This window comes from Ixodes scapularis, unplaced genomic scaffold (genome assembly GCF_016920785.2).
Source record: "Ixodes scapularis isolate PalLabHiFi unplaced genomic scaffold, ASM1692078v2 PGA_scaffold5__190_contigs__length_132052651, whole genome shotgun sequence".
NCBI lineage: Eukaryota > Metazoa > Arthropoda > Arachnida > Ixodida > Ixodidae > Ixodes > Ixodes scapularis.
The window spans coordinates 40,513,541-40,585,328 of record NW_024609880.1 but is presented as its reverse complement, the minus strand read 5'-3'; the positions used below and the strand labels follow the sequence as shown (position 1 = coordinate 40,585,328).

The 71,788-nt window shown below is 45.3% G+C and overlaps 4 protein-coding genes across 5 annotated transcripts in view; 3 read left to right on the top strand and 1 right to left on the bottom strand.

Annotated features, from left to right (window-relative positions):
* Window positions 1-2,287, top strand: part of LOC115317639 (3-oxoacyl-[acyl-carrier-protein] reductase FabG-like) — a 13,953-nt gene extending 11,666 nt beyond the window's left edge. Inside the window, exon 3 of the mRNA XM_029977292.2 lies at window positions 1,883-2,287. Within this exon, the coding sequence (XP_029833152.2) occupies window positions 1,883-2,287 (405 nt within the window). The remainder of the gene's footprint in view (window positions 1-1,882) is intronic.
* A 25,649-nt stretch (window positions 2,288-27,936) lies between these two features.
* LOC120838324 lies at window positions 27,937-32,374 on the top strand. Of its 2 annotated transcripts, none has more exons than XM_040208202.3 (2): window positions 27,937-28,596; window positions 32,132-32,374. In XM_040208202.3, exons 1-2 carry the CDS (start codon window positions 27,961-27,963, stop codon window positions 32,255-32,257), a joined length of 762 nt encoding a protein of 253 aa, XP_040064136.1. In that variant the 5' UTR covers window positions 27,937-27,960; the 3' UTR covers window positions 32,258-32,374. The 2 variants fall into 2 exon arrangements, with proteins under 2 accessions (XP_040064136.1, XP_040356310.1); XM_040500376.2 differs by lacking the exon at window positions 32,132-32,374 and adding an exon at window positions 28,597-29,666 and having other exon boundaries at window positions 27,937-28,281.
* A 12,856-nt stretch (window positions 32,375-45,230) lies between these two features.
* On the bottom strand, window positions 45,231-56,727 carry LOC120838363 (3-oxoacyl-[acyl-carrier-protein] reductase FabG-like). The gene is made up of 3 exons (XM_040208256.1): window positions 56,397-56,727; window positions 45,906-46,108; window positions 45,231-45,635 (listed from the first exon to the last, which is right to left on the bottom strand). Exons 1-3 carry the CDS (start codon window positions 56,725-56,727, stop codon window positions 45,231-45,233), a joined length of 939 nt encoding a protein of 312 aa, XP_040064190.1.
* Window positions 56,728-71,534: 14,807 nt separating this feature from the next.
* Window positions 71,535-71,788, top strand: part of LOC120839499 — an 849-nt gene continuing 595 nt past the window's right edge. Inside the window, exon 1 of the mRNA XM_040209777.1 lies at window positions 71,535-71,788. This exon is cut by the window's right edge and continues 595 nt beyond it. Coding sequence (XP_040065711.1) covers window positions 71,535-71,788 — 254 coding nt within the window.

Sequence of the window (71,788 nt, the reverse complement as noted above, 5' to 3'; positions counted from 1 at the left end):
ATATTACAAAATTATCCGCCAAGCGAACGGTTGCGGAAACATCTATAACATATGCATAATTTATGAATGCAAACAAGATGAAGCCATAGATTTATGTTGAATGACATCCGTCATGTTATATCAAGGTTCACCCTGACTTACCTATATTAATGTCGACTTGTTTTAAAGATCTATATTAATTTATTCTACGCTTCCTTTGATTGACTCCTCATGAGGGCAGACAGCACGAGCAATAGCCGACAGTATTCCGACAGTATTAGAAAGGTCTTTAACATATATCCACGCTTGTCCCAAGTTTTGTGTCTAGAAAATTTTTAAAAATTTCCTTTCGTATACTCCCAACTTGTATGAATGAAAGAACTACACAATTGAGTAGCACTGACTGTATCAAAATAAACAGTGCGCTCTTTAAACTCTTGGAATGAAAGTCTATTAACCAAACGAGTATCTGAAGAAATAAGCGGGACACAGTCGTGAGATATAATCCCACGTATTTCCCAGTCAAATGCGGTAATTCCTATGACCAGATATTTTTATAGAAGTTGGGATATATCTGTATTGGGAATGTCGTTTTTTAGATACCCAGATATTACTTTATTAAAAACAAAGATGCATCAGTTTTTTTAGGTCAGCAGTATTTTTTATTACTTTAAACTGATGTAATACAAAAAGATTGACGCAAATTTAAGATAAATACCCCAAGCTTTATTCTTAATATATAAAAAAATATAGCATGTTTTTCTTTATGGGGGGGGGGCAATTTATTTTGGTTCACTTTTTCAAACTATTATTTTAAAAATTATTTCAAATAAAAATTAGACGTAAGCGTTTATAGGGAAAAATTATCTTACTCAAATATTTTGCTTGAAACTTAATTATCTATAGTGTTACGAAGATACCGTCGGCCGCATGGTGAACACGACACGCGATGACAGATGATAGAACGACTTAAAGAGGCCGGGACAGCTCGTGGAGCCTACGCCGAGATGACCATGAGCGCCGCTGCCCGTCGAGATCTTCACCTGCCTCGAAATATTGTTACTAATGGAAAAAAAGATGGACAAATGTAGATTTAAAAATAAGTGCTTAACGGGGCGAACTTGCGCCTGCAAACTTTAAAAGAATAAAGTCAAACGCATCTTGTGCCGCCTACTGAGGGGTGATTGCTACGAAGTGGCGCGTTATCTCTGCATTCACGTACGTGGTGCGTTCACGAAAGTTCGGAACCAGATCACACATTGGCAGACGAGAATATGCTGTTTGAACTTTCCAGAAGATCGGGGGCAAGCGGGACCAAGTTCAATCCCGTTTCTCTTTATTGGCATTCTATTGCGTTTCCAATTACAGCACGAACGCGGCAAAATTTCCTGCGCACATCTATCAAAAATAGCATACACTATGTCTTTCTGTTCTGAACAACCCTCTCTTGATATTTGGTTGGTCCTAACACTTTTTTTTCTTCTTGAGGACATGTATTTCTTAATAAATTTGCTCGTTCATTCTTACTTGGCAGATATGGTTCTTAAGTGTTAATTATTATATGCTACAGAATTACAAATATTTATTTAGATCGTCTTTAATATCATCGCGTAGTCTTAACGCGCGACTCCAAAACAAGGTGAATGCACTATGTATTTTGCTGTCGTGAGATGGTTAGCTACCAAGGTAATAAATGCTCAAATAAAAATAATACTACTGCTACATTGTAGTGTATCGGCATGTATTTAATGGTAATTTTTCTTGTTCTTCAATTATATTCTCTACATATATTTTAAACACATCTTATTCTAATATGCATGGTTCTTGATATCAAAATAGGTCATAATCGACTAGTGTTATTGCATGATAACCTCAAACTTTAATGCAGGCTTTTTTTTTGCAGGGTACATTTTTGGTGACCAAAGAAGCGGTGAAGCACATGTTATCACGGAATGTAACAGGAGCAGCTATTGTGAACATTGCGAGCATACTTGGCAAGGGTGGCTTTCCAGGACTCGGTGCCTACACAGCCTCCAAGGGTGGTGTCATTGCGTTCACCAAGTCCGTCGCCCTTGAGCTGGCGACCAAGGGAATACGGGTGAACGTGATTCTGCCCGGCCTTACCGACACTCCCATGATTCAGAAATATTCAAGCAGCGATATAACCAAAAGGCTAGCGGCAATGATTCCCATGAAGCGTATCGCGCAGCCAATCGAAATCTCGGAAACAATTCTTTTCATGTGTAGCCCCAAAACGTCCTACATGACCGGAGCTTCTATTGACGTTGCCGGAGGCACACAAACATAAGTAAATGTTTATAACGAGTGCTTTTCATTTAAAATATAGCCTCAAATACTGAAAAATATATGATGTTGAAACAAATTAATTCATGGGTATGGTAGGATTCCGTAACAAGACACTCAAGAGCTTCTGCATTTAGTAAATAAATTTATACAAAAACCTCCCTCTGTGCATTTAATTTATTTTTAGTTTAAATATAACATATTAAAGAAGGTGCTTATATCAATTCCTTTTTTTTATATTTCTTTGGCTCGGCCGAAATTAGATGGGTGTAAGCGCCGCAGTAAATATACTAATCAACGCAACTTGGCTCATCTTCCTACCAATCACCTTATTGGTACGTCAGATTGTAGTTTCAGTGTTTAAAATAATCATTCGGATGTCGAGTAAAAAAAATGCCCCTCGCGCTAGAATGGCCTTCTATCATATCAGATTAGCTCTTTTTTGCACAATATTTTTCGTGTGTTTCATCTTTCGCCTTCTCTTTGTAAATTTTGACTGTAGTTCCCCAAGGGGCCAAATGCTCAGCTGTTTCATTTCGATCATGAAAAGTTAGTTCAAAATGACTAATTGTTCATTTATAGGCGTGCACTCAATATATGGTAGCATGGAAGTTTTACTAATATTACTGTGAACGGCCAAGGTAAAAAACGACTGCATAAGGATAGTTTTTTCCGTGTAAGACTCTGTGTGCGTGTGCTCGGGAATTTCGCGGCTGCAAGAACAGAAACATTGTCTTCAGCGCAGTCTTTATTTCCTCATACCACGAAAATTAATTGATCCTTCTTAGAATTAGCTGAAAACAAACAGCGCAAGGACAAGGACAGAGTAGAAGGCGGTAGACACACACAGCGCTGACTTACAACTGAGCTTTATTGGCACTGACAACCTGTATAAATACACAATTTGCCCGGCCCAAAAGCCAAGAAAAGAAACACAAGAGGAGGACTACACGTGTTTCTAGAGTCATCTGCAGGCGCCGTTGCTCTCCGATCTGAGTAGAAAAATACACTCCTTTTCCGTCAAGGCAAGTGACGGGGCACTAACACACTCAGAGCCCGATTGTCCAATGGCGCGGGCTTCTATAATCTCACGTGTCAATTTATCTTTTTGTTTTCTGATGACCGTGCATCGTTCAAAAAACGGAGCACATCCGCAATCGCGGCAATGCACCCCAAGGTGCCCCGACACAACCTGAGACACATTATAACGATGCTCTCTTAAACGCTCATTAAGACAACGTCCTGTCTGCCCTATGTATCTCCGGCCACAGGACAGGGGAATAGAGTAGACAACACCCGCAACGCATGTAACAAACTGGCTTTGGTGTTTCTTGGCGCACACCTGTCTCTCTATTACATGAGAGTTCACTCTTTTGCACATCATAGATAGCTATCTATGATGTGCAAAAGAGTGAACTCTCATGTAATAGAGAGACAGGTGTGCGCCAAGAAACACCAAAGCCAGTTTGTTATATGCGTTGCGGGTGTTGTCTACTCTATTCCCCTGTCCTGTGGCCGGAGATACATAGGGCAGACAGGACGTTGTCTTAATGAGCGTTTAAGAGAGCATCGTTATAATGTGTCTCAGGTTGTGTCGGGGCACCTTGGGGTGCATTGCCGCGATTGCGGATGTACTCCGTTTTTGAACGATGCACGGTCATCAGAAAACAAAAAGATAAATTGACACGTGAGATTATAGAAGCCCGCGCCAATGGACAATCGGGCTCTGAGTGTGTTAGTGCCCCGTCACTTGCCTTGACGGAAAAGGAGTGTATTCTTCTACTCAGATCGGAGAGCAACGGCGCCTGCAGATGACTCTAGAAACACGTGTAGTCCTCCTCTTGTGTTTCTTTTCTTGGCTTTTGGGCCGGGCAAATTGTGTATTTATACAGGTTGTCAGTGCCAATAAAGCTCAGTTGTAAGTCAGCGCTGTGTGTGTCTACCGCCTTCTACTCTGTCCTTGTCCTTGCGCTGTTTGTTTTCCGCCAATATGAATGACCAACTAGCCCAATCGTCAACACTACTGACCTTCTTAGAATCTTTTGAAAGAATAATGAGATTCCTAATCACACCTAGACAGAAGTTATTTCCAGTAAGCAAATAGAAAAAAAAGTGGGCATCCGACACCACTAACCGCGCACTCCCGCTCCCTCTGTGCTTATCCCCTCTCGAAGGTGCCTGGGTATGGACTCATAGAGGTTGCTGGTGAGGCTCGGGATGGACTGGAGGTTGGTCCATTCTTGTTCAACTGCTTCCCACAGGATTTCTGAAGAAGCCTGATGAAGGTCCCGCGTCAAAAGATTTCGTTTCTTTAGTACCCGTGTGTTCTCGATGACATTTAGATCCGGTGACCTTACTGGACATGTCAACTGCCTTATACCTAAGCCGTCGAGCAGACTCTGCACCCGGCCAGCCGTGTGAATCGGACTGTTATCTTTCTGCAAGATAAAGCAGCCGTTGGAGAACTGTCCATCCAAGGCGAAAGAAAGCAAGGTATAACAGAGTATGTCACAGTATTTCTCCGACGTCAGCCTTCCGTCGATTCGCATGAGTGGACCCAGTCCTTGCGCAGTTACGGCCCCCCATACGCTGACCGAACAACGACCGCTCGTTGCCACTTTTTGCACGTAGTGAGGTTCATACCTGTATAACAACACCTAGTCACTCAACTAGAGGAGAAAGGGCCAAGAGAGGTTCAGTTTGTGGTTTTTGGTCTCACCGCTCGCAAGTAGGGCGCCACACACGTTTCTGCTGGTCCCATTCAGACGTGAACGTAGGCTCGTGTGTGAAGATGACTGAGGCCCAGCCGCTGGCATCCCAGTCCCGTTGGGCCTCTGCGAATGCAAGTCTTTGCTCCTTTGTGGCGTGAAGTCAGGATCGGTTTTTGACATACAATACGACTCCGAAGCCCTGCGTCGTGAAGCCGCCGCCTGATGGTTCGGAGAAAAATTTGAAGGCCCAATTGCCCTCGTATTTTTGCTGCTGTTATACTTGGCTGCTCAAAAGCTGCACTAGCAATCCGCTCGTCCTTCTGACGAGTCGCCGAACGGGGTCTTCGCCTGTGCGCCGCATCAGCTACACGCCCTTCATTGCTATACGCTCGCACGATGCGATTTACGATTTACAGTGTCCAGTGCATATCCAAATCTAGAAGCTATAGTTCTTTGACTTTGTTCTTCCCGACACAAGGTACATATACAAATTCTATCTTCTAGTGACACCTGTGACATTACGGAAACGTCTGTGAGTCGCCTCAAGATCAGCTTATCTTATAAGTCGGACTAAAACAAAGACAAAAGTATATTTCATGCTTCCAACACCCGAATAAAAACTAACAAACTTAAGCAGTCTTCCCGACTTCGCGATATCTTGTGATAAACACATCGGCCAGCACTTGACAAAAATTTGACGCTTACTTTTCATGTGTTTGCAATTTTTTTAATTTTTTTTTTCTGAAACTAAACAGTGAACATGTGGGCTGTAAATCTGGCATAACATTTTTACAGATATGTGAGGAAAAGGTATACGTTTGCTTTTAGTTATATATTTGTTAGACTGAACCGCGAACCGTAAACTGAGATCTAGTTGGAATCATTACGTGCGAAAGGGCTGATAGTAATGCCCGAGGGCTTTACAAACTCATGCTAAGAAATGAGTGCCAGAACTGAAGCAAACCGAGATAGCCTTGCCAAGGGAATAATAAAAATACTTAAAAAAATAAAAGTCGGCGTATTTTGTTAACCGCTTCGAAATGCCGCGCCGCATAGCCGGCCCTTCGTCATAGCCGACACCCCCCCCCCCCCCCGACACCCCCCCCCCCCCCCCCCCTTTCGCTTTTACAGAGTGGACCAGTCCACCGAGTCTCGTTCCCAGAACGCCGTGGCGACCGCTGCGCCCCATGCGGCATTTTGCCTACTCCGCCAGCGTTCACGTTGTCGCAGGTCAAATTTCCTCTGACTGTACGTGTGCAGAACTCGTTTTGGCGACATATAGCAATTTCAAGTTATTTTGAACCTAGTTAAAATCGCCTTGCATTACGCAATAATTATTTTAAACAAAGATAACGACGATTATGAAAGCGGCACGTTCCACATTTTTATTCGGTTTGAAAAAGTAGCGTTATCAATAGATAAAAGATAATACGAATAACGCGCTTCGAAGCTATGCGTCATTCATTCCATTTCTTTTTATTTAAATACTGTGACAGGTTATTTGAAGAGTTTGTCACACGACGGGGTACTGTTGTTATGTGCCTTGTGGAGGAGGTCATATTTTAGTATATTGCTGAAGCTATGTGAATTGGCTTTAAATATAACTGAATGCTTCATGGACGTCGATGAAATGTATTAAAACCTGAACGGCAGTTCCCCCCCTAAGCAGTTTAATAAAAAAAAAAAACGTTTACGTTGAACAAGAGAGTGTGTAATCCTTTCGCACTTCGACGACAAACTGTGCAAAAATTTCGGCAATATTTTTTTTCATTTTCACGAGCTTGAACGTTACAACAAAGCTCTACTGTTCCCTTGAAGCATGCGTCGCATTATATTTTCCTCAAGCAACTGTACCAGATGCCACGACTGCCTTTCACCTCAGTATTACTATGTTGTCAAAGTTTACAATGAAGTGAGAAGTGCAACTTGTAGAAATAAACCTATTTAGATATCATCTACATCATGCTAATGTACATATCCTTCCCGTATGAGATATTAAAACCAAGTCATTTACACAGGAGTGCAATTTCTAATTCTCCTCCGAAATGTAACGCTAGCGCGGTTCCAACCATATGCGAAGGATTCAAAGCCAACTGTTATTGCCTTCGAAATCTTGAAGTCATCTGAAACTATAAATTCTGAAAATGAACCCGTTCTAAGTTACTGGCGCCATTCAATGCGATGTATTTAAAAGCCCCGTCGAAACCCATCTTGCCGCTAAAACTGAAAATGACTAAACTTTAGAATAAAATAACGATTAGTTCCGAAACTTCGGCATTTAATTGGGACCACTAGCGATACCTTTCAACAAAAAGTGAGCGGACGGAAAAACGCACTTTTCTTCTTTTTTTTTTTTTCTAAAACAAATTGTCATTTTTTTAGGAGACACATTATACATACACGCACTGGACAGAGCTTCGAGCTACCACACGGTCGCTGCTCTCACTACCGCGCTGTTCGAGCGACTATACTCCAGTTCACTTCAAGTCCAAACGCAGCTGACGTTACAATACGATGGTGCCAATAAAACAAGGCCGAATTCCATCGTCGCGGTGCTTACTCGGTTTGCGTGTTGGCTATTCCAAAAATACACCATCACGCACATTGATTGCGCCGAAAACCAGCGCTTTCTAAAGCAAAATGATTTAAGGGTGATACTTGGCAGGAATTTCGGTATCGGTGCTTGTATTTGTCTATCGTCGCAACGAATATGTGGCACGAGGAGACAGACGTCGTGTGTTCCCATCGGCCACGCCTCTCGAGAAGGGAATAGAGAAGAGCCCCGACGACCTGCCAATGGCGGTGCCACGACGAAGAAGCATCAGCGGAGCGTCTTTTTCTGTCGTCTGCTGACAACTGCAAAACAAGTGTTTTCGAACTTTCCTCGCGTTATACGAAATCCCCACTGTGGCAGTTTCCAGTTCCTACACGCAATGTTCGAGGGTTTTTGAAGCTTGCAACCTCGTTCGATTTCACTACAACATCTCTACTTATCGATCACTCCATGAAACGTAAAATATGTTTTGGCAAAACTCGTCGCCTTGCACGCGCCTTGCCCGCAGAGATTTGCCTCGTTTCCCTTCATGCTTCTCCTTCTTTACACATAGCAGAGCCGTCAACATCACTCTCTCCTTTCACCGCTCAACAAGATTGGAAAAACCTGCGCCTTTGCTTGCGCCGTCAGATAACGTAGTCTTCCTAATGGCACCGCCGTACCAGTGCCGTCCTGCGTCTCTGGAGCGAGCGCAGAGGCAACGGCTGGTTTCCGCGTCTCGCGACCGGCGTCGCGCACACGCTGACCACTAACGAGAGGCCGCCCGTGTTCCTCATACACGGCGACGTGAGGATCCCGAGGTATCCTGAGGTGCGCGAACGTGCTACAGCTATCAGGTTTGCTTCGTAGCACATTGCGTGCGAAAAAGGCACCTCTGTTTAGGCAGTTAATTCAACCGGTGTAAGCGAACCCACAAAGACAACGAGTGCTGTGGCGATCGATGCACCTACGGCGCTGATTCATTGGCTCCAAAGCAACGTAGCGTTGGCTGTCGTCTGACTTAAAGTGAAACGGAGTATAATAGCAGGCTTCATGACTCGCCACCTTTAGAAACACTCGAAGATATGAATAAAAAATGCTAAATGTGCGATATGATGACTGTTCCCTGCCTGTTGACTTTTACCGGTATGGAAAATTGTTCAAGCAGCGCCAGAGAGGTTTTGTACCGCGTGACTCATATGTCACTCACGCTTGTTTCAATACTGACATGTGCCTGTTCTTATATACTTTGCGAGGTATTAGGCCAGGCAAAACGCCTAAGTCGGCACAAGCTTGGCACTGATAGAAGTCTCTTTTTGGGCCCAAAGCGGTTTTACCCTAAGGCATTAGTTTGTGTCAGAGTATTTATATTGACGTTTCTGTGACTATTGTGTGGCTGGCCACATAATTGCCTAAGCGCCACATTTGAACCAAAGATTCAGGTTATAACCCGAAGAAGCAAAAGTGAAGCAAAAGGTTGTCACTTGTTTGGCGATTTAGGGTCTAAATATTTTCGTGAAAAAAAAAAAAACAAACCTATTTCTAAATAAAGGCTAACTTCGGCACTCGTTTGGCCAATCAAAGCCAATGTACCCAGACTCTGGTCGAAGAAAGTACAAGTTTGGCTCTACAGCTTTGAGCTTTTTAAGAACCTAAGCTCGCAGACAACACCCAAAATTCGTCCTGAAGATCTATGCTACATAGTTTACCACAAATGCAGCATAACCTTGCATGAAATCGAAGTATATTTGTCTGTCTAAATCTACTTTGAAAATTAAAAAATACCTATTTTTTACACTGCACTTCACAACTCAGCTACGAACCCAGTGCTCTTTGTGGCGATTCCTCGAATAATAAATTCTTACTCAATATATGCAGCTCAAAATATTGGCAGTGGTGTTCCGCGTACATATTTGGTGTGTGTAAATCAAACAGAAATAAATCTTTGATAGTAGTATAGAAAATGTACCCATAACTATTCCTACATTTCGCGTTGGAAACGAGGGAACATCGATTAAGAAATAACTTTTGGAGCTACGGTCTGGATCATGTTGCATTGCAAAATGAATCCCTTCAAAGAAATATACTGACAATCATGGCGAAAATTCCAGGTGCTCCCGCCTAATTTACGTACCTCCTATTTTTGCGTGTCAAAATAATCGGAGTTTATAACTGTGTCTTAGAAAGGTACGACGATTGACCTTTAATGAGGTGTGTCGGTTACTTACCGATGGATGCTGTTTTCGTTGCTCCTCTTAGTATATCTATATGGACGGATTTTAGTTGTCCTGTTCATGGGGTGTGGGTGAAACTAACTCCAAGTTTTTTAAACGTACAAAAAGATGTGGGCCTCCCAAAGTATTGAAAACGTATTTGAAAGTTCCACGCACAAAGTTGTAGAGGATGAAGACGACGCGGGCGCGGAAGAAGGGGGCTCCAGCCATACCTCCTCTATACACACAAAGCCTGGCTTTTTGACGACGGAGCCCTACAGTGCCCGGTCGCAGATTTGGAGCGCGAGGATCTGATAGCACAGAGCATCAAAGCGCCATTTCTCAAAGAATTTGGACGTGAGCGCACATCTTTCACAGCAGCGAGGACCGGAAACACACTGGTTCTTTCAGAAAAAGTGTGTTTCGGCGTCTCGCCGCAGTGTGGCGTCAGTCACGTGGCTCTCGTCTCATCCGCTGTCTGCCGCTCCACCATTTGCACTTCGGCGGCCGCTCCTTGTGGCGATCTGCAAAATTTTGTTAGTATATAGGAGGCTATGCTCCAGCAAAAAGAAAGCGCGAGCGCGGGCGGGCGAGACAGAACGAACTGGCAGACGGTGGTCGAGCAGGGATGGCAGAGGACGTACAAGGCGGAACAGCGGAGCAGAGGCGACGGAGCGACCTCGGTGCTCGCAGCACCAAGCCGGACCAGAGGTCGGGGAACCGCAAGTAGTCATCCCCCCCCCCCCCCCCCCCTTCTCCATCCCGGGCCCGGGATGGGGAAGGGGGGAAGGGCGGGGGAGTACCATTAAAGTTACTTGTATTTTCATGTACCATTAAATGTTACTTGATGTCTTGATGGTAGCGTTCGTCTTGCGTGTTTCGCTCGGGGATGAACGAAGCTCGGCGCCATAGGGCATTATCGACGAGCATCCAACAAAGTGTTTACCCATGATTGAAGAGTGGGAAGGGTGGTTCCTATTCCTTTAGGTGTCGATTAACATTGTCCTTACATCTACCGCACCTTGAAGTTAAACATCATTCCGTGTAGATTTCTCAAGCACGTTTTCTTGTCCCAAATGAGACATATTCCTTTTTTATGTTTAAGGGAAGAGGTGAGGGAGCGAAAAACATGATCTTAAATGGTGAGATGTCGTTAAAAAGAAATTGCGAAAAATCTGAGAAAATTTAAACCCGGCCTGCTGTCTGAGCGGAATGTCTCGTGGATCAACACCGCCAGAGCAGCGCCAAAACGGGATCGAAGTGCGAAGCAGATGAAAAGAAAAGTCTTCTGCCTTCTGTGGTAGACAGCACTACGAGGCCCCATCCCACTGATGTACAGACAAGGTGGATTCATTGAGCCATGTCATCAGGACGGTGCAAGGCTTGAACGCTAAGGGCCATGTCATCAGGGCGGTACAAGGCTTCAACGATAATGATAATTACTCGAACAATTTCGCTGATCCACACGAGGGGGTCATGTTTTAGGTTACCCTGTTGCGTTGATGTAAGAGCAATTAACCATTTCCTATACTTTTTATTAATTTATTTACGGAAAACTTCCTGTGCCTTTATGCATTACGCAGTTGGAAGGGTATATAAAAAATTGCGTACAATAAATAAATTTTCAAAACGAATACACACAATAATTAAAAAAAAAATATACTACGCTAGAATACAAATATCGTCTATTGTAACCAAAGAAAAAAGAAAAAAAAAAGAAAAAAACTTTATACGAAATCGAAGCTAACACCTCTGGAAGTAAATCCAACTCCTGCCTGGCCTGGACGAAGAACGAGAAAGAAAAGGCAGTCATTAAGGAAACGGAATTGTGTGTTTTTTTTTTTTATATGGTCCGGTCTTTAAGGCACTTTTTGCAGTTCTTGAATGTACAATTTTGTTCAGTGCCTGTTCGTTCATAATTTCTAGTGTAAAAGAAATTGGTGTTAGTTGGCAGGAAACGGAGTTCAAGGATTCCGAGGTTAGGATTATGCGAGGACTAGAAAGGAGACGGAAGAAGCGTCCTAGAGAAAATTTGAGAATAGAAGCCACAACACAGACGAAAGAGCCTACAGAGAGACCAATCCAGATCACTGAAGGTCAATGCGTCGAAAAGCTGAGGTAACAAGGATACGAGAGGGCTCAGAGACCTCAGAACGCGGAGCTCTAGGTGGAACAATAAGTAGGTAGAGTTAAAGCTAGCCGCCTTCCTCTCTACTCACTTTTCGAACGCATTCGATTCCTGACACCCGCGTCCAAGATTTGGTGTTCGGAATCGAATTTGGTCGAACATTGAGTAGAGACAAACCCAGGCACATTCGCGTCTAGAAACTAATCGTTTCAGTCGGGGCTCGGGGATCTAACGTCCCTTCGCGACCTGGTCTGTTTCTCGCCCTCAGTTCCTGAGTATTTTGCCTCCGTGAATGCGGGAGTGTCCATGCTGGCTTTAGCGCATGCTGGCTTTAGCGCGTGCTGGCTTATTTTTATAAAAGAACTTCTTGAACCAGCAATTGTCTAAAGGAATAGAATGCCGGGGAACACGCTCTTCTCGCTGACGGCCCGGCCAACACGAGGGACATTCCGCCAATTGTTTGTTTACCTTAATTCGTGTGCGCAACGACAGGGCTGGAAATGTGCCTCTACGAAGTGCCAGTGCACTCGAAATGCAGACAATTACCACGGCGCGACATCCACAGGTGACAGTGAATGAATGAATGAATGAATACTCAGCCCCTCATTTATAAAAATGATCTTTACTCACTAAAAAGTCATTAGCCCTAAGCGTAAATAAAATATATTTTTATTTTATTCTTTTAAATTTATGTTAGCGTAAAAAGCCGTTCTGCGTGTCGCAAAATTCAAATTTCTGGTCTAAAAGAGATTACCCACACCAGTCCATCAAATCGTTTTGTGTAGCCCGGCTCTCATCTGTAATAGCTTAGAAAGTTATAGTGATGGCTCGGCCGTCAGAACGACCTGTATATTAAACATTTTCAACCTGTTTACTTAGCTCTCCTCTCTGCTTTGTGATCGCTTCATTCACCGACAGGTTTGGGGTTTTAGAACAATTTCACATATCTCCAACTGCGCTTTTCAAGCTGGCAATATCAACGACCATGATCGTTTTTAAGGTCTGACTCTTCTATCATACGCTTTCGTAGATAAAGTTTACATGTTTGAAGCGAGCAAGTAGGCACGCTATTTTCACTTTTCTATGATTATGTGGGGTCATCATTGCGGCAGTTTTAATTTAAGTTGACAGTTATATAGTATTTGTCAGACGTTTATACGATAAATTGTTTCAAGGAAGCACGTCGCTGATAGGGAAGTTTTTGACCGGATCTGTCCGTCCTGTCGTGCTGCCGGAACCAAACTCGCTCAATACCGAATCGAGAAAACCGCGTTGTCCAACATAACTTACTGATGTTTTTTTATTGATGAAAGCATCTCTGTTTTCCCATGCGGGCAACGGCATTGACAACAGAAGTCGGAGAAGTGCAATGGAATGAACAGCCGTCACCAAAAGTTTAGAGCCCACCGCGAGCGCGCGATTTCGCTCCCGTGCGGCGTCGCTGCTACCGTCGGCACTCGCTGGCTGCGAGGTCTTTGAGAGTGAGGAGAAACTTCGCTCTTGCGTCGCGCTCGGTTTTATAACACAGTCGCGCGATGGCTGGTGTGCCATGCATCTTTTATCCGCTCGTCTCAAGCTTCTAATGCGCGGAGGCGCTGCCGTAGGAAGGCCCGCATTACCTGGCGATGATGCACTAACTGCCTCTCCGCTTTAAAAAACAAACATCGCGAGCCGTCACACAGCGATGTATACGTGTTAATGTTCTGTCTATTCCTAAACACATTTCATCGCTTCCATAAGGGTGACATTGTGAACAGTATCGATATATTTATGGCACTGTTTCCCGCACTCCTTCATTGGGTATGTGTTACAAACAAAAATGCTTCTTAATAAAAAGACGTTCTTGTACAGTTCAGTTTGGCTGTATATAACAACCTAGAACTACAGTAAGCTTAGCCAGTTGATAGTACTTTATCTGTCGTAAAAGCAGTGCAGCAGCCAAGATTGACAAAGAAACAAGAAAGGACATGGGATAGTGTGTCTTTCCTGTGTTGTATCTACGTCTATCAGTTTCCTTAAGTTTATTTTTAATGATTTAAATATTGGACTGGGGATAAGTAAGTGCTGATTTCAGTAACCATTAGGCATGAACTATGGTTGGTTAATTACTGGCTTTGACTGGAAAGGATACTATGCGCAATAGAAGGTCTAATTAAAAAGTAATTACTGGAGTGTATTTATTCATTTCCCTTCAAATCTTGTTTGGGAGTTTTATAAAGTTCAATGTGACTCTGAAATGTACTGATATCCTCGAAATAATTTTATTCTAAGCTTTCTCTGCTTGCTTGGGCTTTAGAAAATCATACAAAGCAATGAGTATTTTTGAAATCCTAACAAGCTCAAGTATATAGTCAGGATTTCTCACCCAGCCCTGCCCTCTATATTTCAATAAAACAAAGCGCACACAAATAAGAAATGTATTTAGCGTGGGCGATTTTTGCTTCATTAAAACACTTCCGTAAGCCACTTATGCATCGCGTCTTTTTAAATATTTACTGTGGTTTCGAATAAACATGTTCAAACCTTCTGAGAAGTAAAGGGTCGGGGTGTCAATCCCACTCGCGAGCATTCAAGAGAAAACCGCCGCGGCATATTGTCGCTTTGTAAAACAGTAATAAAAACGTTGCTGAGATCATTTTTTTTTCGATTGGTGGTACGATTCTACGTGGTGTAGAAAAAGTGGGCACGGGCTACATATTAAGGTCAGCCAGCATCATGACAGCACGACGTATAGACTAAGCCACCAGGCTAAGAATAATTGTCCTTGCACTTGGGGAAAAAATATGACGCGCGATTGCTGCAGATGTTTGGTGCTCCCAAAAATCTGTAGATCGCATTGTGACAGCATACAAAGATGAAAATTGAGTTTCTGACGCGCAAAGAGAGTGAAGACCATTGTATACCACGCTTGAGGACGACTTGTTTATCGTTGCCGCTGTGACTTGGGGGCCTTCGCTTACCTTGAGGGATATCCGCCGAGAACTCTCTCTGAGGGTATCCATAAACACGATTCGTCGCCGACTAAATGAGGTGGGATTTCGGAACAGGATAGCATGCCAAGGCCAAAGCTTTCACCCACAAATAGGCAAACACGTCTACAGTTTGCACGACACCACCTCTCGTTTACTGGGGAGCAGTGGTGGCTCCTCGTGTTCAGTTACGAGTCAACCTTCTTAAAGCGTTGGGACCAGCAGCAACTTTGCTGGAGACTATTAACATGGTAATTTTGCTATGACGGACGAAAATTTAGAACAAGCGGTGCATCTTATAAAGACAACAGTTTTAAATCAAAACGTTTCTTCTTTGTGCTTTCGTACAGACTGATCGACACGTTAATGTCGCCTCAACGGTATACGGTTATTCATATATGTCAATTTTAACCGATGAACATTAGAATCAACTGCGTAATTTACTACAACTCGTTAATAAAAGCTAAATCAATCATTTGTGCCGTAGCTTGTAATGGAAAGGCATAAATTTATGTTGTTGACAGGTACAGCTTGCTCTTTAATATCAGAAAAAATGGGACATACCACACATCAACAGGAACGACTGGACTACTGACACTAGCAACATAAGTTTCAAGATGAGTTAAAAAGACGTCTAGAGCACTACCGCATTAATTTAGAGGAACCTCACCGCGCTATAAATCATTGTAATTCAAAAAATATAAAAGCTGATTGCCTTTTTGACAGCTAGCGGCTAAGGAATCGCTGCTCCACGAGTTACCAGGAACGTTGAAATCGCCGAGAAGAACGATATTAAAGTAAGTAGGGTCTAGTTTGTCCGATAACGCATCGAAAACTTGCCAAAATTTTTGAAAATTGAGAGACGGGGGTAAATATAAATTTTCAAATAGAAAATTTTTCGGCCCTCCTGTTTTTATTTCAAGCCATACGCATTGTTCGTTACTTTCAGAATACAAACGTCGAAGTGAAGTACTATTTTTGAGTATAGCTATCAGTACACCCCCACCGTGTTTCTGACCGGTAGCTCTATTTTTGCGGTCGCTGCGGTATGAGCAGTAGTTGTAAGAAAGGTATTCAGATGATGAGATATCGCACGTGAGCCAGGTTACCAAATTGTAAAACACATAATAATCTGAAAGCACAGCCCCTTCGAAAAGCTTGTCGGCCTTTGTGCGGAGATCTCTTACATTCTGATAGTAAACCGTCAGCTTTTAGTGTGTTCCGAAATTGAGGACAAAAACAGCACTCACGCCAAACAAATGGGTCTTTAATAAGATCGTACTTGTTTGCATTGACTGAGACATGAAATGATGAATATGAAGGAAGCTTGCTTTTGAGCCTTGTACAGACGAGCGCATCGTCCATCACCACGCCAGACATAAACTTCACTACATCTTCTGTGGCTGTTTCCGGGTGCAACCTTGTGAAGAATAGTGCTTTCTGCGCAAGACCAGGAGCAACGGTGGTCAGTGATGTTGACTCGCTGGAACCGCTGCGATCTTCTGGCCTTTGTCGTTTACGAACAGAAGTCCAGCCATCTTCGGACGCAGTTTGGGGCAACAGAACTCAGACTTGCATTGCCCAAGCCCAAGGGAGCTGCAGAAGCGGGCTCACCGGAAGCGGTTTAGGCCTCGTTGGCTACTGTTGGCTTCTTGATGTTCGTCGAAGAACCGGGGGTGCTTCTTCAACCTGTTTCTTCGCTACACTCCTCGTCGCGTTGGTGTAACTTGGCCCGGTTGGTCGTATCCTTCTTAGAGTGTCGAGCATTTTCGCAACGTTTATATTCACGACGTCCAAGCATTTTAGCACCAACGGATTGCTCTTTTCAAATTCCAGCTTCATCGTAGCAGTTTCGACCTTGCGGGACGCCACTTCAGCTTCCAGTCGGTCGACTACCGATGGTAGTTTGTTCATAGTTGTAGCTATATCAAATACTCGTCATTCGAATCGAAGACAGAAGGCGTAGTTGAGCCCGTTGGCACCGCTTTTTTATTCACGGGGTTAACCTCAGAGCACTGGCACCTCATGCAGACACTGCGCTTGTAAATGATGACTGCGTCGCGAAAAAGAACGTCGTAGTCTTCAGCGCGAATGTTAAAACATTTTGAGCGGAAGTCGCTTTCGTACTCACCACAGAAAGCGATAGATGTTGCCTGGACGAGGTGAACAGTATGCACTGAGCGCACACACCTTTTCCGGCCGGCATCATTCGAAGGATATAAGCCGGCCACAAACGGTAGCCGAGGCTCTCTTGTTGGGGGAGGCTCTGGTCCTCGGAGCCTCTTTCTTTTTGCGCTTCCCCCTTCCCACGAATCTGCCTAGTATGGCAGCGTGGGCCCCCTTCAGGTTAATCTACTTGATACGACAGCGGCGACCGTTTTTCGTTCTATTCATTTATTAGTTTGGCCGAAGGGCACAGCGGGACGGCGAAGACACAAATTAACCTGGCTCTTCGAAATTCTTGTGTTACGGAGTGACTCCTCTCCACCACGGCAGCCTATGGTCGTATCTGTCATTTGCTGTCCTCAACATCGAGCTTCGGAGTGGGATCTACCTCGTTGTGCACTAAGGTAAGTAGAATACCCCAATTCATAAATCGTGTCATTTTGTCACCAGGCTACCCACATCAAAATACTCCTCTCGAATAGTAGTGCAGTGTAGCGCAATCCACCAGGCACAACACCCAAAGAACAAAATGCACCGCAAAGTTATGCTTTCATATGAAATGTAAGCCACATCTCTAATAAAAAAAGAAAGATTCACAATTTATTGTTTTAAAAATAGTGTTCTATGGCGTTAGGGAGGTAACCCGACGATCTAGTGCCACTGTGTATTCGGCGCTCGAGCACCTCTAGTCGTTGAGACAGAAATCCTCTAGCGGTAATTCGCTGCAGCATAAACTCGGAAAACGCTTATTTATCTTCTTTAAAACATTGTAATGTCCCATGCTTTTGTGTATTTTGAATTACCGTTTTCGAGGGTTTATTGGGAAAAATTAGTAGAAAATCGTGGATGGTTTTATTTTTAACTGCCGCACAAATATTAAACAATTTTTGACTTTTTCGATATTTTGAAAACTTCCGGGCCCAGTGCAAAAAAAAAAACTCATTAAGCAGTTGCGTGCTTACTTATTTTTTCTAAAAGTGGATAAAGATTGAGATACTCCGTGCAAGAAATTTCCGCCTGAAACTTCATTTCTAGGTTGTGTTAAAAAAGGCGCTGATGAATGATTAAATATGAACGAGTTGATCAAGAGGAAGGTTTGTCGCTTTATTTTAATAGAAATATAAAGTGGCATAAAACATGTCTAACTGCATCAGGTAGACTAGTTGCCTTATGTTATATAAAAACCTATTTTCATTGTAAAAAAACTTTATGTTTATATTCTTGTGGCGTTCAAAGTTGCGTCTACGTGCAATAGAAAAAAGGTTGCGTCTGAGACAAGGTGTTCCTCTCGCAATGTTGTTTTTACAAAAAAAAAACTTTCTTTTTCCTAAAGTAAGGTTTATGCTGTTTTGTGGACATGTTTTCCTCTTTTGAAAAAAAAAATAGTGGTGACCGTCTTTATCTGGACACACCCTAAAATAAAACTCAGTAAGTGTTACATCGCAGGATGCATTCTTTGCTTGTAAATAATGGTAAATTAACCCTCAGAATACATCTATTTATTTACGATGGGTATGCTTATAAAAAATCACACTACAACCCCTAGTTGTGTTTGGGGGGTGTGCATATATGTGTCAATGAAATATATATATATATATATCCCTATTCGTAAGCAGTTTTTAACCCCGCATATGGGATTTTGGTAGTCTGCGTTTGATATGACTCCACAAAACGGCTCATTACACCTTTTTCACCTTTTCGATCTAATAATAATAATAATAATAATAAATTGTTTATTTTCCATCACATACAATGACGGATGGAGACCGAGGAAAAAAGCTGCATCAAGCAGCTTGACTAGCCCTCGGCCCCCACACAATTTGGCACACAGCGGCGATGTGGTAAATTAATTAGTTACAAAAAACATACACACATAAACACACACAAAAGTAACATTTGAATATTTGAAGAATCTAAAAACAATACATATGGCACGAACTGTGCTCAAAGTGACTACGAAAAGCAAAAATAGATTCACGTGATCCACAGGAACAACTTGTAAACTAACTATCAACACAACATAATCAAAACAATTAATTAGAAATTTTTATAATTTACACATCGGAATTCGAAAAAAACAATCGAAGACCTTTATTTGAAGTCGTCGATAGCTGCACATTTGCTACGGAAAGATAGTTAAGTAGGCTAGGAAGGGTATAAGATATCATTTGTTGACCATACGTTGTCCTATAAGTTGGAACTCTCCAATTTTCTACGCTGCGAGTTAGGTACGTCGTCACTTTAGGTGTTAGAGAAGCTAATTGAATAAGATTTGCAACATTTGTCTGCTCATGAGACTTATAAGTTCTACATAGACGGTACTTATAAAAACTACTTACTTGCATTAGATTCAAATTTTCAAAAAGAGGTTTGCTAGGGTGATCATATGGAACGTTACAGATGTTTCGAATAATTTTTTTCTGGAGCATAAAAATTTTGTGTATGTTTGTTTGCGTAGTATTTCCCCATACTAAGTGACAGTAATTTATGTGAGCAAGAAATAACGAATGGTAAAGCATTAATTTAACGTTCGCCGGAAAAATAGAGCGATGACGGTAGAGTAAGCCAACAACCCGTGCCAGTTTTGATAAAATGCAATGAACATGTTCATCCCATGATATACTTTCTGAGAAGATAACACCCAGTGTTTTAAAGCTACTTAAAATATCGACCTTAGTTGAATTTAAAATAATATCACATGTAATATTAATGCTCTTATTTCTGGAGTGAAATAGAATGGCCTTGGTTTTGCTAACATTAATTTTTAGAGCATTATCTTGGCTCCAGCTGACTAGATCTTTTAAAGTTTTATTAGCACTGATTACAAGGTCGTGAAAGCAATATCCTGTAAAAAAAAGGCTGGTATCATCAGCGTAAATGACATATTTAATGTTTTTATTTATGTTAACAATATCATTGACGTACAAGTTGAACAGAAAGGGACCTAGAATGCTGCCCTGTGGAACGCCAGATGCGATTGGTTTAATGTCAGAGGAGTACCCGTTAATATATACGTATTGTTGACGATGCGCAAGATAAGACTCAATGAGCGCTGCGACTTTTCCGCGGAATCCGTATTTCATTAGTTTTTTTATTAACAAATCATGATTTAAATGATCAAAAGCTTTTGTAAAGTCCACAAAAACACCAAGAGCAATTTTTTTATCCTCAAATGTTTGAAAAATGTAATCTTTTTGTTCTAGCAAAGCGAGCTCTGTAGACAGCTGTTTACGGAATCCAAACTGCGATGGTGTGATCAAACTATATTTATCAGAAAAATGCACCATTCGATTTAGCAAAAGTTTTTCGAGACCCTTTGAAAATACAGATAAAATTGAAATGGGCCTATAATTTCCCAAGTCATTCCTGTCACCTTTTTTATAAAGAACAGTGACCTTTGCGATCTGCATTTTTTTAGGAAACTTACCACACAGGAAACATAAATTGAAAATGTGCGTCAAACAAGGAGAGATTATATCAACTACATATTTAATCGGACTTATTTGAAAATCGTCGGCATCACAGCTGCTACTATTTTTTAGCGACAAAAAGGTCTGCGTCACCTCCGTATCTACGACAGGGTGAAGAAAAAGAGAGCTACTGTTATCGTGTTCAATATACACACAAGCATTTTCGTCGGGATTATCTCGTGCCAAGCTCACAAAAAAATCGTTAAAAGCATCTGCCAGCCGTCTTTTTGTTAGTTCTACGTTACCTAAGCAGATTCTTTCAATTGGTTTTGATTCAGGTGACAAGTTTAGAACGTTATTCAGTTTTTTCCAAGTGATATCTGCTCGGTGTGATGTTGATAAAAAGTAATTTTGAAAGTATCTTGATCTAGCATTTCTGAGTTCCTTTGTAAGCCTGTTGCGAAAGGATTTGAACGCTCTAAGGCTTTCTGAATCTTTTGTTTTTACAAATTTTTTGAACAAGTAATTTTTTTTATTAATCTTGTTTGTAAGTTCTGAAGTGACCCAAGGCCCACGATTTTTCTTAGAGAATCGAACAGATTTATAAGGAAAACAGAGTTTATACAACTGCTGAAAATGTTCTAAAAACAAATTATAAGCGCCATCTACATCCTCTTTTTGAGTGACTTCACTCCAGTCAAAGGCTGCAAGTTTGTGTCTAAACTCGGAAAGGCTGCTTGTGGTAATATTCTGAAAAGAAATACTTTCTTGAATTTTCTTATTCTTGATTACTTTTGTCACGCACATGAACACACCCAGATTGTCACTAATATCAGTACATATCACTCCTGATTTTGTACGTGCCGAGTCATAGTTTGTTATAAGTAAATCAAGCAAAGTTGATGATTCTGATTTTATTCTCGTCGGTGACGTGATGAGATTTGTGCAACCATTGCTGCTAATTACCAAGTTCATTTGTCTGCTGGTTGGGGTATCCGCGAGCATGTTAGTATTAAAATCACCCCCCGCAATAATGCTATACCTATTGTCATTAGCAAAACTAAAGTAGGAATCAAGGAAAGCAAAAAAGGCTGCAAGATTTCCACCTGGTGGTCTGTAAAAGACTGACACAATGTTACTGTCCACAAGCAAGGATAACACTTCATAATCATCATTGGTGCACGAGTATTCCCCTAACATTTCGCTGCGAAAACTTTTATTAATCAATAAGGACACCCCTCCTCCGCGACCGGATGTCCTATTCAAAAAATACCCATGATGCATAGGCAATTCAAAAGCACAACTTTGATCAGCATACCACGTCTCCGATAACATAATAATATCGAACTCAAAACAAAATTCATCGAAAAGCAAACCAAGTTCAACAGTTTTATTCCGAGCGGATCGGGTGTTTAAATGAAAACATTTAAGTGACTCATCGTTTTCTCTTACAATAAAGGTTTTAAGTTCGGAGGCCGAAAAATAATTTTGTTCCGGCATTAACGTTAATGAAACACACAAACATCATCAAAGAATTAGTTCAAGCGCTCGAAATCTGCTTCAGATTTGATAAGAATGACTCCATCACCATCTTTACGCCTCAAAAAAATTTTGCCATTTCTATGCCAGCAATAGCGATAGTTACTTTGCCTTGCCCATTCCCTTGCTGACCACAGCAGAGCACGGTTTTGTTTTGTCATGTTCTCAAGGATAAACCCATCCTCATCCGTGCGATTAAGTGTTTTTCTTTTGTCAAACCACTGTTCTCGGGTGGCCTGCTTCGCAAAACGAACGATAATACCAGGGATTTTTTCTGGCCGAGCTGGCAACCTATGTACAGCCACGACATCACTTTCGGATAGCTCGGGTACGCCCAGTTTATCTGCCATCTGGTTTATCTTGCTCAGCAAGTTTTCGCGTTCAGATACCGCAATGCCTTGGATTTCCGAATTCATCTTCCTGGTTTGCCATTCAAGGGCATTCATGTCCTGTTGCATTTGAATTAAGTTCACGTCCTTCTCGCGTTTTTCGATGTTAGCTACTCGTTTTTTCAAATCCTTTATTTCGCCATCCTGTTGCCGCATGTGTAGAAGAACCTCGTCGTATTTAGCGGACATCAAATTCACGGATTGTTCGATAGCCGAAACCGTATCCTGCAATGTCACAAGGGAGTCTAGTTTTCTGTTTATAGTAGCAAGTACAGCTGCTATGTTGCAATCATCTTGTTTTTGTTTTCCGCTTTGACTGCCCCTCGATTTCGCCGTCTGGCACGTCTGGCAACGCCAGGAGTTACGCCAGAATTCCCGTTTTGACTTAAACGTTTCGTCCGTAACACCGGAACAGGCTCCTAGGTGGTAGAAGTAGCCACATTCTACACATTTCAACGAGTTACTTTCAACTTGCAGTTCATCATCACAACACGGACAAGTATCAGGCATGGCACCAGCACAGGAAAAACGAAGTCATACGAAACACTTATCTCCATAAGTGTTTCGTATGACTTGTCGTTTTATGCTCATCAATCTGTGGAAATTTACAATATCTGTGTTTTTATATACTACTAGTTCAATCACAGCAACTAGAAATCAGAAGCACGCTCCGGCTCCCGGAAATCTTTTGTGTCTCAGGACTGAACCTTTGGAAGATGAAAAAAAAAAAAAAAAAAGTCCAGCCAAGTTGTTTGAATGGTTTCCCTCATGAAAAAGGATGTATCTACCGCTTCGTTCCTCACATCTTTTTCGTCTCGTGCTTACTAGCAGGAGAGTTCAAAACATGAGGCAGCAGCTGCGCATCCCTGCGCTTGAATGGCCCCCAATAGGCGGCAACTCCAATATTACTGCAAGCATCTGGAGCATAATGAAAACAACCTTTCGAAAGATCGTTCCAAGTGGCAACGGCGAAGCATCTGTGGGCCGCCATAAAGGAGGAGTGGGAACGTCTGCGCAACAACCAAGACAGTGCGCAAAGTTTGTACTCCTCGTTGCCCGGATGCCTTCAGGGTGGGGTGAATGTCACCTTATCCCACGCACGGCGCTAGCCTTCGAGAGAGCTTAGCACCCGCGAAAACATTTTTCGTGTGTTGCAGGTCAATACCTAGCAAAAGAAAGAAGTAGCAGCTTCTGCTTTCTAACATTGCAGTTCGTAGTGGTTGGACTTTGCTTGTTCGGTTTATTGGGTGGCGGAGTTGGAGGCCTCCTAATTTTCGTGGCATTTAGTTACTGTTACAACGCAATTATAAAAGACGGGGCTGACGTCATTTCTTTGTGGGTATTTTCCAGCTTACAGTGACAATGCTGTATCACGTAATATAGCTGGTAGTACCCACAATCAGACCTCCTCCGAATAACCAGCAAAGAAGGGCGTTAGGGCTGGTCATGCAAAACGGTGTCCTTTGAAAATGGTGATAGCGGGAAGCAAAATGTAATGGCACATAGAACACACGGTTTCTGCCAAGAAAAAAAAAGAACAAAACGGCTAATAATTAAGGGAGGAGTCCCAAGTTGCCAAAAAAAAAAATCCCAATTTGCTTGGCTCATAACACGCAACTGGCTTTGGATGCGTCGTTTAAAGGGACCATAAAATTAGGCTTGGGCTGGGATAAATTAATTTAGATTTGGATTTTTCAAAAAGCGTATCGTTTAGTGGGACAAAAGTAAGGAGGTAGAAAGTCAAAAGCCTCTGCCTTTTAATAGTGATACATCCGCGGTACCCAAAGCCTGTCACCCGGCCCAAACACATGTCACACAACACCGGACCTGCCTTATTCCCTTCACCCCTAAGCTGACAGCAGGGTGTAATCTATGCGCTTGCCAGACCAATCAGCCACCTTCCTTTCCTCACCTGACCTCATTTTCCGGGCGTGTGCATGCACGAGAGAACGTGATTACATGGCAATAGTGTGGCTGGCCAACGATCACGTAGCTTCCACACCACTGTCAGCTTCGGGGTGAACGGAGTGGAGAAAGCAACTTTTGTCCGGGTTTTGAGCTACGGGCTAATCTTTTAGGAGGAGAATGGCGGTGTCCGTGTATACAATAGAGGGTCCGAGAAAAAGGGGAGTCCCTCGTTTTCGTCCTCTTGAACTGTTTGGTACTATGCGCGTTTAGTGAGTTGAAGAAGAACGCTAAGAAAGAAAAAGTTGAAAAATCGTTTCATGACCCTTTTAAGTAACCTTGTTTTGCTGTTTGTGTAAAGGATGTAATACTCTTAAAAATATAGGAAGTTTGGGTCGCAAATTCGCAAAAACAAAGTGCGGAAATATTAGGCTCATACAAAAAGAAAGCTGTCACGCTGCTGGTCAAAATTAAGTGATTTATAAAATTTTGGCGCTCAAGACTTCACAATGCGAGATGTCAGGCCGGTGGTAAATTATACAGAGCAGAAGTTGTAAGTGATCCAGGTCGATTTTCCTATTGAAAAATCTCATTTGTATGCGACATTTTTGTGTCCAATAAACGCATATGAATTGTACAAGATGCATAAGAACATATAAGAACCATATAAGAAACTTGCGCGAAGTTTCTTATGAATTCCTCATATGGTTTTTATATGTTCTTATATCTCTTATACAGTTCTTATATGGTTTTATATGTTCTTATAAATCTTGTATAATTCATATGTTTACTGGACACAAGAAATTTATCATAAAAACCTTCACCTTTTCGAAGCTCCAAGCCGCCTGAACTGCAGCGCCTCGTGCAGAAGCCGTTGTTTCCGTCCGTCAGCATGGTTACATGTGCAATTCAGTTTCTCTCAAGGTCCTAACAGCGTTTTTCTTTGTTTATGGGACAAGGCGTTTCAGCTGCAGGGTTCATATGTGCTAACTGGAGTGTGAAAGAAACTTAGTTGATTATCTAAACGGTGGGCCTAAAACAGCCCTTTTCTCATGGGTTTTTCTTTCTTCCTGCCAAAGCTGACAAATTATGACAGAAAATGAAGAGTAAACACGCTTAGTAAACCAGCGACACCTCGGGGTTTTACAATGCCCTGCGCTGTCCCTTTCATTGTGCCTTTGGAATTCGACCATTTTAACCGTGACTACACTTTGCAAGAGCTTTTCGGTAAGAAGACGAGCTTGCTTCCGGTGTTTTTTCGCGCGTCAATTAACACAACGTAGAGTTTACGATGAAATAGGCTTCTCTGCTCCATTTTAACCGTCAGTATTACCGGTCGCTACGAATAAAGATAATGTAGCTTTCTGTAAGAATTCCTTTCGGCTTCACGCAGCATTTTTGTGTTCATACCTGCATCACGTGTGTTATAAACTTCACGTTGTGTTTGAATTTACTCTCATTGTGACCATTTCTCCTTGACTTTTTGCGTTGTATCTGCACCATTATAGATGGCACTTCGAAGCTTTAGAGGTGACGTAGGTATCTGAAACTGAAGTTTTGAAGGGCGACGACAAATACTGACATGTTGTCGCCAGGCTTACGACATCAAAACATTTTACTCTAGGTTTTTTGTCATCGTCTAGCTTTCTAGTGCGAGTCTTAATATGAAAAACAGTCGTAATCGCGAAGCGCATGCAGTCTTTGCAACTGACGCTGCGGCAATTTCAAAGTGAAATGTGCGCGTGCACAGCTTAATTTGAATTGCGCTTGTGCTGTCGCAATTCTCAAGTTTGTACTGAAACAAATTAAACGGTGGGTACATGGGCGCCAGCTGCCTTCACCGCGTATGACAGAAAGTTATATTCGCATACATCTCAGTTTTGCACGCGCACTTACTTTTTTTTCTATGCCGCAGAAAGGGAAGGGCATTTCGGAGGTGCTCTTTCGGTGTACTTGAGCAAGACATACGGTTTTCTCACTTTCCGAAAGGACGAATACATATGTACTCAGCTGCGAAGAACGCACACAGGGCTCTTAATTTATAAAATTTCATAATGGATGAAAAGACAAAAAGGAAGCGATTCAAAGGTAAGTTGAACACGGGTTTTTCCTCTCTTTTATGCCTCGCGCTCGAGGGGGTCGTGCTGTCTGGTGCGTGTAGCGGACCGCCGAAACGCGAGACATGAAAGGCACGACAAAAGTAACTTTCACAGTGTTGGAAAATTCTATATGTACATTCTATTTAAAGAATTACGTCAAGGAGGTTTGGATGAGTCGTACTCACTTGAAGTACCATCGGGTTCAAATGACATGATAACAGTAACGGAACTTCGAGCCCACTATTGGCGCAGCTTCGAAGCTTGGATAGTGCTTGACGAGGTGCGATCACATCGTAGTAGGACGCACAATCTCGCAGTGCCCTACTCCGATGTGCTTAAACATCACCAATCAAGACAGAGAGAAAATATCCTTATTGACCCTTAGTTCAGTGTGTCAAGGGGGCATCCAGGAGGAGGCCAGTTAAATAGGGCTGAAGACCGGGGATCACACAGGGCTGGTAGCATTAACCAGTGCTTTCAGGTCCTCTTCGATCGTGGCGATGTGATGAAGTAGAGCGTTCAATACATACCTTGGCAAACCTCACTCATAAGGGCCCTCACTCACCCTCATTCACCCTAGTTTTCATGGGTGAGGTGAAAGTGAGTCAGTTTCAGAACCAGTAAAATTCATGAGTGTGAGGGTGAGTGAGGGCCGTGAGGGCTGTGAGGACCGTGTCTGCGTGAGGGCGGTAAGTGCGTGAGGGTTGTGAGGGCCATGAGTGCGTGAGGGCCGTGAGGGCAGTGAGTGGCGTGAGGGCCATGTGTGCGTGAGCGGTATGAGGGCCGTGAGGGCGCATGAGTGCGTGAGGGGTGTGAGGGCCATGAATGCGTGAGGGGCGTGAGGGCGATGAGTGGCGTGAGGGCCATGAGTGCGTGAGGGGTATGAGGGCCATGAGGGCGGTGAGTGCGTGAGGGGTATGAGGGCCATGAGTGCGTGAGGGGCGTGAGGACGGTGAGTGCGTGAGGCCCCCTTCAGATAGAGCAACTTTCTCAGCCATTTTAGTGTAGCTGACGGGTTGTTCCCTAGCTTTCCCTAGATCGACTCGAATTGCTAAAATCGGGTCCCGCTCGAAACAAGCGAGCAACTCGGAGCAATTCGAAGACGTTTGAAGCGGCGGCATCGAATCAGAGACGCGATATTTTCACGTGATACCTCGTGCCGATGATGATGACAACAAAAGGATCGGGTCTGGTTTGAAATTGATCATTTTTGAAAATAAACTGTTTCACAAAGATGCATTAGTATTCTCAACCAGATTTAAATGCATAAAACACGCTTATAGCGCATAATTTTGTGTCAATAGTGCAAACAATTAATTTCATGATGATGACGGCAAATTGCAGCAATTGGTTTCTGCGTGTGAACGCGGGCGGCCCGTGTTCCTGATGTTGCGACGTCAGGTTTCTGGGCAAAATTGCCCCATCAAAAAAGGGCCTGAGTGGCCTGAGGGCAATGAGTGCGTGAGGGGCGTGAGAGCTATGAGTGCGTAAGGACCGTGATGTCGGTGAGTGCATGAGGGGCGTGAGGGCGATGAGTGAGTGAGGGGCGTGAGGGCGGTGAGGTGGGCTCGGTGGCTGTGCCACAACACGGTCCATTAACCCGCTGTCCTACACCATGCAGGTCCTTACCTCGTTCATCACCCTCGTCATGGTTCCAGCCTTCCTGAATGATACCTGGATTATCGCCACGGAAAGTACGCCCCTTCGCCACGCGCACGGCTCGAGAGATTGGCAGTCATCAACAGCAAACGCGCCGCTAAACCTTGTGGCGCTGCCATCTGATCCGTGGATCCCCAGTTCATCGTGGGAAGCACCATCGTCATCGACGTCAACAGATGCGCCAGTCATAAAAGAACAACATCCGGCGACTGCACTCTGTGGGCTCGGTGGCTGTGCCACAACACGGTCCATTAACCCGCTGTCCTACACCATGCAGGTCCTTACCTCGTTCATCACCCTCGTCATGGTTCCAGCCTTCCTGAATGATACCTGGATTATCGCCACGGAAAGTACGCCCCTTCGCCACGCGCACGGCTCGAGAGATTGGCAGTCATCAACAGCAAACGCGCCGCTAAACCTTGTGGCGCTGCCATCTGATCCGTGGATCCCCAGTTCATCGTGGGAAGCACCATCGTCATCGACGTCAACAGATGCGCCAGTCATAAAAGAACAACATCCGGCGACTGCACTCTGTGGGCTCGGTGGCTGTGCCACAACACGGTCCATTAACCCGCTGTCCTACACCATGCAGGTTGGTCTGTCATACGTTAGCTCGTCTAAGAAATCGAGCAACTATCTTTTAGTACAGCTGCCGAGCCTGCAGTGTTGCATTGCCGTTGCTAGAGAATGTGCTCAAGTCATCCGCCGCTTACTGATGTTGTCTGGAGATGTAGAGACTAATCCGGGTCCTGTTACCTCAAGTGAAATCCTAAGCGAGTTGCTGAAGCTGTTTGCAGGTCAAACTAAACTCATCGAGGAGGTAAAGGGCCTAAAAAGTCAGCTGCAGATAACCGATAGGACCATATCGGACCTAAGCAGGCGGATGACTGACCTGGAGGGTCATTACCAAGGCCTTTCCACGCTACGTGCTGAGGTGGAGGCCACGGTGACCAGGGCCGCCCACGCGGCTCGTCAGGTCTCTGACCTTGAGGCCCGTGTGGACGACACTGAAAATCGATCCCGACGAAAGAATCTAATATTTTATGGTGTGCCCGATCCCTCACCTACAGAGACTTTTGCCCAGTCCGAACAAAGAATCATTCGCCTTTGCTCTGAACATTTTGATGTAACATTAGACTCGAAAGAAATAGAACGTGCCCACCGCCTCGGGCGTCATTCGGTCGAGCGTCCACGACCAATAATAGTGAACTTCTCCTTTTTCAAAACTAAAGAAGCCATCCTTTCGAATGGCCGTAAATTAAAAGGTACTAACTTCAGCATGGGCGAAGATTTTTCCCGCTCAGTTCGCAACGCACGGAAGCACCTCCTTGCCTTTGCTAGAAGCAAATCTGCTCCCTTTTCCTTGCGCTACAAAACACTGCTCATCGGCGCAAAACGTTACGTTTTCGATGAATCATGCCAATCAGTCAAAGAAATCTCATAGCAATCGCACCGTCAACAGAAAATTACAACACGCCCCCAACGTGCCCCTCGAACTAATCTTTCTTTTTCGGTGATCTTTACTAACATACGCAGCTTTCTTCCGAAGCGCGAACTCGTATCTGGCGTTGTATTATCTTCTGAATGCAATGTACTTGTGCTCACTGAAACTTGGCTAACCAGTGATGTTACTGACTCCGAAGTTTTAGCGTACCTGCCAAATTTCCGTCTCTTTCGTAATGATCGCAAAGGTACTCGCGGGGGATGTGTTTTCATTGCCGTAAACCATCAAATACCATGCACTACTATTAACACTTCATCCGATCTGGAAATACTCTGGCTCATCTGCCATGCCGCTCCTGAAACAGTGCTGTTGGGTGTCTGTTACAGGCCGCCGCATAATAGTCCCGATTTTCCGGGGCAGCTTAACGATATGCTGTGCCACCTCAATGCAAAACATCCCAATGCCCACATACTTCTTTTTGGCGATTTTAATTACCCTTATGTCGATTGGGCTAACGTGGCGCCTACAACAACGAGTAACGCAGAAACGAGAGAATTTATCGATGTTTGCCTCAATTTTAACCTGTCCCAAATATTAACTGAGCCAACACGTGTCACGCAAGAGACTGCAAGTCTCTTGGACCTAATATTAACCAACCGTCCTGACAGTATGTCGTCAATTACTTACCTACGGGAAATTAGTGACCATAAGGTCATTCACGCTGATTTTATGTTTTCGCCGACGTTGCCCCCTTCTCAAAATAAAACAATTCGCCTCTACAACAAAGGAAATTATGAAGCGATAAATAACCATTTAACCAATTTTTTTACTGACTTTGAGGCTGCTTATCGAAGTCGATCCATCCATGAAAATTGGGTACTACTCAAGAACAAGTTTAACGAATTAATAAATACATTTATTCCTAAAATCAGTTTTCGTGTTAGCCGACAGAAGCCATGGTTCACTAAAACCCTTAAGAGGCTGGAAAATAAAAAAAAGCGTCTTTTTCGCTCTGCGAAGTCAAAACCAAACCCATGCGCGTGGGAAAGGTACTACGAGGCCGAAGAAACATATTTAAACGCGATCATTGAAGCCAAGCGCTCATTTTTCCTTATTGACTTACCAAACATATTAATCAATAACCCAAGAAAGTTCTGGCAGGTCATAAACCCTCAGCAGACTCCCGGTTTAACTCTTGCCGATGAATCGGGGAATGTGCTTAGCGATAGTGAGTGCGCTAACATGTTTAATATCGCGTTCTCATCAGTGTTTACTCAAGAGCCCGACGCACCACTCCCACCTGTAATCATAACTATTGAATCGGAAATGCACCCCATCTCATTTTCCACTGCCGGTATTTCGTCTATTATTGATAACATCAAGTTGTCATCATCAGCGGGCGTCGACGAAATCACCTCGAAATTTTTGAAGAATTGTAACCATGTATGTTCATCATTTTTCTCACTTATGTTCTCGCAGTCACTTTTCACAGGCGGCATTCCAGATGACTGGAAGGCGGGGAAGGTCGTTCCCGTTTTCAAATCAGGCAACAAGGACTCTCCATTAAATTATCGACCCATTTCCTTAACAAGCGTGCCCTGCAAAATCATGGAACACGTCATTTATACCCACGTTATGAACTTCCTGGACTCTAACCAATTCTTTCACTCTTCTCAGCACGGGTTTCGCAGGAACTTCTCCTGCGAAACTCAACTAGCTCTCTTTCTCCACGACTTGCATACCAATCTCGACTCTAACTGCCAAACTGACGCTATCTTCCTGGACTTTGCAAAAGCCTTTGACAAAGTACCTCATAGACGCTTACTACTAAAACTTTCTCGGCTAGGATTAGACCCTGACGTCTTGAAATGGATACAGGAATTTTTGACTAATCGCTCTCAGTCCGTCCTCGTTAATAACCAGTCCTCCAACTGCCTACCAGTATCATCAGGTGTTCCCCAGGGCTCCGTCTTGGGCCCACTGCTATTCCTCATATATATTAACGATTTACCCTTACACGTTACTTGCCAAATCCGTATGTTTGCCGATGACTGCGTTATTTACCAACCAGTTGCTAACATTTCTGACCAACTCAATCTACAGGAAAACCTCAACCGCATCCAGGAATGGTGCGACCACTGGCTCATGTCACTTAATCCTAATAAATGCAAACTCATGTCCTTTCATCGCCGAACCAACCCTTTCCTTTTTCCCTATTCAATTGCTAACACTCCCGTCGAACTAGTACAGTCCTATAAATATCTTGGTGTCACCTTAGGTAGCGACCTATCATGGCGCGCACATGTCACTAACATTATCTCATCAGCAAATAAAAGTTTAGGATTTCTAAAACGCCATCTACGTACCGCTCCTCAAAGCATAAAACTGCTAGCATACAAATCACTCGTAAGGTCAAAGCTGGAATACGCATCCCCCATCTGGAGCCCGCACCAAGCCTATCTCAGTTATGCACTCGAACAGGTTCAGAACCGCGCCACCAGATTCATCCACTCATCTTACTCGTACAAAGTTAGTATCTCATCCTTAAAAGCTGAATCGGGCCTTTTAGACCTCTCCTCTCGTCGCCAAACTGCTAGCTTATGTCTATTTCACAAGTTTTTCTATTCTCCGCTCCATCACGCGCCCTACATTGTACCCCACGCCCGCATCTCTCTCCGAACAGGTCACCCATTGCAGGTCACCCGTCACCGCACTCGAACTGCCACTTTTTTCAATTCCTTCTTCCCCCGTACTGCAACAGACTGGAACGGCCTTCCCGGCGAAGTTGCTACGATCACCTGCCCATTAAGGTTTGCTGAAGCTGTGTCAACCATCAATCCAACGTAACAACCTATTGTTCAAGTTATTGTTTTTTTTATATATTCTCCCACCCCTTATGTAATACCCCTCCCGAAGGGGTCTTTAAGGAAATAAAGTGAAGTGAAGTGAAGTCGGTGAGTGCATGAGGGGCGTGAGGGCGATGAGTGAGTGAGGGGCGTGAGGGCGGTGAGTGGCGTGAGGGCCATGAGTGCGTGAGGAGCGTGAGGGCGGTGAGTGCGTGAGGGCCGTGAGGGCGGTGAGTGCGTGAGGGCCATTAGTGCGTGAGGGCCATGAGTGCGTGAGGGCCATGAGTGCGTGAGGGCTGTGAGGGCGGTGAGTGCGCGAGGGGCGTGATGGCTATGAGTGCGTGAGGGCCGTGAGGTCCGTGAGTGCGTGAGGGCCATGAGTGAGTGAGGGGCGTGAGGGGTATGAGTGCGTGAGGGCCGTGAGGGCCGTGAGGGCGGTGAGTGCGTGAGGGCGATGACGGCGTGAGGGGAGTGAGGGCCGTAAGGTTCAGTGAGGGTGAGTGAAGGGCTGAAGGTGAGTGTGACTGCGAGGATGAGGGTCAATGAGGGGTTGAAGGTGAGTGTAGCTGTGAGGGTGAGGGAGGGGCTTAGGTGAGTGTGGCTGTGAGGGTGAGGGTGAGTGAGGGCGACCTAAAATGTCGACCTCTTGTTCAAGATGGCGGGAGCAAGTTGATTATTCATTGGAGACCGCCACACTTAGCCGCGTAGTGGGTCGGAGCCTGGGAGGGATTGTGGAAAGTGTAGAACGGGTGAATGACTGTGTATGGCGGGCAGTGCCACTTTGTGTGCTCATTGTTGGGGTAGCCAGGGCAGAAGGGACATTTGGCTGTCACTTGAGCTCCTCGGAAGAGATGAATCGAATGAGCTCGACGTAGGGTGGTGGCTTGTCGTCGGGAGAGGGAGAGTGGTTGTGTTATGAGGGTGAGTCTGGTTTCGCGGAATTCTCGGAGTATATCGGCGTGTTGTTGGTGCTTTCTGGTACTTTGTAGTTGGGGCTCATAGGATTTAGGCGAACTGAACACAGGTCCCGGAATGGACGTGACTTGGGAAGCAAATGTGCGTTTTCGTTGCCTGGGATCAGAGCGTGGCCAGGAATCCAGTGGATGTAGAAGTAAAGGGTGGTAGTGGTGTCGAAAGCGGCGCGAAACTCGCGTGATATGTGGTTGGGGCGCTGATTGTATTGAAAGGCACGGAGTGCCTTTTGGGAGTCACTCAGAATTGCGATGGAAGTCTGTCCTTCGTAGGATTTGGCGATAGCATGGCGGATGGCAGAGCAGATCGCCTCTGCTTCCAAGTGGTCTGCTGAGGGAGCTTAAGTATACGTTTGAGTGAGCAAGGTGTCGGTCTGGTGGCAGTGAAAGGCAGTGCGACCAAGTTTGTTGCTGCTATCGTAGCTGGCCTCCCTGTAGTAGATCAGGCGGTGGTTGGCCTAAAGAGTGTTTATATTTTGGGTTATGAGTTTGGCTCTGTGCTGGCGGCGTGCAGGGTTTCTGTCGGGATTCATGTGCTTGGTATGGGGAGGATTCTGATTTGGGGCACGGTGTCCCAGGATGGAGTGATGTTCTCGACGGGAGTCATGTGTGAGGTGTAACCGAGAGTCTGGAGAATGTAGCGACTTGGCAGGGACTTGGCCGGGCGTTGCTGTTGTCCCAGTCAGCTCTCCTAGAGGAACTTTGTAGTTTCTCTAGGAGGGCGTAGTGTTGGACGCGGAGGGCGAGACGGGAGGGTTTGCGGAGTTGTGTTTAGGTGTGTTTGAGCTGGCTGTTCGTGAAAGGGGTGTAGGGAATGTGATAAAGTACACGAGAGGTACATGAGAGCTTCGATGGCGCGGGTCATGTCGTCGTGTTGAGACCTCTCTGGTGGCGGGAGATCCGACCAAGGATGTGTGTGATTTAATTGACTTGTTTGGAGAAGGTGGTTATGGTGATGTTCCTGGCACCGTTGTTTTAAATGGTGAGACCTAGGAGTTTGATGGGGTGCGTTTAGGGTACAGGCTTGCCGTCGAGGTGTATAGTGATGAGGTCTCTGTCAGGATAGTTTTTGCGGTTGGAGATGATGAGGAGTTGGGATTTAGATGAGGTAAAGGACAGAATTCTTTTGATGTCGTAGCGTACGAGTGTCGCAGGCGCGCTGCAGGGTTTCTTTCTGTTTACCTGGGGATCCGGTGTTGATCCACAGAGAAACATCATTATCATAGACAAAGAATTTAAGATGGGGAAGGGCGACAAGTTCTGCGGGAAGTTTTCTCATATTAAGATTGAAAAGTGTAGGGGAAAGGATCGAGCCTTGTGGCACGCCTCTGCGTGAAGGAAAAGGGGTGGAGTTGCGTCCAGGGATTTTAAAGGAATGCTGCAGTGCGGTTCAATAAAATGTTGTGAATACAGTTATACATTCGAGGGCCGCACTTCGTTTTTTTGGGGGGTGTTGAGTATTGAGTCATGCGACACGTTGTCGAAAGCCTTGTCGATGTCGAGGCTGAGAACGGAGCGGAGGTGTGTGGTGCTTTTCTCTTGAAAAATATCGTTTGTATAACCGGAGAAGACAGTCTTGTGTAGAGATATTCTTCTGGTAGCCAATAAGCGTAAAGCGTAGGGCTTACACGTGCTCAAGATGTAATTCGAGGCGTGTGAGGACGCGTCTCTCGAAAAGCTTGCCAATGTACGATGTAAGAGAAATAGGTTTGAGATTTTTTACTTCGGGGGCTTTATTTTGGTTTGGGGATCATGATGACGATGGCCTGTTTATACTCTGCCCGTATGTCGCCTGTTTGCTAAACATGATTGAAGTAGTCTAGCAGTTGGAGTTGTGCGTCGTCGGAGGTTACGGAGAAGTTGATATATAATTTGGTCTTCGCCGGGTAATGTGTTTCCTTGGAGTGAGTGAGTGCACGCTTTAGTTTGTTGACTGGGAAAGAGTTATTCATGTCAGATGGGTCGAGGGGAAGGGTTCGAGGATTTTGTGTGTGTGGTGCTTCGGTTAGTAGAGGGAAGAAGGTGTGGTAGAGTTGTTGCTCGAGTTCAACTGGGGTAATTTTGTTGGCGAGAATAAAGCAAGTGAGGGGGTCGCAGAGTTAGGTGGGTGTGAGGAGGGTGCGTAGCATGCGCCATGCCTTGTTAGTGCCTAGTTGGCCATAAAGGGAATCGCAGTGTTGGAGCCACTTTTCAATAGTGAGTTGATATGCGTAGGTTTCGGCTTCTGCAGTGGTGACGTGAATTTTGTACCTGAGGTGTTTAGAATGTTTGGCTTTCTTCCACCTTTTCACTAGTTTATGTCTTGCTTTCCATATGTCGAGAAGATGGGTGAAGATGGGTGTCAATGTATAGGGTGGCGGTTGTGGTTTGAGCTTCCTTGGTGTATTTGGGCTGGGCCTGGAGGAGATGGTTGGCCCAGGCACTCCCTATCGAAAAAAATGTCTGTGAGGCCCACTAGGAGTTTCTGTGAGGGTTTGACAGGCCTTTTCGGATATCCTGGAATGTACGATGGATCTTACACCAGTATACTTAGACTTTACTTCAAGTATACACAACCTCTCATTTATTTTGTACTTTACTTCAAGCACTTTTTGGATTTACTTTAACCGAAAATGATTGTTCTACCTGCCCGCTGACCGCCGGCGAGTCGCCACTCATCGGGGGGTAGCGGTCAGAACGAAAAGTACACTTTTAGCATATGTCTATTGTACTATCGGGGAAAAATGAAATGCGAACAGAGGAGCGCGTGGCTCGCAGTGCAGGCTGCGCCGCCTGGAAGTGAGCCTAGGAGCGAGGGTGTGTGGCCTACTCCGACGTGTTCACGCCCCTCCCTCTGCGCTCCCCAAGCTTCAGCAGTGCGCCTCTTGGTGCGCTGAAAGCTATCACCGCTATCTTTGCTGGCTCAGCGCGTGCGGTGCAAAGAAGCTCGCCGCACTCGCCGAGCAGGCAAAGATAGCGGTGAGAGCTTTCAGCGCACTAAGAGGCGCACTGCCGAAGCTGCGGGAGCGCCAATCGAAGGGCGTGAACACATCGAAGTAGGCCACGCACCCTCGCCCCTAGGTTCACTTCCAGGCGGCGCAGCCTGTACCGCGAGCCACGCGCACCTCTGTTCGCATTTCATTTTTCCCCGATAGTACATAAAGTACACCTTTTAGCATAATTTAAGCTAACTAGAGGTATACTTTTAGTCCGCTTCTAGCTATTAACCGCACAAAATTAGTACTAAAAAGGGCTCTTGCAGCATGTTTTAGTGTACTACAAATATATTGATATCCTATTTTTGTTTTATAGAAGTGTAAAAACGTATGTTTGTAGTTCATTCACTAAGCACACAAAAAGTATACTTTTAATGTATTAATTTTTACCAAGGCCTTCACACTTGAATGAAAACAAAGCCGTGGAGATATTTTTTTATTACTCAAATCAACAAGAAAGTAATCATCATTTTTAGCACCTCCATCGCCTGCGCCACCAAAGAGAATTACATGTGACTGCTGTGATGTAAACAGGATAATTTGAGTTATGGTATCTGATGCGTGTTCCTTCGAATACTGTTCTAAAGATCCCTTCAAATAGGTGGGTTGAGAACAAAAAAAAGGAAAGAACAAGAAAATTTTTCCGAGAACACTCTGCAAACCACGCGGACGTCGGGTATTGTAAAAGTACGCTAATTGGCAAAATAATTGCCTAAAACTTACTAATTTACTTTTAGAGCGCAGCTCTTAGGCGCCCGTTCCCGGCTTGACCGGCGTCGGCGTCGCCGTCGGCGTAACCGCGAGTAACCCTCGTAACCCTCGTGAGGGTTACGAGGGTTACGAGGGTTAATCTCACGAGGATTACGGTCACGAGGGCTACGAGGCTTACTAACACTCCTAACCCTTACGAGGGTTACGAGGGTTATGGGAGTTACCCTCACGAGGGTCACGAGGGTTATGAGAGTTACCCTCAGGAGGGTCACGAGGGTTACCCTCACGAGGGTCACGAGGGTTACGAGAGTTACCCTCACGAGGGTCACGAGGGTTATGACAGTTACCCTCATGAGGGTCACGAGAGTTACCCTCACGAGGGTCACGAGAGTTGCCCTCACAAGGGGTACTAGGGTTACCCTCACGAGGGTCACGATGGTTACCCAGGTCACGTGACCCCCCGTTGACGTCATCGCCACTGATGACGTCACCGGCATCCGGATCGTCATCGGCATCATCACTAATGACGTCACCGGCATCCGCATCGTCATTGTCATCATCACTGATGACGTCATCTCTGACGTCACCGATGACGTCACCGGCATCAGCATTATCATCATCATCATCACTGATGAAGTCATCAGTGACGTCATTGATGACGTCATCGGCATCGTCACGTGACCCCCCCCCCGCCCCCCTAGGTCACTTGACCCACCCCCCCCCCCAGTACCCTTCTTTCCTCCTCCTCAAGAGCTGCGCTCTAATTCGGCGTTACAGGGAGTTGTAAACGGCTTTCATTTTTTTAGAGCGAAGCTCTTAGGGGCCCGTTCCCGGCTTGAGCGGCGTCGCCGTTGGCGTCGCCGTTGGCGTCGCCGTCGGCGTAACCAAGGTCACCCCAAGGTCACGCGACCCTCAAGGTCATCCCAAGGTCACGTGACACCCAGTCACGTGACCCCCGAGGTCACGTGACTCCCCTACGTCACGTGACCTCCCGAGGTCACGTGACAACCCCCCAGGGTCACGTGACCCCCCGCCGAGGTCACGTGACCTCCCCGATGACGTCATCGTCACTGATGACGTCACCGGCATCCACATCGTCATCGTCATCATCACTAATGACGTCATCAGTGACGTCACTGATGACCTCACCGGCATCCGCATCGTCATCGTCATCATCACTGATGACGTCATCAGTTACGTCACTGATGACGTCACCGGCATCCGCATCGTCATCATCACGGATTACGTCATCAGTGACGTCACTGATGACGTCACCGACATCCAAATCGTCATCGTCATCATCGCTGGTGACGTCATCGGAGTCCGCATCGTCATCGTCACTGATGACGTCATCAGTGACGTCACTGATGACATCACCGGCATCCGCATCGTCATCGTCATCATCACTGATGACGTCATCAGTGACGTCACTGGTGACGTCACCGGCATCCGCATCGTCATCGTCATCATCACGGATGACGTCATCAGTGACGTCACTGATGACATCATCGGCATTGTCAGGTGACCCCCCAAGGTCACGTGACCCCCCCCCCCCCAGGTCACTTCACCCCCCAGTACCCTTCCCTCCTCCTCCTCAAGAGCTGCGCTCTAATTTGGTGTTACGGGGAGTTGTAAACGGCTTTCACTTTTTTAATTACTAAAATAAACATATACTAAACTAAATACTTGCTGAGCGTTATCGAAAATCTCTAAATAAGTCATGTTTATTTTAATAAAACTGAAAACACATGGCATGTGGGGGTGTGCAAAAACTCCCTCTCTTGCAGCAGACGAAAGACTTGCGATGCAAAAACGCGTATTACAAAAATAAAACCGTACTATAATAGTCAGGATATTATTTTTGTGAAATCACTTATCATGTTCATATGGAATGTGCACGCTGTTCCCCGCAGTAGGAAGCCCACCTCCACTTCAACTGGATCCCTGTCTGGATCTCTATCTGTGCATTTGCTCGATGATGACACCTGATCATATTGTCCATTGAGCTTCCTTTTCGTTTTTTGCTCCACGTGAGACCGCGTTTTCCGGTGTCTTTGTTTGTTGTTAACTGAACTACGACAAAATTTGGTTTCCGGCTATTCTTTTTTTTTGCTTTTGCCCTGTAAGCGCGTGCTGTCGGCATCCGTTACCGAAAGTAATATTACCACCAAACATGAAAATATCAAGGCACGCTATTAGCTCATTCGGCGCCTGCATTTTTAACCTGTCATCGATATAGTCACTGGCAGGATTAAGACAGCAGCCCTCGATGCTTTCAGTTGCCCTGCCTCAAGCATGAGCTTTCTATCTTCTATAATAACCATGTTGGAACTTAACCCGAGACTGGTGTAGAAACAGAAACTTAAAAGTAGAAGGGACAGAGATAAGTGAAGAAGAGAACGTCTCAAGACGTTCTCTTCTTCACTTTTCTCTTACAGAAGATTGTCTTACAGAAGATTGGTCCTCTCGTTTCTGGAGAAAAACGACATTAAATTGTAATCCGTGAATTCGAAGCAAAAGGCTTCGATAGTGGAACGCGTACAACGCACCAAAATGAGTCGGGTTTACAAGTACTTTGAGTATGCACGAACCAAACGATTAATTGAAATCCTCCCAAAAATCGTCAGATCTTATAACTTTAGCCACCACAGGACACTGAACCTAGGCCGGTCGATGTTACCCCACAGAACCAGACCGAATTTTTCTTTCACTTGTTCTCCGATCCCGGTCGCGTGAAAATACCTAAATCTCGCGTGGGTGAGCATGTGCGCATCTCTAAAGATCGTCACGTTCTCTTGAAGAAGTACAAGCAGTCGTTCACGGACGAGGTGTTTATCGTGGATCGAATTCGATTAGGTGTGCCCAATACCTACCACCTAGTCGATATGGTGAGAAAATAGCCAGTTCTCGGCTCTTTTTCCGAGGCAGAACTGCAGCGCGTTTCCCTGGCCGAAAACAAGACCTAAAATAACATTCCGAGCTCTCGAGATATATCAAAACCTGTCTAGACTTGCCCCTGCGTGACGGAATTATAGATAGCCTTCGTCGCATGAGCTGGAGCAATGACGCGTTCAAATTCCGTGGAGGGTTGTTTGTTTGTTTTTTTCACCCAGACTACGAAAGCCATTCCCGAGGTGACGAGTCCGCGAGCACCGTTTGAATCACGCGCGCGAAATCACGTGATAGGAAGACGAGCAACGTTAGCGCCAAGTGATGCATTACGTCACACGACCATCGTCACATGACCTGCGGCAATAACGCATCCTGTTTTTTAACCGCATTACAAAAGCCAAATGGCAGGAAAACACGTGATCTGAATTGCGCACACACACACACACACGGACAACTAAGACGAGTTAAGCGGTCTCGGAAGCAATGTGCTCGTAGCTCATGCAATAAATACAAAAAAATGTGCTCGTAGCTCAGGGTGTAGGGTGCCGAGCTGCTGTGCCCAAGCTAGAGGGGTCGATCCCCAGCCGGCCGCGGAGCCTTTTTTAGCGATTAAAAAGCATTTACCGCGCAGCGATTCAAATAATGTCACGTGACCATCATGTGACCGCAGCGCAGCGCCCTCTTTCGGATGCAGCACAAACCCTGTGCGACATCACGTGAGCGCCCTCTGTCGGACGCACCTCGAACCCTGTGACATCACACGTGAGACGCTCTGAGCGCCGCAATTCAAGCCCTATAGCGCCCTCTGTCGGACGAAGCTCGGACCCTGTGATATCACATGGTTGTTATCAGATGATGACCACAGCTGTCAACACCTGGTCAACCACGCTTGTGGTTTGAGGCCTGAGGTTTTTGAGGTTTTAGGTCTGAGGTTGAGGTACGTGACCTCACACCTGTACGTGACCTCACACCCGGGGGGCGGGACCCGGGCGAGCTCCGATTGGTCACTGGCCAACACCCTGTGGGCGGGGCCTCCTATGTCGGTGGGCGATGGCGTGGCTATCAATGCCCGCGACCTGATATTGGTCACTGGGATGCGAGAGAGGTAAGGGGCCCCGCCCTACTGCGCTGTGATTGGTCGGATTGGGTCTGGCCCCGCCCTCCTGCGCTCTGATTGGTCGCTGTGCAAACTGGTACTTCTTTTCCACTACTCATGTGACAAACTTTCTGGTCTCTGTTTGCTGTTTGCTTCCAGTCTATCAGAAAACAAAACAAGGGTCACCTGCAACAAGCAGTGACTTTACTGCCCTACTGAAAGTAACTTTCATGCCATTATTTGCTCTGAGTCCGCCTCTGCCTTTCTAACTACTTTATTTCTTTATATCCCCTTGGTCATTCAATCACTGGACGCACGCCCTTCAACCCTTTAGACGTCTATCTTTAGCCTCTCGGGTTTTATTTTGTAGCTCTTAACGGGACACTGACAAGTTATTTATGCTCGCCGATGTTCTTAGTTGTACGTGACATATGAGAGCCCGACTACCCAGAATAGAATTTCATACTCAAAATTCGGTTTCCTTCCCCCCGAAATCCGCCGATCATTAAGTGGTCGGTTTGAGTCGCGCTCATTCTCTTTTCCGTAGTCACGGACCGTTTTCTAAGGCTTAGACACAACCACCAAATTTAATCAAATTCCTTGGTCATTGAAAACACACACTCAATATTAATACTATTAAAATAGGAAACCTAATTTTGTAGCTTCTAAAATGCTGCAAATACGTTGATTGAAAAAAATTTTTCACACAGAACCGGAAGCATTCTGTGCGTTCACAGCGTAATTGTCAACATGGCGTCGTTTCGCGAATCGTTGGACTAGTGGTGACGGCGATGGCAGTGGACTACGGGCGTGGAACCTCTACTTCAGAACTTTCGTTAGCGGTACTGGCAAATTCTGTCTTCCTTTGAAAGATAAATTTCGAACCAATCAAAAGAATTGGCATTGATCCCGTTAAACACGCTCGACCACCAAGTCGATTTGCACGAAGACGTCGCCGACCCGTCGCCCCCTTCTCGTGGCTGAAGACATCGCTCGCGCAAACGTCAAGCACGAAGTGCGTAATTCGAGTTGAAGATGCACGCGTACGATTTCTTTACCAGGGGCGAATTTGGCCAATGCGTGGTGCTGCCCGGCTTCGACCCGGGAGTGCCTTTACTGGAGGAAAATCGACAGCAAACTTTCCAACCTACAGTTTGCCGGCTGTGTTATAACCAACCGAAGTGTTTCCCCATTACCTCAGTGGAAAGACGTTCACTTCACAAGCGACGGAACCGTACTCGATCCCGTCTAAAAATGTTTTTTTTTGTTATGTTTTCGTTGTTTTTTTGTTTTCTTTTGGGGGTGGGGGGTGGGGGGTGGGGGTTTAGGCATTTTGTGATATTTACATTATTTTTTACAATTATCACTGAAAAAAAAAAAGAAATCTTGTGGACGAAACGTCGCTGGACTAAATGGTAATGGATTTTATTTTTGACAAATGGGAACTCAATGTAATCACTTTCCAAAAAATGCAAGGAACATATAAATCGGGTAGCGTCCGCTTTCCGAAGTGCCCGTAAATATTCTACAGGAATTGCAGCCAGCGGTTGGTCCCGATCCCGTTGATCTTCCGGAAACATATGCAGACTCTGCCGCACAATTCCACTTTTTTTCGGACGCAGGACAAGTTAGGCAGCATTTCACGCAACCTCTTAGTGGTATTCTTTTCGAAGCCGATCACGAAAATTCACCACGGGAACTCACTACTCATCTCCAATTCTTGAATGTACGAAACAACTCATCTTTAAGGAAAATTTTCAAGCAGAACAGCGAGAGGAACAAACATAACTGCAACGGAATCGCAACGGCAAACAGTTCCTCGCCACCCATGTCGTCTGCTGCGCACAGAAAACAAAATTAGAAAAAGAAGCGCGCGGTCGGGTGCAGCCACGTGATTCCGGCCACTCCCCCCCCCCCCCCCCCCCCCACTCTCTCCTCTCCACTTCTCCAACCTCCTTGCGGAAGATTTGGTTTCGCTTTCGAGCAGATGCGTTTTTTGGCTTTATTAAAATATATGGGACTGTTTTAATATATTATTTGGGTAGTCTTCCGACACCATAACAAATCGCCTCGAAAAAAATTAATAAAAAAAAAAAAAAAACGTTTGGGGGTGTCAGTGTCCTTTTAAGCCATCACGCCTCTTATACAAGAATGTAGCAAATTAAACGCAGCATAACTCACCCAAATGAATGTGAACATGCACTCGATCGTTTTGTATGCAGGTAGAAACTTTCAAATACAATAGCAAACATTATGTTTCCGTACTCGGCATCAATCAACAGTAGGAAAGAAGCGATCAGGCAAAATAGTGGCCATTGTGTTCTTTGTAGGCGAAAACATGTTGCGAGGTACTTAAAATGCTGCTTGAAAATTTTCCAAAATATACGGTAGTAAAAGGTTTAAAATTGAGTGGGTTGACCACTCACACCATGTCAGCAACAAGTTTAGCAAATACCACGAAAACGACAGCAATACCCACCCCTACTAGCGAATCCTGAGCATGGTCACGGTGGCGTTCCTGGTGCCCTCGTGGTGACGTCACCAGCATCTTTTTTGCTCACTAGACAAGCTTCGGTGGTGAGAGGGGCTAAGAATACTAAAACGTGTGGAACAAGAGGCTGACAGGTCTCACCATCGTTTTGTGCGAAACCCCAATACAAAACGGTCAAGCAGCTTCCCCAACGCTTAGCTTCTAAAGGACTATGTGCTTTACACAACAAATCATATTGAATCACCATAAATGTTCACGCCATCTCCCGGGAAAATTTTGACAGGCCCCATATACGAATCAGAAAACTATGATGTACCTCTTAAATATTTCAGAAATCGATAAAAGTTGCATCAGGTAATTTTAGAAAATCCCTTCTCGCCACAAGGATACGTTTATCTTATTCTTCTTCTTCTGCACTCGACGGGCAGAGGAAGCGGAGCTTCGGCGAGCATTTAATTTTCACGGTAGCGTTTTTACTAACACCACGAAAAATTTCACGGACATCTGAACCTGTCTACATCCACACTGTTGCTGCGGATTTTTTTTTTTTTTTTTTTTTTTTACAGCGGAGCTGTTAATGGCTAGGTTCCCCAGGATCGTGTCTGGTACCAAACAAATATCGACACAAAACTTTGGACAGCTACCGCCATCTATGAGTGACGGCGGCCACCAGACAACCAGCTTGCCGGCCTCGCTCATAGATGGCGGCAACCTTTCCAGCCTTTCCACTCTGGTTTTCACCAGAGCGGAATGGCTGAATCTCTCTAGCCGTCGTTCTAAATGTGTCCTCGAGGTCGTCCTAGAAGTCGTTCTTGAGGTCGTCCTAGACGTCATCCTTAAGGTCGTCCTTGAGGTTGTCCGAGCGTTTGTCCTCGAGGTTGTCCTAGAAGTCATCCTTGAGGTCGTCCAAGGGGTCGTCCTTGAGGTCGTCCTAATCGTAGACCTTCGAAGTCGTCATAGACGTCGACCCTGAGGTCGTCCAAGGTGTCGTAACTGAGGTTGCCCTAGGCGTCGTCTTTGAGGTCGTCCTAGCCATCGTCCCTGAGGTCGTCCAAGAAGTCCTCCTTGAGGTCGTCCAAGACTTCGTCTTTAAGGTCGTCCCACCATAGCACAGCTTCGCTGGTCTCCCTTCTTCACCAAAGTGTAGTTTTTTGTTTTGTTTTTTTAATTAGGGACTTCTTTGGTTTTTATTTAGTAGAAGGTATCATGTACACCCGCCGGCAATATGAAGGTGAACGCAGGATCGTCGACTGCTCCGTGCTATCAGCGCCATGACGCGGCTGTCGCGGCAGCCACGTGATGGCGCTGATAGCATGGAGCGGTCGACAGTCCGGCGTTCACCTTCATATTGCCGGCAGGTGTACCTTAGTAGTATTTATTTGTTCGACCCAAATAGTTTCGTGTGACTTTTTTTTTACTCACATCGAACAAATTGCTGCATTAAAAATTTTACGTTAAATAAAGGTGAGGGAATTGTACGTTCCAAACCAAAGATGGGCATCAGGAGCGCCACAACAGATGACTTAGCATAAGTGTGGACTACCTGGGAAATTTTTGACGCGCAACTGAAATCTCAGTTACACGGCGCCTTTCTCGTAATAATCCTCCTTCAGACTGCGGCCACATCGGCCGAGATTCGAGCCGGCCATCCGGAGATCGGTAGCACGGCGCATTTCCTCGGAGCCAAAAAGTCGGCTATATTTTATGATCAGCAATTTTTCACTTGTAAAATAGAGCATCGCTTTTTCATTTTTTGCTTCTATACGAGATACACAGGAGTTTATTTGCCAAAATAATAAATCACAGCTGGGTTCCTCCTGCAACATCAACTGTAGATCCGGTCATGTAGGACGTTTTCGTGCTGCACATGAACACAATTGTTTCCGAGATTTCGAGGGGTTCCGCAATACGCTGCACGGGGATCATGCTCCTTAGCCTATCTCTTATAGTGTCGTTTCCGTACTTTTGAATCATAGGAGTGTTGGTAAGGCCGGGCAGAATCGCATTAACGCGGATACCCCTGGTAGCCAGTTCAACGGCGATTGCCTTGGTGAACGCAATGACACCACCCTTGGAGGCTGTGTAGGCGCTGAGTCCTGGAAAGCCACCCTTGCCGAGTATGCTAGCGATGTTTACGATAGCTCCTCCGGTGACATTCCGAGATAGCATGTGCTTTACCGCTTCTTTCGTAACCAGGAAAGTTCCCTGAAAGCAAAAACGTTCAAATCAAATGCCGGGTATGCCCAGCGAAGAGGGATAGCAAAGATCTGAGGCATTCATAACCACGTCATAATGAACAGATGCTCAAAACACCTGTGCGGCTGCAGATGAGGGACAAGCAAATAATTGTAACATGAAAACTAATAATTTAGTACGCATAGCACTGCAGTAAAAGAGATGCAAATGAAATTAGCTGCCAAGGTATTTTTTGTTTTCCCGCGAGATATATAAAAATGTTATAACATTTCAATTTACCTTAAGATTGGTGCTGATAACGTTATTAAATGTTTCGTCAGTTAGACTGACGACTGGTGTGATCTCATGCAGGATGCCAGCGCTGTTCACTACAATGCTGATGGTCATATTGGGGTACTCCAGCTCTATGCATTGGATAAGAAATTCTACCAAAGTTGAATTTCGAACATCCACGTGTATCGCCTTGTGACGGAGGTGGCTGCCTGAAAAAAAAGGAAGCTTATAGCGCACAAACATACAAAAAGATACTATTTGGAATTGTTATTAGCACTCTTCTCCAACTTCCAATTCCTTGTCAAACGCTTGCCAGAGAAAAAGAAATATCAGATTATGAGTTTTTTAGTAATGGTTCAAACTTCCATTAAAGGCTGTAACTTGATAAAATATATTATCACATATATTGGTGCAAAAATATGTCTCTGGTTTCGTAGTTTTCACTAATTAAGACTAAATATACATCATTCAAATATTCAATAACTAGTAACGCATTTCTTTACTTTTTTTTTCCTAAGCCTACAAAAATGACCTTTAATTTATTAGAATTCCCAATACAAGTTTCATTTATGTAGCCCATTTTCATCAGTCAATTACAATATTTCACACTGCCACGGAGTTGAAAGTTCACAATCAGGTAACATGCTACCTTCTACTGATCCCAGACCTATTTCCTTAATGGGAATTTGTCGTAAAGTATTAAAACAAGTTATATATATATAAGCCTAACTCGCTCCTTTTGTCTCATTCTCTCTGACTCTCTATCTCTCTCTCTGTCTCTCTCGTTCGTGTGGTTTCTCGAAAATAACATTATTTTTTGCTATTTTAGCATAGTTTTCGCACACACTACTTCCTCAAGACGCAACTACTGTCTTCATATTTTCAACCTTAAGTCCCGTTCACACACATCTGACCCCTGAGGCCCGCTCCCACACTTGCGACCTCTTAGAACCGGGTGCCTTGGAACCTTTTATTATCTCTTACAACGTGAGGACACACTGGCGCCATCTATTGGGTAGCAGTGCAAACTTGGTGGTCCGGCATACTTTCTATTTCTGTCGCGCATTATCCTTCCTTTTCTGGAACAAAGAAACTTCTGTCAACGTTATAAACAAGCCTTTCTTCTAGGTATTACGCACATTTGACTTCGGAAATCCCGCAAAACCTTCGCTCTTGTGAAATGCAGTTCTAGGGTCACCGCATAGATGGCGCCAGAGTGCCAGTGTGTTCCCTCGTCCTAAGAAATTTTAAGAGGTTTCAACAGGTTCCGTCTCTCTCAGTCGTACTCGGTTGCAACAGTGTGAACGGGCCTTTAGAATTGAATGCCTTAAAACCTCTTAAAATCGCTTACGACCGGAGAACACACTGGCACGTTGGCGCCCCCTATGGGGGCACCCTGAAACTGCATTTCACTAGAGCGAAGGTGTGTGGCTGAAGTCAAATGTACATAATAGAGAAAAGACGGTGAGAGTGCAGGCGAGCTGGTGGTAGCTAATCATGTCGTATTACACCTGAGACTGCGGTGGAAGAAATCGGAAGAACTTTCAGTAGAAGGAACAGACACAGAGAACGTCTCAAACTCAGCTAACTGGTTTATTTCTCAAACAGCCTTTAAGTACCCACGGAACTTCTTCCCAACCACACTCTACAGATAAACTCCTTTGTTGCAGACATTTCGAACCGGATGGAACACGCGCAAAAGATACAAAACAACCCACACATGAGACGAGGACTTAACAATGGGACACTGCGGATCATCGCAGTGACCTTGAGAGAGATATGTCCCGAATTATCCTAACAGTCGCGTCAAAACGCACACACAAAAAAAACAAAAAAACACAGGTGGCCTCCAAACCGTGGCCACCTGTGTTTTTTTTTTTGTTTTTTTTTTGTTTTTTGTTTGTGTGTGCGTTTTGACCCGACTGTTAGGATAATTCGGGACATATCTCTCTCAAGGTCACTGCGACGATCCGCAGTGTCCCATTGTTAAGTCCTCGTCTCATGTGTAGGTTGTTTTGTAACTTTTGCGCGTGTTCCATCCGGTTCGAAATGTCTGCAACAAAGGAGTTTATCTGTAGAGTGTGGTTGGGAAAAAGTTCCTTGGGTACTTAAAGGCTGTTTGAGAAATAAACCAGTTAGCTGAGTTTGAGACGTTCTCTGTGTCTGTTCCTTCTACTGAAAGTTCTTCCGATTTCTTCCACCGCAGTCTCAGGTGTAATACGACATGAATAATAGAGAGTTTTAGGGAATCGGAATAAGACACGCTAGATAGAACAAACGATCGGTAGCTCGGCTATGAAGCCCGGACTGATCATTTTTATGATACGGCTTTTAGAGAACCGCGTTCGCAGACGGTCGGTGCAGCTCGCACCTCTGGCAACGGAAATGCGCAGTGGCTTCGTAAAACAGTTAAGGAAAGGTAGGCTTTTTGTTTTCGTCTTCTTTTTTCTTTTTTCTTTTTGGGGGGGGGGGGGGGAGAGAACCGGAGGGGGAGGGGAGGAGTTTTTGTAATTTCACAAAATGGAAGGAAGAATATTTCCCTTTTCAAAAATAGCCTGAAGCTAACTTTGCGGAACTAGATATGTTTTATCACGTTTTGCAAGGACTGGAGTGCTAAATGTGGCGGCCTCTTCCCCATTGTGAGTAAGAGTTCGTCTGCTAAAGGAGCAGACGATCTTGATGGAAATAATGGCGCTTGATCTTTTGGACGATGAGATCGAATTGGCTTGATTCGGCGAGAAAAACTAAGAATAATACATGTTTGAATTGGCTCCCTACTGAAAAAAACCATTTGGCGCCCATATGAAAATAAACGGGTCCATACCGGTAACCGTTTAACCATACTGGTCACCAGTTTGTCAAAGGGGTCGCCCGTATGGCTCAAAGGGGTCCCCCGTATGAGCCATAACGGTCACCTATTTGGCAAACGGGTCGCTCGTCTGGGCAAATGGGCGACTCGTTTGGGCAAAGTTGTCGCACGTTTGCTCAAACCGGCGACCATGTTACAAACTGCACCGGTTTAATCAAACGGCTCTCCGGAGCCCGTTTGATATTGAACGTACAGATCGGCGGTGTGGGCACGCCTAGCGTTTCAGCCGTGGCAGCCAATGTTTTCCGGAAGGCTAGGAGCGCCGGTTCATCGATTTCAGATCGTCCGCGTAATGCAAGTAATTCTATTTATATTTCAATTGCGCTGATTTTCGATTATACTGCAACTAAAACTAACACCTTTTTTTTTGTTTTACGTAAACGCAAAACGTTGGTGAGCCGATATTTTTGACAGACCTTTAATACTTTGTCCATCTTTGTTGCCTCAATTTGCTTATTCAGCTCGAATCTCTCTCGCAGAAGACGCGACCGCGTGAAAGAATGTACGTCTAGACTCCGTTTCACTTTAATTCAAGACGCAGCGAAGGTAGCACGCGTACACGCGGCTGCAAGAACATCGAGCATTGCGAGAGCACGCCCGCCGTTGCAGCACTCAAACTACGAACTTGCGCTGAGTACTGTCTTCGCTCGGGCGCAAGCCGAGCTTCTGGCCGCCCCGCCGCCATTTCCAAAGTTCGAGCGCGCGCGCGCGCGCGCGTTTGTTCTTCGGGACTACAAAAACGCATCTCCCTGGAACGCCTGGGGAGAGGGAGAGGGGCTGTCCCGGTGGTCCCAGCGTCTTGACCTCGCCCCCTCCCTCCTCTCTTGTCACCCCTGTCACGTGACCCACAGGAGCGCGCGAGCTACACGCTGATAAGCATCGAGATCCGGAAGGGCGCGCCTTGCAGCCGCTTTTTTCTTTGTCTGCTTGAGTTGTTGTCAGTTGCTGCTCGAAGTTCGCTCGTCCTACCTGCTTCAACCTGTCGCCTAACCCTGCGGTCTTATTGGGATGTCTCTCGACAACGTATTGGATGTGCACCAAAGCTATCAGTGTTCGAAAAGACCCACGTGTATGTCGGCAACGAGCGATTCTTCAAAGAAGTCGCAAATTCTCGCGGTTTGGTTGGGTTCGGAAAATGACAGCTTGTGCGCCGCATCGTGTTGAAACTTCCAAGGAGCCGTTCCCTCTTGTTTGTGTTTGTGTGGTTGTCCTGCTTTGACCGTGTCGACAAATATCACGGATTACATCTTTCAAGTCCGCTATTGTTATGGTAAGTGCACTGCAACCTACGTGTTGGCAACGATTGACCGTTCTTCTACGCGTACTCTTCTAGATTATCTAAAGAATTATGCAGCGCCTATTCGCGCGGCAGCCAGGAGAATAATTTCCCCGAAAGTCTACCTGTATAGTGTTCACAGATCGCTTGCACGTTTGTACTTGTCTACAGAAGAGGTAATAAACTTCGAGGAGAATCGAAAACAATCTTTTGTGTCGGTTTTCCTGTCCACTTACAAGCACCTACGCGAGTGCATTTGTTCTACGTGTTTTCTCCATGTTATAAATACGTTTATGAGTTTCGGGACGTCTTAAATGTGTTTAAGATAACCAACCTCCCAGACGATACCCATTTAGGGCTAGCGCATAATTTGCCAATTCGAATGGAACGTTCAAACGTGTGGTCACGTGCCATGTCGAACGGGTACTCGTACCATACGGCACCCGTATCAAACGGGCACCTGTATCAAACGGGTACCGTTTCGAACGGGTACCGTTTCCAAACGGGTACCCGTATCCCATAATCACGTTTGATCCAAACGGATCGACAAGTTTGATTCAAACGGGCGACCAGTTTGCCACCCGTTTGAATTTCAAATGGTTTTTTTCAGTAGGGTACCCAAAAAGGAGAAGATATTCGACGGCGAGACTAGGGACGTTCGACCTGGCGTCGATGGATGAAGTGGATGTGCTATGCCAAATTGGGTTCCACAAAGCTGATGTAGCTCACTTTTGCTCCGCGCTGCAAATCCCGCAGCACTAATGGCTGGGTCATCGGTCAGGCTTTAAACCAGTGTCGTCAGCGTCTTCATCAAAATGATAGAGCGATGCTTCAACCCACTGAGCTATGCCACATCCCCGGAAGCTGAGACAAAGGAACAATTTCATTCTAAGAAAGGGTTGCGTGTCTTGTTCAGGTTTCGTTTGTTTTCTGTTTCATTTGTCGTCAATTTGACAATATTCTCTCCTTGTCACCATGAAATTTCTTCGTGGCACAACCACGAGTGCTTTCATTCCGATTTGAAGCTTCGGCAAGCTTCTTCCCTCAGCGAAACAGCATTTCTATAAACGAGTCGAACCACTTCTGATGTCGGTTGCTTTGACCGCACGATCACAGCTTATGGTTCTGAAACTGGCCTATGGTAAGGCAGCAATGACCTCTCACATGCATAGTCCATACCGGAGAGCGGATGGTATCGCATTCGTATCATTTGCGACAAAACAGTTCCCTAAAACTCTCTAGGACCTATTAGAAATTGTCGTTTATAACATTGAAAAGAGGTGCTTCAAGCCAAAGAAAGTAATAATAATGTGCAAAAAAATTTTAACTGTACGAGAACGCCAAGTTTTTGACGACTATCGGATACGGCCGGCACCAATGTGTCTTCTCGTCGTAAGAGGTTTTGAGAGGTTTTAAGGCAAATGGTGCTAAGACGTCCCAAGTGTGTGAACCGGCCTGTAGATAATGAAGCACCTGTTAACTTTACTCTCATGGATTTTGTCAAAGACTGAAACATCTTAAAAGAATGCTTACTTTCTGACTAACTCGCATGGTGTTTAATAGCCGATGATTTCAATTCATTTTGTATTTCAAGACCTGACGCGCCTCAAAGTTCAATTTTAGTTTCTTTAAGACCTTCCCGACAGCCGCACATTTTTTTTCTAAAATGCTCTTTGCTTAAGAGAGCGTTCTTCCTCACAAAATAACTAGCCAGCAGAATAGCTGTCTTCTATAATCTCACATCAACTACTGTAAGACCCTTTAGTTTTGGGGCATCCATTTTTTGCGCATCGGTCAGACGGGACAGAATTGCAGCCACTAAATTTCAAGAATTCCAGACGCCTGCATTCAAACTCTTAAGGACCAAAATTTTCGCATGCCCTTAAATTTCGGGAAATTTTCAATTCGCGAAATTCGCGAAATTTAAGGGCTCGCAAACATTAAAGGCTTTACGCTATATTTTTCACTAGTGTAAAAAACAATATTCATTCTTAGCACATGCAAATATTTGAACGTATGTCTATATCGCGCGCGCTTTAACGCCTTCCCCATGCTTTGACTCGAATATTACCTCAATTTTAGCACAGCATGTAACGTTGTGGATAACGATATATTTTGACTTATACTATAAATAGCTTACTAGAACCCCCTCTTGTGTGATGCCCAGAAATATATATCGGAGCTATAAAAATAAATAAATAGAAAACCGTTATTAACAACGTTACAACAACTCAACTATTCGAACAAATCACGTAAAAAAAAAACAGCCGGGTGAGAGCTAGACGGGTGCCGTTATTACCATGTCGTTGTTGGGCTAGGGGGTGTATTAGATGAAGGGACAATCGTTATGGTAATTGGGCTAATTAACTAAAATGCATTAACTAACTTCTTATTTAAAATTTGTTTTAGGGGTCATGTCGCCATTGCAAAATTAACGGCAGTAATTATGAGAGGCCGGCAGGGGTTTCACCACGAATTAAAATTATGGGAGGGGGGGGGGGGGAGAGGGGGTGTTTAAATTATTAGAGGGGTGTGTTAGGGGGGGGGGGTTTCTGAAGGCTTTCTGAAGGAAATCACTGAGGCCGGACAAATTGAGACAATTTGAAAAAAAATGTAATGGTTTTCTAGATAGTTAATAATATGTGTTTTCTTGTGTCTTTACACCTGATTTAAACATTGAGCTCCAAAAGCGCGCCACAAGCTTTGCCCGCAATGAGGTTCAGAAGGGTGACGTGGTCGTTTCAGTTATGCCGTCACTATCTCGGTAGCCTGTCCTTGGTTGGTACCGGTGTGTGAGAAAGGCAAGTAAACGAGAGCTGATTGGGCGACCCGACTGTCCCCGTTTCAGGAAGGCTCGTGGCACTCCGTGGAGACGGCGCCAAGCAAAGAAGTAACGAAAAAAGAAAATATCCTCCTTACGTTCGTAGGCCAACGCGACCCACTAACATTTTATTTCGTAAACTGTACATGAACCACGCAAGCTTAGTCAAGCGAACTATTGTATTAATGTTTTTACACTATAGGTTGTCTTTCGCCCGTAGTTTTTCATTACAATATAAAATAACCAAGTAAACGCACAGCGCGACAAAAGGAAGGCAAGCTGAAAAGTCAAGTTCACTCAGAAAGAATAAAAAAAGCACTGAAATGGGATGGGAAAGACACTCAGAGCTCTTTCCCTCGTCCATTTCAATGTTTTTATTCTTTCTCTGTGAACTATCTTTTATCCAACGCACTCTGCTACGTGTACTGAAACGTCAGCTGAGGCGTGTCGTGAAAGCCTCGACGGCAGCTATTGATCTCCACCATGTGGGTGTGTTCGGCGGTCTAACTTATAACTTTCCGCGGTTTACGCGCAAGCTAGATAAAATTAAGTTCGACGTGACTTGAAGCACTACATGGCAGTAACGCTACACACGTCACACGTGTGTAGCGTTACCGCCATGTCTAACGTCCCACTACATGGCGGTAACGCTGTGCCTAGCACCACAAAGACCCAAACTCAACGTCGCCCGTGTTAAATATCACCGCTTCTTTTTTTTTTCGAGCCGTGACAGATCCGACAGTTCGGGACACAACAATAGCCGCTCATACCTTAAGAATCTGGCCGTCTCCAGGCGCCAGAACACGACGGGAAATTCCAATTTCGTTTTCAACCGCCAAATTCGTCTGCTCCAAAGCGCGTTCGGGAGCAAAACAAACAAGACGAAGCGCAAAGAGCACGTCAGACGTTTCGCAGATGACTTCGCATTGCCAGGCGCTCACGCGGCTTGGAAAGTACATTAAAGTTAAGAAAAATGGGGTCCGATAAACAAGGGATAATGTTATTTTGCCAGAATTAATTTAATATTACTTTATATTAAAAAAAATATATATATCGCTGACATGGTGCGTTCTTTCGCAGAGTTTCTTACATACCCGAGTACATCGCCTTCGGTATGCCGCCGCGACATCTATCGTAAACCGGATATACCGGCCGAGCGGAAGCCGCCAGGAGGACACAATCCGGTCGCACTGCTGCGGCACGTTTCAGTTGGTTGGTACGAAGACGATACATGTGACGATGCGATTGAAACGACTATGTTACTCTTCTATGCGTTATGGTGGGCAGGGTTTGCTGCGCACTTTTGCGCGCCATTCATAAATTGGTCGTAAAGGTCAAAATTCATCAATTAATATTAATGAAACCTTTACACTTGGACAAATTACTTTAGTGTGCCTAACCTTTAATTTCAATTTCTTGCAACATTGCTATTGCAAAATAATCCCTGAAAGCACTTATTCAAATGTTCATTAACATATTTTGGGTAATCAGTCCACTTTTTACAAACAATTGTGCATTGTGCTATTGACTGTTCAAAGTACTTTATGCCCTTGACATTCCGTGTGCCCTCTGGGCGGTCATCCAGCTGCCGGGACACTTTTTCTCCTAACATTCGATCAATTTGTCCTGTGACACGATTGCAACAAACCTATGAAGCTTTGTTTTTAGACGATGACTTTTTTGTTTGATTTGATTACTTGAAAAACATGCATTTATCTTATATATTCAATCATTGGACAGTGCACTGCCACCCAGGCCACTTGACTGTTGGAAGGCACTTAATAAAATTATCTATGTATCTTATTATGAATTATGAATGAATCTAATGTCCGCCAAGCCTGATAAATACATGGTGAAGACGGCACTCATCTAGTTTTCACCCCGTATTTTTCTGTTCGCACTAATCGCTCTAATGGCTATTCCAACACTGCCATTTCTTTCAAACCTCATTGTCTATTAATCTACTACAATGTCGGATAGTAATTGGCCGACAGCTCCAATAGGCCCCAGCAATATGTTATCCAGGCATATGACTTATCTACTCTCATCAACACAAGCAACCGTTTCTAGCAGGTTCGTTCTATTTTCTCAAACTGTTCCCGTTCTTCATCAACAAAAAACCTGTTAAGGATAGATAAGCATTTTCATAAGGTACTCTTAACACAAGTGAATGGTTTTACTGTTGGACCGTTTTTTTAATGGTATAACTCAATATTGAAAATAAAACTTTCTTCAGAACGTTTAAAGAGATGTTGAATCGAAATCTGGATTCCACAAAACACGCGGCAAAGGCGTCCAACAGGATGCTACAAACACCAAAACATCACTCATACAGCGATATCTCGAACGGATGACCGTATTTTTCAAAAAAAGAGGCGAATTTGTGGTAATGTTGACGTCATGTTTGTACGAGAAGGAGAGGGAACGGCCTCGCGTCTTCTCCGCCTCGCGGCCTTGAGGGAGCGAAGTGAAGAGAGGAGGCAACTAGGTATCTTGACGGTCACGCGCCTCGTTGGCCTGGTTCAATCTCGACTTCTTTTTCCAAAAATACGGCCGTCCATTTGAGATATCGCCTTACGAGTAGTGTTGTAGGGATTGTAGCATCCCGCCTACCTCTCCAGCATTGTTTTTTTTTTTTTTTTTTTAATCCAAATTTTGGTTCACTATCCCTTTAAACCATTCGCCTCAAACTGGGCACCGGTATAAATACGCCATTCCGTGTTGTAGTATAAACATGTTATGGGAAAGAGCTCCAAAATAACAGAAGGACAAAAGTAAGGAGAACAAGACATTGCGCACTTACATCTGACGTTTATTTGAAATCACAAGTATACACAGTAGCCAAGAAACACTAAGTCATTACGTGTTGCGGCCCAGCGCAACTTACGATGTGAAAAATTTCACATCGTAAGTTGCCTTTCCGACGTAAGCTAAAAGGTGATTCTACAAACCCTAATACCGTTTTGTGACCATCGCTCAATAAACCAAGCCACCGTTCACGTGGCTCGCATATAGCCCTACTTCTACGAAGGCTAACTGTCTACCAGAGCAGCATGAAAAGACCTACCACCACGGGGGGAATTCGTATGGAGATGACAGTCAGCTTCATGAAAGCGAGGCACGAGTACGAGCGCTTTCTGCGCAAGCAGTTCGGTTGTACTTGTACAGGCCACCTTTTTCGTTCTATCCTCATTTTACTATCACATGTACTCTACCATAATCACCTTGCCCACATCTTATGTTAGACGAAAAACGAAAAAAAGGTGTAACTACCCAGCCCGAAAAATTGAGGGTGCTTGTAGCCGAGAGCCGAAATTCATTAGAAATATAAAGTATTCAAATTTTTTTGCAGCAGCGTACCTGCGCACTGGGGGTAAATCATACACACATTAAAGCTACATAACGACTAAAATATATAAATAATTTGAGGGGTGTTGCGTATTTTAATTTCTGGGAAAAAGTATTCTTACACTTTTTTAAAATGTAAAAACATTTCAATGCACAAAAATACTTTCAAATGTCTTGACTTACTTAGCAGCTTGAGATATACGATAGTTTCGTCTCCTCTGGTCTTATTGATGTCAGCAACAATGACGGTGACGTTCTCACGTGCGAGGACCATGGCGACGCTACGGCCAATGCCGCTAGCTCCCCCAGTCACAAGTGCCAGCCGACCTTGCAGTTCCAGGGAGGAGGTTCCAGAATCGTATTCCGACTTTTTGCTTGTCTCACTTTTTTCATTTTCGCTTTCCGGTAGTGACTCCGACGGAAGTGTACCAGAAGAATCACCATCACTTGACGCACGTCCCGTAATTATGCAGCAAAGGACAAGCCAGAAAACATATTGGCGAATCCTTAACATGGTGAGAATTCGCTAGGCCTGTAAACACGTTACAGAAAAAGCTGACGTCCCGATCAAAAAGCGTTTTATTCGCGTGTTCATTTATATCTCTAAGACGACCTTTAAGCAGATGGAGAAAACAACACAAACCCTCCAACGTATTCGATTCAAAGGAAATGCCAACCAAACGGCATCGTCGACTATTTTGAAGCGGAAACGAAGAAAGCTGGCATTACATGAAGCAGCTGTGAAGTGTTCGTATAGCTGATTTTTGTGTATAAGTAAAAGCGCCCTTCATCTTCTTGAAATATCGCACCGTGTGCTTATCCTTGTATACAGGTGACTGTTTTAGCCAATAGCGGCTAATAACCGAAGTAACTCAAGGCTCGTAGTCGCGTAACGCCCTACTCCATAAGAAGGTGGCTTAAGTAACGGAAGGCGAGGGGGGGGGGGGGGGAGGAAAGAAATATTTTTTGAATCGAAAGCCTACCTGCTCACACCGGGCCTTTATCTAGTCGTCGCCAATATACGCAGACAAGGTCAGTAACTACCCAAGGCTTGATCTACCCGGACAGATTAATGCATGTATTGAACATTATATTACCATGCTGGCAACTACAGGTCCTGTATAGGCTCCCTACGGGAGCCAAAATTCCGCGTTCATCCCCGTAGCCCCCGCAGGGGGCACCTGTGAAAGCAGGTGTTTGGAGAGTGGCGTCTCCACGGACCCCGAGCCCCGCAGGGGTCACCTGCACCTTAGGTGCTAGGTGCTTGGTGAGTAGCGTCACCACGGACCCCAGCCACATTGGCGACACCACAGATAATGAGTAAAAAGTGGCTAAGACCCACCTACGTCTGGCTGTGCGTGGCGAGCCCATGTCCGGGGAAAAGGGCATCCTGGTGGTTGAGCCGAGCCCGGGGTAGGTTTGGACCCTTCGGGGCCCCCCGTGTGAAGCAATACACCACTTCGGCCACCGCTTCTCGTAGGCGGGAGTCCTGGTAAGGCCCGGCCAGGATGATTCAGTCTAGTCAACTTTTTTTTTACTATCCCCTCTTTCTCTTTTCTCCTCTTCCCGCTCCCTCACTTTCACCTTCGTTGGCGGCAAGGGCCAACCTTGTGCGGTGGCAGATACCCTTATCTTAAACACACTTGGGTATAGCACCTGGGCAAGTGCTAGTGGATCAGCGGTTCCAGCAAAGCCCATTTTGTTATGGGCTGCTGACTACTCCCTAAGTTGGGCTCGATGGTGGGCGGCACACCGCAGGTGCCGAAATCCTTTTCCCATTCATATGGGTACCAAAGCTAAATCTTTCCTTGATCGGGCCTCGAAAAGGGTCCGGACCGAAGAGACAACATGAAGAAGCCTTACCTTGCCAGTCATGAATTTTCCCAAATTTATAGTAATACACTCGGAGAACAAAGTTCAACCACTTGCAAAGCTTTCCCCGTTCTTAGTCGCAAAGACCCTAGAAAGTGTAATTGGAAAATCCTTTAAAGCCAAAAAACTTCCATCTGGCGACCTGCTTGTGGAGGTCTCCAATGCTGAGCAAAGCAAAGCACTTCTGGCACTCAACCAAGTAAGAGACTACAAAGTAACAGTGACTCCACATCGTTCACTGAACAGCACGCAGGGTATCATCTCTGAAGATGATCTACTTGGAATGTCTACCGACGAGATACTCGAGGGACTTTAAGATCAAGAGGTAGTCGCTGTGCAACGTATCACTATCCGTCGCGACGGTGAAGAACGGGACACAAAGCACATTGTGCTGACGTTCAACTCGACAACGCTTCCCTCCACAGTTAAAACCGAGTATCTCAACTGCAAAGTTCGCCCCTACGTCCCCAATCCAAGGCGTTGCTTCTGCTGCCAGCGCTTTGTACATGGGTCACTAACCTGCAGAGGAAAAGCCACCTGTGCAAAATGTGCAAGCACTGACCACCCTTCCGACAACTGTGGCAACAATACCCATTTTTGTGTCAACTGCCAGGGAACACACACAGCATATTCTCGCAGCTGCCTCCTGTGGAAGAGAGAGAAGGAAATTCTCTCACTAAAGGCCAAAGAAAATATTTCTTACCCAGAAGCACGGAAAAGATATTCTTTTATTTCTTAAGGCTCTTATGCCGAGGCCACGCGCAGGGGACCGGCGCAGTTGACGGCGTCAGGGGGAACGCAGACGTCAACGGACGACCTGCGTCCCCCCGCTCAGTCCCCCTCAACCTCATCTGGAGTGGCACAAACCACTTCAACCCCAAAACGAAAGGTAGATCCTATCGCTTCGGGGTCCATTCAAGCGCATGGTTCTTCAACCCCTGCGCCATCCAAAACCCATGTGCCTTGAGGTCGGGGACTTCCTTCTCGTCCCTCTGAAGGCGCCCGAAATCCTGGTGAGCCGTCGGGCTCACAGGCCCTTAGGGGTCAGCCAGAGGCGGCCCCCGATGAGCCGATGGACGAGAGCGGGCCCAAGTCCAAGGACGACAGGCCCTATTCAAGCTCGGAGTCCGTACCTTCGACCTCCTGTGGTAACACAGATAGGCCGAATAACACATCTAAAAAGAAAAATGCACCCCGCATCAAAATTGATTTTTAGGTCTAGACGAATAGTCTCTCTTCTAATTCATGCATAATGACAGCATTCTTGCAGTGGAACTGTCGAGGGTTGCTTCGAAACTACGACGACGTGCACTCTCTGTTAGACCAGCATCATAGCATTTTGTCTTCAGGAAACTCACCTAAACAATAGTCACTCTAATATCCTAAGGCGCTTTCAGGCTTTTCGCAGGGACAGACCTCTTCTGTCGCACAGCTCTGGTGGAGTAGCTATAGTTGTCCAGCCGTCTACCCCATGTGTTGAGGTTCCTTTGAATACCACTCTGGAAGCCGTGGCAGTTCGTGTTCTGTTGGAACCGTGTAATAACCGTCTGTTCGCTTTACATTCCCCCAAGCTATCCTGTATCCCGCGAAGAGCTTGAATCACTTCACCGACCAATTACCCCAACCTGCCATAATTCTCGGTGACTTCAACGCTCATTATCCTCTTTGGGGTAGTAGAAGACGAGATACACGTGGCTCGATGATAGAGCGTTTTCTTTCCTCGACAGCTATATGCTTGCTGAACAAAGCAGAGTCTACGTATTTCAGAACCCCAACTCATTCTTTTACATCTATTGATCTGTCTTTTTGCGATCCAACATTATTTCCTTTGTTTTCCTGGGCTGTCGATCCTAACCCCCATGGGAGCGATCACTTTCTAGCATTCTGCATCGACTAAATCCACCCGTTACAGTGCCTACACGAACTCCCCATTGGAAGGTTGAGGAAGTAAACTGGTCAGTCTTCAGCCAAGCAACCCAGCTCGCTTGTACATCGCTTAACAAACTGTCTATCGAGGAAGTCACCAATTAGCTTAGCGCCCACATCCTGAATGCTGCAATTTTAGCTATCCCTATGACTTCATCTCGCTCACTCCGCCGCCCTAAACCATGGCGGAGTGCCGACTGTGAAAAATCAAGAAAAAAGCAGAACAGAGAATGGGACATATTTAGACGTTACCCAACAGTGACTAATCTCATCAGTTTCAAGCGGATGAAGGCTCATGCGAGATACATCCGCCGCGTCCCACAGCGTCAAAGTTTCCAAGGTTATGCTTCCTCTATTAACAGCACTGCCACCACCAAGGAAGTATGGGATAGAGTACATAAAGTCAACGGGCATTACCGGGCTTACTCAGTACCGCTTCTTTCCGAAAACGGACTGTGCCCTGAGAACCTAGAAGAACAGGCAGATCTCCTTGGGAAACATTTTGAACCTGTTTCTAGCCTTCAGAGTTGTTAATCTGCTTTTCTGAAACACAAGAGACAAACAGAACTCCAATCCGTGCGGACCTCCGGCGGAGCTCGAGAAGAATACAACTTACCTCTCACACTGAATGAACTGGAATGTGTACTTCATGAAACTAAATCTACGTCTGCTGGACCAGATGGAATTCACTACCTTATGCTTACTCACCTTCAGCCTTCCACACTCGACATAATTTTGTATCTGTTTAATCGCATTTGGCAGGAGAGAACATTTCCATCGTCTTGGAGAGTGGCAACCGTCATTCCTTTCCTAAAGCCTGGAAGGGATGCATCGTGTGCATCCAGTTACCGCCCAATAGCGCTAACAAGCTGTCTTAGCAAAACTCTGGAGAGAATGCTTAACAAGCGACTCATGTACTTTTAGAAAAAGAAAATATTCTTGATAAATATCAGTGTGGCTTCCGTTCGTCACAATCTACATTGGATCATCTTGTCCGCTTGGAGTCTACCATCCGCGAGGCCTTCGTAAATAAACAGTACTGCCTCTCTGTCTTTTTCGATTTAGAAAAGGCTTACGACACTGCCTGGCGGCATGGCATCCTACAAGATATGTATAGCTATGGCATTCGAGGCAGGATGCTAGCATTCGTAAAGAGCTATTTGGCGATACGTACATTTCGTGTCAAATTAGGCACTACCTGCTCTCGAGAGTTCTGCCAGGAAAACGGGGTTCCCCAGGGAGGCGTATTGAGTGTCACCCTTTTTATAATAAAAATAAACTCGATAGCCAGGGCCATCCCATCATCCGTACAGTATTCACTTCATGTTGATGATCTTCAGATATCCGTTTCATCCTGTAACATTGCTTTCTGTGAACGTAGGATCCAATTTGCAGTAAACAATCTGCTCAAGTAGGCTGATCAAAACGGCTTTAGGTTTTCAATAGAAAAAACAGTTTCTGTTTGCTTTTCTCGCTTACCGGGAGCTACAGTAGATCCATAGGTGACCATGCACTCCACTCCAATTCCAACAAAACCGGAGCAGAGGTTCCTAGGGCTTATTTTTGATAGTAAACTGTCCTTTCTTTCTCATATTAGGTATCTCAAGGTAAAATGCCAGAAGCACTAAACATTCTTAAAGTCCTTTCTCATACCTCACGGGGCTCTGATCGTCTCTGTCTTCTCCGAATTTACAGTTTGGTGGTTCGCTCCCGCCTCGACTATGGTAGTTGTCCTCAGCTCTTCGAATACTTGACCCCATTCATCATTAGGGATTGCGACTGTCTACAGGTGCATTTCGCACGTCGCCTATCCCCAGCCTTTATGCGGAGACAAATGAATGGTCTCTGGAAAAGCGAAGGTTTGCTTTGGGGTTTATGTATTCCCTTAGAATACGTTCATTCACCCTGCATCCTGCACGCGAGGTTGTGGAAGAAACAAGATATAAGGGCACCTTTGACAACAAGCCCTCTGTAATCCCGCCTTTTAGTATGAGAAATGCAGCTGCAGCAGATTCGGTTGGAAAGAGCACTACAATGCCCGTGACCGCCGTACCTCAAGCAATAGCTCCGTGGGGATATAGCCTCATTTGTGTGACTTTTCACTGACTAAGTACAGAAAGAAAGACACCCCACCACAATGCATCAAACACGAATTTTATAAGATCCAAAGTAGATACGCTGGTCACAGCTCGTATTACACAGATGGCAGCAAGACAGAAACGTTCGTTGGATGTGCTGTGGTTGGCCCCTCTGTTCGCTACGTTCAACGAAGAGCATATACAGCCACTATTTTAACAGCTGAACTATGTGGTATCTGTCTGGCAGTTAATCATATTATAGAAACGAAGAGCATGAAGTCAGTTGCGTACACTGATTCACTTAGTTCAATGAGAGCGCTCTCATCACTAAATACCTCTAAACACCCAATAATCATAGAGTTGCAGAATAAAATCATCAACGCTTCCAAAACGAACATTAAAATAGTCTTTTGCTGGGTCCCTAGCCATGTTGGTATACCGGGTGATGAGGAAGCAGACCTTGCAGCCAGTCCCGCTGGTGACAAAAACGTCGAAGTGCATGACATTCCATATAAAGACTATCACTGACTTTTAAGGCATCGTATACGAGAGAAGTGTCAGCAAGATAGGGATGAAGAAGTAAATAACAAGCTGCATACTGTAAAGCCACTGCTTAGTGAGTGGGAGAGTGCAAGACACCGTGAACGCTTTCATGAGGTTGTCCTGTGTCGGCTAAGGATAGAGCATACGCACCTCACCCATGGCCACCTTCTGCGCAGGGAGGAAGCCCCAGAGTGCGAGCACTGCAATAATTCTTTAACTGTCGAACACATATTACTAGAATGCCCTGCTTATTACCTAGACGGACGGAAATATTTTTTTCAGCTATATAAAAAGCATACGCCTTTAAACCTCTCTATTTTGCTTGGTAACGAACCATTAGTTTCATATCACTGCGTTTTTAGCTTCTTGAACGCTATCGGCCTTTTATACCGACTATGATTTTACACCCCGACTTCATGCTCATTACTACTTACAAGTCATACACATAATTTTAATCTATCATCAACTACTAAAGTTCTATCCTCTTCGAAACCCTATCTGCAATAGTGTACGTACCTGGCGCATCACAACCTAAGATGCTTTTGCGCCATAAAACCCTAACCAACCAACCAACCATCCATCCCTGTAGCACCAACTTTCCTGCATGGCATGCTGATCCCGCTCGTCACGTGACTGAATTCGGCAAATAGCGGCGCGCGCTCAAAAGCAGGGGAACGTATGCCGGGGTACGTGCAACGTGTACTTTCCTGCACGGCGTTTGATCCGCCCCCTCACATGATCGGATCTCGGCGAATAGAGGCGCGGCGGCACGGGGAAAACAGACGCGCAACTCTGGCACCCGTAGAGAGGCTATACAGGCATTCTTCTGGCGACTACAAAGTTTCGCCATCTGTCGGCATTCGCACGAGTGAACGCGGTTTAACGAATGAAGCAACACGTTTTAATTTCAGGTTAGTACCGACGCCATGGATAATACTGCACTCCAGGTAACAGGAAACTGGAAGAATGGTCCGCGTGTTTCCGGAGCTTCAAGGCAATAAGTCTATTATATTTACTAACTAAAGCAATAGTGGATGTCTTATAGACCAGAATGAAAAACATGAACGAGTACATCTAGACCACGGGAATAGAACAAAATAACGCGTTTGAGAGCCATAACTATAGGCTATCATTTCAATGTGCTTTCTTTACCTTACTCATATGGAGCATCACCAAACTATAATTTATTCTTATGTTACCCGATTTCGAACTTCTTCCAAAGTACAATTCGCTATCGCAAAACGAACCTATTACTCAAGCTGAGTTTTCTTAATGAGAGACTTCCAAAATGTTGCAACTATTTTGGGGCATCAACTACACACTCTGGAAAAGCAGCGCCTTGATATCAAGACACTACTTGTCGAAGATGAATTATTATTGTTTCCCGCGATTCACTGACATATTGACCTTTGTGTCAAGATGCGAATTGGGCAGAAAACCACGATTACCACAAAGAAGACACAATTTTACTATTCTGTAGCTAGATATGTGTTGTACAGTATCCCGGCAAAGCGCTTTGAAATCTAACTTTTTCTTAATACAAAGATTTTTTTTTTATTTTCCCCACGGTCGAAACACGCAATACTGTGCTCTGGAAACTAAGACTGACACTTCGGGAAATCTCGCCCCAAGTAAAAAGCCACAACACATGACAGGATTTAAAATATTTTGTAATATGTAGCTGTATATGTGTTGTTCTGTATCCCGCCAGAGCATTCTGATTTCCGCACTATTCGTTTTCTTATCATTTGATTTAAGGTTTTTGTTAGCGCCGGAACATGCCATTTTCTCCCAGCAGACCTTTGGAGCAGGTGCGCCTTGAGAAGGAAGCTACGATTAACCACAAAGAAGATCAATTTTAAATATATTCTGTGACTAGATGTGTCTTGTAGATTATCTCGGGAAAGCACTCTAGTATTTGCCTATTTGTTCATTTTTACCTTTTTTATATAATAGTTTCTGGTGCCGGAACACGCGATTCTCTGACGGCTAACCCTTTGAGCAGCTGCACCTTAAGCAGAAAACCACCGTTAACGAATAAGAAGAACACAATTTACATATCTTTAGTTTGTTATGTATCGTACGTTATTGAGGGAGACATTTTGATTAGCGTCTTTATTTGTCTATGCCTTCCTCTTTTCCTTGTGGTTCTTGTGCCGGAAAACGCAATTCTCCGCTCGTTGATATTTTGGGCAGTATGCTTCGAGCAGGGAGCCACAATTCACGACAGACAATATCAAAGCTTCACCTATTCTGTAGCTGCCATATTGAAAATCTGTCTATGGGCCCAATATATTTTAAATGTTCTGACGTACCCATCAAAGATGTTTGTTGTGTTTGAGATGTCCGCCAAAGTTTTCAAAGGGTCGTACTAACGTACTATTTAAGTTTCTCTAATGGGTGCAAGAGACCCATCATAGGTTTTTGAGAGGCCTATGGGTTCTGTCCTTATCCTGTTCGTGAAACCACACCAATTATCAAGTTCTAAGTGTCAAGTTTCTTTATCCCTCTTCATACAAAAAGAGCGGGAGGAGGGGAAAAAACAGTAAAATACTCCTTGACAGTTCCCTTTCCTCCCCCAACAGCAACAACAGAAGAGCCACTCAAAACAAAACCGCTTTTAAGAGTACACAATCAGATTCCGACGAAACTAGTAAATATGGTATGCGTTTGTTGGAACAGTTTCAAAATCACTTTAACGGGTGTGTTGTAGAGATCATGTGACCCTTAAAAGAACAATGAAGACGATTTTATTTAATTTTTTCAAATGGTGTTTTTATGCTTCTTGGGAACTTAGCATGCTGCCCAATTTTTTGTAGACATTTGTGACGCGTATTTCTGTGCCTACGAGAGAAGTAATGAAACCGAAACTGAGCAATCTCCATTTTCGGTTCCGGCCTCCGAAAACGGAGGTGACGTAGGGAGTTACGTCAAGTGTGAATAGTTGGTATCGGTAGTATTTAGGAGATCGAGACTCTGGTTACCGCGGTGGGTCATAGCAGCGCGGTGGCGCGGTCGTTTCGTTGAATCTGTCAACATGGACGGCAATGCTGATCTCGCGAGCGAGTTCGAGCTTCCGTTCAGTGACCCAACACAAACGGAACGGGGGTACGTGTGTGGCGGCCTCCGCCATCACCCAACGGAGCCCTCCCATCCGGTAACGAGCGGCCCGCATGCCGAAGTGCCCATAGTTGCTCGTTGGCCGTTTCGCGTCCAGCGTAGCAAACAAACAAAAAAAAACAATCATGCTGCTTTATTTGCGGTTTAGTAATCATTTCCGGTCCAATTTATACTTTTCATCGTTATTCAAGCGGAAATTAGGACAGTATTTCTAAAAATCCCGAACCAAAACGTGACCGAGGGCACGTCTCTCGTCTCGATCAATCGCTGACGCGTCTCTTGTGACATCGCGCTTCATGGCCTCGCATCGGTCACACGAGCTCCGCTTCTCCTGGCTTGTCCCGCAACTCTCGGGGCGTCGCCCCAGTCGATCCCTGTACGATTATTACCGCGACTGTTTAATTGATTTGCGCGGCACAAAGTGCCGGTTTCGGCTGAGCTTTGGGCAACGTGGCCTGAGACGTGCCTGGAACCCAGTTCAATCGCTAAAAAGATGTACAAAATTGCCTTCATTGTCCTTTTAAGGATATACGCGTCGGGGAAGCTGCTTAGCCATTTTTGGGTCGGGCGGCCACGACAAGTATGCAAATACTGAAGATGTCTGTGCACGTGTGTGTAGGTGATGTATTTGGAAAAGGAAACAGAGGCAATCGTGGGTGTGGGCTCCTAGGCCCGTCTGTCACCGCTTGGGTGTCCGGCCGACCGGGGAGACCGCCCCATGTGAAGAATTGACGAGGTGCCGACCGAGCGGCATTGGGCGGCTGACGCCATAGCTTGTCCACTTGGTCTTATAGTGAGGCGAGATCCGCCGGGGAAGACCCCCCACCCTTCCCCCCTACCTCCACCCACCGCCAACTTTGACGCGGCGAAGGAGGGCTGCGCTTCCCTCCGTCTGGCGCTGGGAAGAGGTTGCGGGGCCAGCAGGGTGCTTTGCCCGAGGTCGACTGGAGAGCGTTGTGCCCAGAGCCGTTTATGGGAGAGTTTGGCCACTCATTGGTTTGAATAAGTGAGCATCTCGGGGCCAACCACAGGCCTCGAAACAGCCCCTAGCGGTGGTCGTGAGCTCTAAATATGTGACACGACTTATTTAAGTCGTTTTAGCGTCGCTCGAGTAAGAAGGTATATGTCTTGGCGACTGAAAACGTGGCGCATGTTAGGTTTTCGTCACGTCCATATTCAACGGCAGAATAAACGAATGTGTGGTCCAAACAAGGGGTGACTTGCTAGAAATAGCGCCTCAGCTGAGACTGGGGGAAGGAAAGCACCAGTTGACAAAGCCAGCGCACGAGCCGTGCGGGACCGTCTCAACCCGAGCCACCGTGACCCGAGCCGAGCAAACCACGTCTCTGGACACTCGCGCGCCCCGCCCTTTGCACTGTTTTAATAAAAGTAATATTAATATCTTTTTTTGGCTCTGGAGAGCGGCACTACCGCGGAAAGGCAACAGCCCGTACCGTGGAGGCCCGGGGTGCCGCGTCTAAGGAACAAGATAATGCGATGAACATAGACATAAAGATGACGACGAGATGGATTGTTGCTATTCAGGAGGATGTCAGTCCAATTTGAAGATGTTTACATTTCGTTAAGGTGGGTCAGCAGCGGGCCAAGGGGATCTGCAGACTGCAGTTCGATGGGTGCATGGATGGGGTCTTCTTCTGGGGCATCCTCCAATCTACCTTGAAAAAGGACCTACCCTACATGAGCATGGTGTCCGTTGTCTTTCCGGTCAAAACGAGGAAGGTTTCCCCTTTGACCTGGTTATGCTGTTGGGTTTGCACAGTATTTAGAAGTCCAGAATGGTTGTACATAACGCCCAAAATAATGTACGGGAGGTGCGGAAATATTTCCGTGAAAGTGTATTTTTGTTTGTTAAGTCAACAGAATACAAAAGTGCGAGCCTGAGTGGCTTCCGCGCATTGAGGCACTTTTGTCTATGAACCATTTTTAGCCCCCCTCCCCCCCCCCCCCCCCCCCAACCAGTCACCTCGGACTGCTAAGCCTTGCCCTGTTCCCTATGTTTCGTGCGGTATGCGTACCTATCTCAAAATGTAAAAATTCGGCAGTAAAGGAAAAAAAAAATCGGTGGTAGAGAGGGCTAACGCACATCAGCTCGGAGCACGTAGAGTGAAAGCTCGCGCTGCAAAACCCAGGGATCCTTGGTTCAATCCCCACCCCCGCCCGTTTCAATCTGGGTGAGCAGCGTACCGGCTTGCGGTCGTGTGGTGCACGTTGAAGACCCCAGGCTAGCGGTTGTACTGCACTGGCTAAATTGCTCATCCACAGCGAGTGACTCGTCGCAACTTTGAAATGGCTGACCAACTACGCGCTGTATAAATATCCTCACAGCTCCAATTATTATCTATGATCTCGTACTTTCCTGCCCTTCTGCTGCCAACAGCATCATCCTAACAATATACATACTTACTAAAATCGGGTCTCTGCGTGTGCAATAGCAATTGTTTATGCACAGCTTTCCTAATAAATCCACGCGCGCTACGTCTTCGATGCCGTGTGCCTCAAAGCACCGCTGCGCAGTAGCGAGAGGTCTGAAAGGCAGTGGGGGTAGCGATATGCCTGCCAGTGTCTTGAGTAGCTCGTACGATTCCTGCCATGGGATACAAGATCTCATCCTACAGCAAGTTGTGAGCTACATCATCAAATCGGGTAGCAACGTTTACTGGGAACTAATACACCTTTCTAAAAAACACTTGGCCCCAGGAAAAACAAAACATTTTTCCAGCCCACTCACTGGGTTTGAGGCTAGCCTTTCACCGGCGACCCAGTGAACCCTAACAGAGTGGAATGTTGATTTCCATACGAGCAGCCTGCGCAGTCGCAATTTCGGGTAGTGTTGGCGGCAAAATTCTCGCGTTTCCCTTTTTTTCCCCTTTCTTTATGCAGATATTTTACCAACCACCATCCCAAAAAAATAATGTACCACATAAAAAAAGCTATACATTTTGTTTGTTGTACATGCTAATGCTACAGGATTTTGGGTTTATTTTACAATGTGTTTTATTGGCGTCACCCATCCAGCCTTCTCAATGGACAAAGCGCTTAGCTGACGGAAATATTTCACAGCATAAGGTAGTCGAAAGGCATACCTACTTCAGGTTCACATATAACGTGATTACAAATCTACACGACATAACTACGTCATGAAATTTAGAAATTGTCAACATTTAACAATATGGTGTATGTACACCACGGTCCACAGTTATTCGAAAAAGATTTATTTCAGAAAGATTTGATGCAACAAAACACAACATTGTTGAAGCCAGTCAGATTTCGACAAATGCACGGAATTTAAGAGCACCTCATTTTTGGGGCAGTTTTTCGGAATAGCTTCTTTTTTAACAATGCCGTCACCAAAGCAAAGGAACTGACGCTACTCATTCGTTTTGCACCCCGTTCCGCACAGCTACTTCTGGAGGTGACTGAGGAGACTCTACGCGGATTATATCTGGGATTGGGGAGAACAGTTGCCTTTATTCAAAACATCGCGTCGAAGGCCGTTTGATGTTTTTCCGTTCCTTCGCCCCCTGTGTATGTCGAGTAGAAACACTTGAATGGCAGGCGCTTACCAGAAAAATAACTAAAAAAATGTACGCAGCATGCGTAAGAAAAATATAGAGAAAACGTTTTAGAGAGGCCGGAAAACTTAAAACGCAAAACCGCCAAAAGTTGGTGTAGAATCGCGCTGAGCAGGTTTTGATTGTTTGAGATAGTGTGGAAAAGTTTCCAGCTTACGGAGGGCGCCAGAGCCGCACCAGCACATCATCTTCAGCAATATGGCGGCGGCCTAAGAGGGATATTTCGGAAAGTTGTATAGCGCAAGCTTGCGACGCAAAATTCCTGCTTTCTCGGCGACGCCGTCCCTGTTGAGAGTGGGTTTGATTTTTTGTTCCTTCGATGACAAACGTCTTGTGAGCTTCCGCACCATCTTCGAGAGATGCAAAACGAGGGTGTTTATCATCGGCGTCGTCGAGGCCTCGAGCCTTTTTCGAGAGCACAACTGGTCGAAAAACCTTCCACAAATGTACGGGCGCTGCGTTTCCTCGCGTCTCATTGGTTCAACTTAAAGTTTTGTCAGGGCTCATAAGGAAAATTTCAACCGAGCCCAACTCCTTATGTTACGTTACGACTAGCCTTGCTATTCAGAGCTCAGCATAACGGGGATTGTCTACCTCTGTTCATTCGGTTACCTGGACGAATTTCGCTTATTCAGCTCAGGATGGCGGCATATTCCGTGCACTATCGCCGATGGCTCGGGCTAGCCAAGCGTGGACTATATTCAATGGTGCTTCCATCGAGAGAGAATTATAGCAGAAAGCAGGTTTTCATGCAAGTAAGGAAAGAAGGAAAATGATGGTTTTATTGACACAATGTCACTGATGCCCAAGCTACGCAAACATGTATATTTGTGAATACAAACCTTGTAAGAGTTTAATACTCATGGCAATATCACGAACCCAATGGAAACTATATAAACGTTTTCTAAAATTATGTTTACGAGGGAGAATCAGATTGAAGAAATATAAAATGCATGCAAAATTCCAGCTTTTACCAGAAGTTAACACCATTTTATGTTTCTTCGAAGAGGTAGGTTCAGGGCTCGTAACTGCAACAAAAATGATCGCAGCGTTTGGTAGAATCTGGTCATTAGCCTTATACTATTGTGAAAGGCTACGACACACCCGTACCACGTTTACGAGAGCGGCGCGTGCCCCTGGCTCACGTGGACCAATGCACGCTCTCGCACCGACCGGCGGCTCGTGCAGAAGGTTTGGAGAACTCGGCTCTCGAGGCAACCTTTGTACAAGCTGGGTGTCCGTGTCTGCGTGTGCGTGTGGATGACTCTTCAGCGAGCGAGCCACCACGCCGAGAGACCCGCCACGAACTTCTTCGGCATTGGCTGGCCGCTGGCACACGAACTTCTTCCGCATCGGCTGCAGAGGACCACGTAGGCCCCTGCGATTGGACAAGCCAGTGGACGGCGAGATGGCGAGGCGGATATATAAAGAAAGGACACCCGTGAACTTGTTGTGGTACGAACACTGAAGCGATGTTGTAATTAATGTAAATATAGAGTGTTCTGTTTTGCTGAGCTCGTCGCCTCCCGGCTCCTCGATCCTGTCTCCTACTCGGCACAAGGTAGTGTCGCCAGGCTGGAAGCCTTCGTCGGAACCCTCAATCGCGACAACTGGTTGGCAGCGGTGGGATACGACCACGTGGGACTCGACTTCGTGGAATTCGACTACGCCGGATCGACTTCGCCGGACCATGACCCTCGGTGTGGGTGAGTGCCCGCCCCTCTTTCTTGGATCCACCAGACCTGACAGCCATTAGATTTGTTGTTAGGGTTTGGGGGAAATTGTATCGGTCTAAACGAGTGTGTTTCCGTTGGACGCGAGCTTTCCAGAGTTCTAAAAGGGTGCCGATACACAAAGAGAGTCATGAATCTCGAGACGTTACGTGTGCCACAACTGGTGCAGGTTTGTACCGAATTGGGAATCGATTTAAAACAAGCCAAACGAAAGCCACATATCATCAAGCTCATTCGGGAAGCAGAGATTAACGATGAGGAGCTGATGGAGTTTTTGCAAACACTCAGAGAGAGGGAGAGCTGCGAGAGAGAGGAACGAGAACGAGAACACGAGAGGGAGAGAGAAAAGCGAACTCAGAAGCTAGAGCTAAAGAAAGTGAACTTGAGCTCAAGAAACTGGAGGTCGAGTCTCCGAATCAGGCAGCAGCTAGCCTTGAACCGGCAAAAAGGTTCAAGATGAAAGATCTTCTTCAGCCATATAAGTTGGGCGAGGACATCGGCTTGTTTCTCGTAAATTTCGAAAGAACATGCGGGAAAGTGCACTTCCTCCGCGAGACATGGCCCCATAAGCTACTGACGCTACACCCTTGCGAAGCGGCGGACGTAATAGCGCGCTTAACAAGAGAGGACGCCGACAATTACGACCAAGTAAAGGCCGCGCTTCTCAAGAAGTATCGCTTGTCCACGGAAGCATTTCGCCAACGCTTCCG

Bases quoted from the DNA above. Each gene is read 5' to 3' on its own strand.
- LOC120838324 (XM_040500376.2), top strand. From the start codon at position 27,961: ATGCAGGTCCTTACCTCGTTCATCACCCTCGTCATGGTTCCAGCCTTC. The intron at 28,282-28,596 runs GTCCTTACCTCG...TACACCATGCAG, and splicing joins CGCTGTCCTACACCATGCAG to GTTGGTCTGTCATACGTTAG.
- LOC120838363 (XM_040208256.1), bottom strand. From the start codon at position 56,727: ATGTTAAGGATTCGCCAATATGTTTTCTGGCTTGTCCTTTGCTGCATA. The intron at 46,109-56,396 runs GTAAGTCAAGAC...CTTTTTTTTCAG, and splicing joins CGTATATCTCAAGCTGCTAA to GCAGCCACCTCCGTCACAAG. The intron at 45,636-45,905 runs GTAAATTGAAAT...TTTTGCTTTCAG, and splicing joins TTATCAGCACCAATCTTAAG to GGAACTTTCCTGGTTACGAA.